Source organism: Leopardus geoffroyi, chromosome E3 (genome assembly GCF_018350155.1).
Source record: "Leopardus geoffroyi isolate Oge1 chromosome E3, O.geoffroyi_Oge1_pat1.0, whole genome shotgun sequence".
Taxonomy (NCBI): Eukaryota; Metazoa; Chordata; class Mammalia; order Carnivora; family Felidae; genus Leopardus; species Leopardus geoffroyi.
In genome coordinates, this window is record NC_059340.1 from 17,808,434 (window position 1) to 17,869,381 (window position 60,948).

The window sequence follows — 60,948 nt, forward strand, 5'->3', positions numbered from 1 at the left end:
TGTACATGAGTATAGCCTCCTCCATTATCAGCATCTTCCACCAAAGTGATATATTTGATGCCTCCATAGATTTGTACTTTGCAAAATGTCATAGAGCTGGGATTATACAGTATGTAACCTTTTCAGATTGGCTTCTTTCACTTAATAACAAATGTTTAAGAAACCTTCATGTATTTTCATGATTTGATAGTTCATTTCTTGTTAGCACTGAATAATATTCCATTGTCTGGGTGTACCACAGTTTATTTATCCATTCACCTACTGAAGGATATCTCAGTTGTTTCCAAGTTTTGACAGCTATGAATAAAGCTGCTATAAGCATCCATGTTCAGGGTTTTGTGTGGACATAAGCTTTCAGTTCCTTTGGTTAAATATCAAGGAGCATGATTGCTGCATTGTATGGTAAAGTATATTTAATTTTGTAAGAAACCACCAAACTGTCTTCCAAAGTGGCTGGGCCATTTTGCATGTCCACCAGCAATGATTAACGTTGCTTTAAGCCACTCAGTTTGGAGTCATTTATTTGGAAGATTTACGTAACTACAACCTACCATTGAACACATGTAGAATGCCTTCCTTCTGCCTCTCTTTGTTATTAACTCTTACTTCTAGAAACTTGCTAGAAACTCCTCCAAAGGTCAAACTGTCACCTCTTCTGAGAAGCTTGCCCTGATTTCCCTATTCAGACCCAGGCTCTCTTGTTCACAGCTCTATTAGCAGTTCTTACACTGTATTCTCATTAAGTGTTTATGAGATTATTTCTCCCACTATAGCTTATTGAAGGCAACAATTTTTTTACATGTTTAAGAAGTATTTTAATTGTATTTTATATGTACATGTGTGTGTATCACTAGACATAATTCACATAAGATAAGAACTAAAGCTATCTTCCCAAGAAGTATTTGCTGATTGCATTTCCTTGGCAAAGAATCTAGAAAGTAGTGATTTTTAGAAATATTGAAAATGAGCAAATAAAATTTTTTTCTACTTTATGATTATTATTATTTGAGAGAGAGAGAGAGACAGAGAGAATCCCAAGCAAGCTCCACACTCCACGTGGAGCTCTACTTGGGACTGGATCCCAGGACTCTGGGATCATGATCTGAGCAGAAATAAAGATTCTCCCCCTCTGGCCCTCCCCAGCTCGCTTGGGCTCTCTCTTTCTCTCTCAAAATGAATAAATAAACATTTTTTTAAAAAGAAAAAAAGATTTGTTTTCATTTCATAGCACTCCAGTAGAAGACTCATCACTGAGACCTTTGTACAAAAGAGCTATAGACAGACAGCAGTATTACCAGCTGCTTTATGTTGATGTCTCTATTGGTTGGATTTTAATTCTTTAAATTCCTTAAAATTCTTAATGACTTTTTTAAATGTTTATTTTGGGAAAGAGAGAGAATCCCAAGCAGGCTCCCTGTGGTCACCGCAGAGCCCAACACAGGGCTCAATCCCACTAACCATGAGATCATGACCCAAGAAGGCAACAATTTTTAATTATCCAAATATATATACTCAAGACTAAGCATGGTACATGACACATTAAATAGAGCTTAGCAAATGTTGATTGAATAAATAATAACTGAAACGTCAATTCAGGATAAGACAAAGAATGTTGCAAATAAGGAGTAAGAAAAAAGGAAACAGTAAGGAAAAGTACCAAAGATATTATTGTAAAACTGGTCTCACTCTTAGCTCTTTAGCTCACACTGAAAACTCCTTTCCCTGGGTCATAAAAATGTCAATGAAGCCTAGATAAGCTGTAGTGGGTTGTTCCATAATGTCTTCTGCTTTCAAAAAAATTAGTCTGCAGATATAAAAGTGTAAGAACCATTGCAACAGAGAACTGGAGCAATAATGTGGCCAAAAGCTGAATGCCCGGAACAATGTGGGGGGAGGGAAGGAGGCTAAATTTTGACAGCATATAGAAAGGAGGAACATCTGGTTTCAGACACTTCCTGCTCACAAACAGAACAAAAAGAAGTGTGGTTTAAAAAGGGGTCCAAAATAAATATATAGATAAAAATAAGAATAAAATGGGGTCCACTAGTGATGCTAGAAAAGCCATAGCTCCAAGTCTTCTTCCAGAATCTTGATAATGAAAGTTATTTTAAGAGTATAGAACACAAAGATCTTAAAGGTAAAGCACTGAGTCTAGAAACAAACTGGAATTTGAGAAGAAGTTGGAGTAATGTCCATTTAGAACCTGGAAGGGAGAGGTGAATCTTGGAAAGATTTAGAAAGTAGAAAAGGTAGGACAAGTTCAGATTTAGTTATAGACATGGAATGAACTGATTGACCTGAATTAATAGGCATCATTAATAGACATATATTAAAGATTAATTTTCAGAAATAGAATATAGTTTTTTAAACACTGAAGCACATTTTACAAAAACCATTCCAATTTTATGCCACAAAAAAGCAGAAATAATGCCCTATTCTCTGATCATGATACATTAAAAATAGAAAATACCAAAAATAGAAAAATGCCAAATTCTGAAAATTGAACATTTTAATAACATAGGACAAATAGTGAACACATATTATAATAACAAGTTATATTTTAAAATAATAAAACACTAATTACAACCAACATTGATTGTTTATTCTGTTAAGTGTGTTAACTCTTCCAATCTTCATAGAAATCTTATGAAGAAGATATTATAACCCCCATTTTAGAGATGAAGAAACTGAAGCACATAAAAGTTATATATAATTATATACCAAGTTTTTTGCAACAGTGCTTATGTCTGTCGGGATGCTTTGGACTACAAATAACGGAGATACAAATTCAAACCTTAACCAGTGTATCATATCACAGAACAAAACCAGAGGTGGGTTCCAGAGTTGGGTACTCAGCAGCTCAGTGGCATTATTAAGAACTCAATGGGGCGCCTGGGTGGCTCAGTCGGTTGAGCGTCCGCCTTCGGCTCAGGTCATGATCTCGCGGTCGGTGAGTTCAGCCCCGCATCGGGCCCTGTGCTGCCAGCTTAGAGCCTGGAGCCTGCTTCGGATTCTGTGTCTCCCTCTCGCTCTCTGCCCCTCCCCTGCTCATGCTCTGTCTCTGTCTCTCTCTCTCTCTGTGTCAAAAATAAACATAAAAAAAAAAAAAAAAAAAGAACTTCAGTGATTCCAGGGTGCCTGGCTGTCTCAGTTAATAGAACATATGACTCTTGATCTCAGGACCATGATAACAAGCCCCATGTTGGATGTCAAAATTACTTAAAAAGTTAGAATAATGATAAAGTTTTAAAATCTTCCTCAACCTTAAAATAAATAAAAATAAAAGTGTAAAAACAAGAACCCAGTGATTTCATGTCATTTTATTTTAATTCCATGGTTATATTAAACTGAATTATTCTCAAGTTTTCCTCTTTACAAGGGTTCTCTTTGCTTCCTCTTTTCCATGTGTATATGAGGCTCATTTGCCTAAAGTGTTTAGCTTCCTCAATATCTACTGCTGCAGGTTTTGTTTTGTTTTGTTTTGTTAGTTTATTTTCACAAAGAGAGCAAAAGGACAGGATCTGAAGTGGGCTCTGTGCTGGCAGCAGCAAGCTTGATGTAGGGCTCGAACTCACAAACCGTGAGATCATGACCTGAGCCGAAGTCAGACACCCAATTGACTGAGCCACACAGGAACCCATCTACTGCTACAGTTTTTAGCTTCTTGCTAAACCCTTACAACTGAATCCATGAATTCCTCATTCATTCATGTGTTCATTAAAATTCAGTATCGTGTATTAAGCAACTATTATGTGCCAAACATTAGAGATCTAGAAGTAAGCAAAACATGGAAAATCCCTGCCCTCCTAGACCTTATGTTCTACAGTTGACCCTTGAACAATACACAGGTTGGGGCACTGACTGCCATGCACTCAAAAATCCATGTATAACTTTTCACTTCCCAAAAACTTAATTAGTAATAGCCTACTGTTGACCAGAGGCCTTACTGACAACATAAACAATCAATTAATGCATATTTTGTATGTTATTTGTATTATATACTGTATTCTTACAATACAATAAACTAGAGAAAATAAAATATTACTAAGAAAATCATAAGGAAGAGGAAATACATTTACAGTACTATATGTATATTTATTGAAAAAAATCTGGGTGTAAGTGGACCCATGTAATTCAAACCTGTGTTGTTCAAGGGTCAGTTGTAGTTGGGGAGTGTAGCAGACACTGTCAGCTCCCTATCCTCAAATCCCTCAGATGCTAACACCCTTCAAACCCACTGGGCAACTTCCAGAAGGCTGCTAGGGCTGCAACCCATTAAGCTGGAAGTGCAGAGAAGTTAATGCCCACCTCACCCCAAAAGCAACTCTCAACCAATAACTTTCAGAAGTTGGTATATAAATGCCCTCGGTCCTTCATATCTTACGTGGCATAATTCTGAGGTATGTTTTTCATTGTTTCCCAGCATTTCCCCTCTGGATTAAGGTCCAGTCACCCACTAAGGTAACTGACTTAATGCACCCTGTGTACAAAGTTTCAGTTATACAGGATGAATAAATTCTGGAGATTTAGTGTACAATAAAGTGAGTATAGTTAATAATACTATATTGTATACTTGAAATCTGCTAAGAGAGTAAATCTTAAATGTTCTCACCACACACACACACAAAGATAACTGTGAGGGGTACTCAGTAAGAACAGCATGTGGCTGTTGATCTCAGGGTAATGGTTTGAGTCCTACATTGGGTGTAGAGATTACTTAAATAAGTAAACTTTAGGGGTGCCTGGGTGGCTCAGTTGATTGGGCATCTGCCTTCAGCTCAGGTCATGATCTCGCAGTTCATGGGTTTGAGCCCCATGTCAGGCTCTCTCTCTCTCTCCCCTCTCTCTGCCCCTACCCTGCTTGCACTATCTCTCTCTCAAAATAAATAAATAAACTTAAAAAAAAATTTTTAATAAAAAATAAAAATAAAAATAAACTTAAAAAAGATGACTGTGAGATGATGAAAATGTTAATTAGCTTGAATGTGACAATCATTTCACAATATACACATATATAAAAGCATCTGTACACTATAAATATATACAATTTTTATTTCTCAATTATACCTCAATAAAGCTGGAGGAAAAAAAATCTTAATGTACCCTTTATTATCTGCCTTTCCTCTATGACCCTCTGCGAGTAATCCTTACACCTTTCAAACAAACCCCCTTACCCAAATCTTTCCTCAGGGTCTGCTTCTGGAAGAACACAACCCAAGGTAGATACAGATGATAAAAAAAAAAAAAAAAAAAAACTGCTTCAAGGAAGTCCAATGTCCAGGGTGTGAAATGCAGCTGAGACATAAAGATGAAAAAGAAAAGTGCCCATCAGATTTAGCAACACAAACCTGACCTTGACAAAGGTCACTGCAGAGCCGTGGGGCATGTGGAAACCAGACTGCTGTGGCTTGAAGAAACAAAACAAAGTAACTATGGTCTCCACACCAGGAAGAGGAAGCAGTGATGGCCTTGGGCATGTGGCCAGGGAAGACAGGGAGATAGATGAGATGCACAGATCACTGAATAGAGTATCTACCTCTAGGACATATGTCTGGACACACCCAAGAGATTTAGACAACTCGCAAAGAGGTTGGTAACTGAATTAATAGTAACCACTAAGAAAACTAAGAAAAGAAAAAAGACGATTATTAACTATAGAGAAAACAAAAGTTACACAAGAGAGAAAAACAAATCAGAACATTAGATGGCTTGGCCATGAATAACATGTACACCGTCATAATAGATAACAAAGTCGTCAATTTAATCAAAAATAAAGCTTTTGCTGTATTGGGAGCATAGAAGAGAGGAGTGGTAAAACAGGAGAAAGCCCACCTTCCATAGCAGGAAATCCTAATAGGTCATGCCTAAAAGTTGAGTAGTCACTTTATATGGATGTTGCTTACAGTTATGAAAATAAATGCCAAAATTAGCAAAAGTGATGGCTTGAGGCGGGGGGGGGGGGGGGGGGGGAGGGGATGAAGGGACTGTAGCTTTTGTGACAAACCTTGTCTAACCATTTGATTCTTAAGCCAAGCTTCTTCAAACATTTCTGAATGTGACTATAGTAAAAAACTGAATTTTACTTTACAACTCAGTCCATACATACAAGTATTAGGGGAGTTGTGAACCGATGGGATCTCTAATACACTGCTGGTTAGTGTGAAAACTGATGGAACAACTTTTGAAACACAGGCTCAAACACTGCATAACTTGTCCAGCAATTCTACTTTTAGGTATTTGTCCAGGTAAATCTAGCACATACGCACCAGAAGACAAATGTAAGAATGTTCATATTCACACTATCTATAATGGCTAAAAAAATGATCCAATGTCTGTGATAAGAGAATGAACAGATGTAATGTATAAATAGAATATATACAGCCAAATGAAACACCATCGATGAATCCTAGAAACATAACGTTAAGTCAAATTATCAGGTTCCTGGTATTGCATGGTGCTGAGTAACTGCTGATTTTGTTAGGGGTGATGATAGTAATACGATTATGTAAAAGTCTCAAAAGTTTTTAGAAATGAGTACTGAAGTATGTATAAGTGACTGTATGTAGAAGTACAATTTTTAATTTATTTTTTAATTCAAGTGTAATTAACATACAGTGTTATATATTAGTTTCAGGCATACAATATAATGATTCAACAATTCCATACATTAGTGTTTACCACAATAAGTTTACTCTTAATCCCCTTCACCTCACCTATTTCACCCATCGCCCTACCCACAACAAGCACACTTTTTCTGACAGCTGAATTATAGCCTTTACTAAAGTTATTTTTATAAACTTGTGTCTCCTAATATGGGAAGGTAGCTTTTTACTTTAACACATGCCTTGCAAATTTACATCCCCAGTAACAAGGGCTTTGGTGAAACATAATAAGATTTCTAAGATTTGCTTTAAAGTATTCCAGGGAGGGGTGTCTGAGTGGCTCAGTCAGTTTTTTGACTTTGGCTCAGGTCTGATTTCAGGGTTCGTGAGTTCTGCGCTGACTACGGTGAACCCTGCTTGGGATTCTTTCTCTCTCTCTCTCTCTCTCTCTCTCTCTCCCTCAAAATAAATAAATAAACCTTTTCTTTTTAGTATTCCAGGGGCGCCTGGGTGGCTCAGTTGGTTTAGTGTCTGACTTCGGCTCAGGTCATGATCTCACCACAGTCCTTGAGTTCAAGCCGCATGTTGGGCTCTGTGCTGACAGCTCGGAGCCTGGAGCCTGCTTCAAATTCTGGCTCCCTCTCTCTCTGCCCCTCCCCCCATTCGTGCTCTGTCTCTCTCTGTCTCTCAAAAATAAATAAAAACATTAAAAAAAATTTTTTTTAAATATTCCAGGGAAAGGGTGCCTGGCTAGTTCAGTTGATAGAGCATGTGGTTCTTGATACACAGGTTGTGAGTTCGAGCCCCATGTTGGGTGTAGAGAATACTTAAAAATAAAATCTCTAAAATAAATACATAAAATATTCCAGGAAAAAGAAAGAAAAATGTGATAGGTGAAGCAAGAGTGGCAAAATCTTGATAATTGTTGAAGTTGAGTGATGGGCATATTGAGGTTCATGATATTCTTACTCTCTCTGTTTTGTGGGTTTAAAATTTTCACAATAAGAAAAATTTTAATAAACAAGCCAGTTCCCAGAAGACAGAATGTTTTCATGCCACATTCATATAGCTCAAAAACAAGTCAAATGAAACTAACAACATATGTGATAATTAAAAGAAGGAGCAGGAAAAATGAAAAACAAATCCAAGTGAATTGTCACCTCTGGGGATAGGGGAGAAGTCCATTCATGAGTAAATTCTTTGAAAAAAAATCTACTTGTTGGGTTAGATACTGGATTCATGGTTGCTCAGGTTTTTCAATACATAAGTTACAGAATACAAGAGAGGCATTCATAGACCCACTGATGATAGTGTACAAATGAAGGCTTGCACATAATCCAATTCCGTGCACCTGAGGTTTAACCCAAAATAAGTACAGTATATGTTTTCTGTACCATGGATCTTACACTTCCAAAAGTGGGAGTAGTATCTCAAAAAGATTTCTGAACTAGGAATTGGGAAAGAGAGCTCCTGGCCTTTGTTCTGCCACTAACTTGCCACATTGCTTTGGAAACTAATTCCTGTGGCTAGCTCAGTTTCCTCACCTATAGAATGAGCAATTTGGCCAAACCGTTGCTGAAGCTCCTTTTAAGACAGAAAGGATGGTCAGATACTGGGCCAAGAGGCAAAACACAACAGGCTTCTCTGGCAATAGGCTTACAGCCCCTCCCCACAGCAGAGAGACCTCACCCCTCACAACCTCCCCCAGGGCCTCACTTCTCCATTCCCAGTCACCTTCCAGGACCCTCGGTCTGGTCTTCATTCTTCCCTGGTTCCTTTCTCTTGTAGAACAAGTGCTGAGTCCATTTCCTGATGTTCCCAAACCCAACATCTGCCCCTTCAACCTCCCTTCCCCCTCCCCCTTCCTACTTCCCACCCAGAAACCCAGACACCCTGGCCTAGCCTCTAATTATTCTTGGGAAATCCATTCAGCCTTCAGTAACTGTAGAACCAGGGCAAGGCCTGGTGGCTCACAAAGCCACCTACACACCACCTTCCCCAGGCCCAAATGTTTGTTCCCAGGTGCAGGCAGGGTCAGAGTGTAACTTGGCCTCACAGCAGGGGTGACTCAGCCTGAAACAGGAAATACTCAGGGAACCTGCTTTGCTACTGTGTTCCTCCCAAGCCAGTTTCATGTGTCCTCCTGCCTCTCTCCTGTCTTGCTCACATCCAGGAACTGAGCCCACATCCAGCCCTTTCACTGCCTCCATCTTTTTCGGGAGCCTCCAAGCACAGAGACTCTAAGCTAATCAGAGTTGGAGGGTGTGACTGATGCTGGCTGCTGGCTGGGGCCTCACACTTCTCTGTGCTCCAGAACTTGTCACCACCATAGCTGCTTCTCCCTGCCTGAGGACTCTCTCCCAAGGCTCAGAAAATGACCTGCCCTTGTGAAAAGCAGGCTGGAAGTGCAAGGGAATTATCACCCCTTGGGGGCACCCTCCACCAGGACTGACAGGAGTCAGTGTCTAAGTGCCCAAATTCTTTAACCCCATGTGGGATGAGGGGAGTGCTTTTCCCTGTTTCTCAGCAGGAGGGAGCGCCCCTCCCCACAGTGCTAACCTGCTTCATAATGCGCCTTCCCTGGCTCCCTGGATGGCTTCCCCACAACCCTTGGGTGTTTCCTGCACTTCATAAATAAGTCTGTTTTCACTAAGATCTTTGCCTTAAGGTCCACTTCTGGGGGAACCCAATGAAGACAGTTGGATCTCAGAGAATTCTCTAGTCCAGCCCTTTCCCACTACAGATGAGACTGAGACCCGGAGAGGAAAGATGACCTGTTCCCCCAACACATAGTCATCACCATGGACTTTCCACCCACATGGCCACCTCTACTTGAAAGAGAACTTGCCAAAATATTTCAAATCCTTTAAGTAGTGTTTTCCAGATTTCATTTATTCACATACTACCTTCACAATTTTTGCCACAAGCCACATGTCCTCTTTATCCTTGTCATACCCACATTACCACCAGTACTATTTAATTAATATACTTTTTAATTTATTTGTTCATACTTTTTTAATGTTATTTAAATCCAAATTATTTAACATATAGTGTAATAATGGTTTCAGGAATAGAATTTAGTGATTCATCACTTACATACAATACCCAGAGCTCATCCCAAGTGCCCTCCTTAGTACCTATCACCCATTTAGCCCATCCCCCACCCACCTTCTTACTTTTAATTTATTTTTTTATTCAAGTATAAATAACATATAGTATTACATTAGTGTCAAGAGTACAATATAATGATTCAACAATTCTATACATTACTCAGTGCTCATCATGATAAATGTAAATTAATACATTTTAATAGACTCATTTTTACTTAAATTTCCTTTTTCCATGTTAATTTCTGTTTTTAAACAAAAATTGTATTTTTAGTACATAATATATTCATATCGTTCAAGATTCAAAAGGTACAATAATGTACACAGTGAAAAGTTTCCCTCCCAGTCCTCCCAAAACCATAGTACCAGTTTCTTATATCTCCTTCCCAAGAAAATCTTGGACTATACAAGTGTGCATATGTGTATTTTCTCTAATACATGTTTTTTTAACATTGTATTTTTTAAGTTCATTTATTTATTTTGAACAAGAGAAAGAGAAAGAAAGAGAGAGCAGGTGCATGCAAGCAGGAGAGAGGCAAAGAGAAAGGAAGAGAGAGAATCCCAAGCAGGTTCCATGCTGTCAGCACAGAGCCCAACTCAGGGTTCCTTCTCACAAACTGTGAGATCATGACTTGAGCCAAAATCAAGAGTCAAATGCTTAACCGACTGAACCACCCAGGCACCCCTAAGATTTTATTTTTAAGTAATCTCTCTACACCCAACATGGGGCTCGAACTCAACAACCCTGGGATCAAGAATCACATGCTCTATAGACTGAGCCAGCCAGGTACCCCTCTAATACATATATTTTAGAAGTTAATGTTATATCAAAACTATAACTAAAAACCAGTATCACTTGTTTAAGAATAGAAGGTAATGATAAAATATAAATATAATAAATACAAAAAAAATTAAATTCCTAGAAGATTTTGCTTTTAAAGGGTCTGAGCCTAAGATGTGTTCTTTCTGTTACAAAAATGAGTGTCAGAGAAGTGCTAAGGTGTAAGAGAGTGTCAGAGAGGTGCTAAATCCCAAATGGAGACTTTCTTCTGACCTGAATCAGCAGGATTATGGAAGCACCAAAAAGAAAATAACATTCTCATGTGTCAGTCACTGATGAATGCCAAGTTTGTCCCAGTAAAACCAACTTATAATTGGTAGACCATCCCTACCAGAGACAGAACTTACTTCATATCCTTGAGCAGTAAACCAGCTCTGAGTTCGAATCAGCTTTGCCACTTGCTATCTGTGTTACCTTCTCTGAGTATCAGTATCTTCATTGGTTTGAAAGAGAAAACAACACTGATAGTCCCCACCTAACAAACAACGCTCCTAAGAGAGCAGTCCCATCGTTCTGTCTCTGAGCCCTCATTCCTCCACTTCGTAGACATTCAGATGGCACCTGCACACTAACAGAAATGGGGAGACTGCAGAGAAATAAAAAGAAGAAAAATCAGAGGCTCCTGGGTGGCTTAGTCGGTTGAGCGTCCAACTTCAGCTTAGGTCATGATCTCATGGTGAGTTTGAGCCCCACGTCATCTCTGTGTTGACAGCTCAGAGCCTGGAGCCTGCTTCAGATTCTGTGTCTCCCTCTCTCTGTCCCTCCCCCTCTCACACTCTGTCTCAATTAAAAAATAAATAAACATTAAAATAAATAAATAAATAAATAATAAAAATAAAAAGAAGAAAAACTAAATCACCAAGAATGTTTTGGTATTTCTTTCATCTTTTTGTTTGTTTGTTTGTTTTTCAGAGAAATTTTTTCTCATAATTGCAACCATGGTGGTTACATAGTTTGATACAATGTTTTATTTCTCATTGCTCACTGGTAACATGAATATTTCCCATTTCATTAAAAACTCCTCACTATTATATCTCACAAAGTTTCACAATTATTTGAAGGAAAAGGAAATATATTTACACCATGGAGCTGTTTCTATTCAGCCAGGCTTTGGGCAACTAAGCAAGAGGTGTTTCCTAGTTCTCAAGTCCTTTCCTAAAAGGGCCAGCTCCACCCAGCCTTGCTAAATTCTCTACTCAGCATCTCCTCTCAGGAAAAAGCTAGAAAAACAATAGCAACAACTTAGATTGTCTATGATGACCTTCAATTTTACTAACACAGTATTCCTTCTGAGAATCTCTTTTTTTTTTTTTTTAATTGTAAAATGTCATTTATTCAAAACTAGTTTATAGATTTAAAGTAATCTCAATTAAGATGCCAGTATTTTTTTTTTAACTGGCACGCTGATTCTTTTTTTTTTTAACTTTTTAATTTTTTTATTTTTTATTTTTTTATTTTTTTTAATTTAATTTTATTTTATTTTATTTTTCCAATATATGAAATTTATTGTCAGATTGGTTTCCATACAACACCCAGTGCTCATCCCAAAAGGTGCCCTCCTCAATACCCATCACTCACCCTCCCCTCCCTCCCACCCCGCATCAACCCTCAGTTTGTTCTCAGTTTTTAAGAGTTTCTTATGCTTTGGCTCTCTCCCACTCTAACCTCTTTTTTTTCTTTTTTCCTTCCCCTCCCCCATGGGTTTCTGTTAAGTTTCTCAGGATCCACATAAGAGTGAAAACATATGGAATCTGTCTTTCTCTGTATGGCTTATTTCACTTAGCATCACACTCTCCAGTTCCATCCACGTTGCTACAAAAGGCCATATTTCGTTCTTTCTCATTGCCACGTAGTATTCCATTGTGTATAGAAATCACAATTTCTTTATCCATTCATCAGTTGATGGACATTTAGGCGCTTTCCACAATTTGGCTATTGTTGAGAGTGCTGCTATGAACATTGGGGTACAAGTGCCCCTATGCATCAGTACTCCTGTATCCCTTGGGTAAATTCCTAGCAGTGCTATTGCTGGGTCATAGGGTAGGTCTATTTTTAATTTTCTGAGGAACCTCCACACTGTTTTCCAGAGTGGCTACACCAGTTTGCATTCCCACCAACAGTGCAAGAGGGTTCCCGTTTCTCCACATCCTCTCCAGCATCTATAGTCTCCTGATTTGTTCATTTTAGCCACTCCGACTGGCGTGAGGTGATATCTGAGTGTGGTTTTGATTTGTATTTCCCTGATGAGGAGCGACGTTGAGCATCTTTTCATGTGCCTGTTGGCCACTCGGATGTCTTCTTTAGAGAAATGTCTATTCATGTTTTCTGCCCATTTCTTCACTGGGTCATTTGTTTTTCGGGTGTGGAGTTTGGTGAGCTCTTTATAGATTTTGGATACTAGCCCTTTGTCCGATATGTCATTTGCAAATATCTTTTCCCATTCCATTGGGTGCCTTTTAGTTTTGTTGGTTGTTTCCTTTGCTGTGCAGAAGCTTTTTATCTTCATAAGGTCCCAGTAATTCATTTTTGCTTTTAATTCCCTTGCCTTTGGGGATGTGTCGAGTAAGAGATTGCTACGGCTGAGGTCAGAGAGGTCTTTTCCTGCTTTCTCCTCTAGGGTTTTGATGGTTTCCTGTCTCACATTCAGGTCCTTTATCCATTTTGAGTTTATTTTTGTGAATGGTGTCAGAAAGTGGTCTAGTTTCAACCTTCTGCATGTTGCTGTCCAGTTCTCCCAGCACCATTTGTTAAAGAGACTGTCTTTTTTTCTATTGGATGTTCTTTCCTGCTTTGTCAAAGATTAGTTGGCCATACGTTTGTGGGTCTAGTTCTGGGGTTTCTATTCTATTCCATTAGTCTATGTGTCTGTTTTTGTGCCATCTGAGAATCTCAAAGTACCTATCACATCCTCCTGGCAAATTCTTCAGAATTCTTTTAAGATGGGGATTAAATAATGGCTGTGTAGGAGACCATACCAAAAGAGGCCACAGTTTGGAAGGAACAGACTAGGGCTTCAGGCTTGGCAGCATGATTCAATTACCATTGGGAACTACTGAGAGTTTCAGTTTTCTCACAATGGAGACATAATTCCAGCCCTCCAAGAGGATCTGATAACATTATAGATTTGAAAGCACTCTGTAATTAAATTACTAAATTTAATAAATTAAACTAATAAATTCTAAAGCACTCCCTTTGTAACAAAAATTAGGAATTGAGGGGCACCTGGGTGGCTCAGTCGGTTAGGCATCCGACTTCAGCTCAGGTCATGATCTCATGGTCCGTGAGTTCAAGCCCCATGTTGGGCTCTGTGCTGACAGCTCAGAGCCTGGAGCCTGCTTCAGATTCTGTGTCTCCCTCTCTCTGCCCCTCCCCTGCTCGTGCTCTGTCTCTCTGTCTCAAAAATAAATAAAAACATTTAAAAAAAAATTAGGAATTGAGATGCTCTAAATAAGTTAGGCTTCAAAGTTCAAACTCTAGTTAGAAATATTTTAGGTACAAGGGGGCACCTGGGTGGCTCAGTCGGTTAAGCATCTGACTTTACCTGCTGTCATGATCTAACGGTTGGTGAGTTCGAGCCCCACATCGGGTTCTCTACTGTCAACACACAGCCCACTTCGGATCATCTGCCCCCCTCTCTCCCTGTCCCTCCTCTGCTTGTGCCTTTGCTCTCTCTCTCTCTCTCTCTCTTTCTCTCAAATATAAACAAACATTAAAAAAAGAAAGAAATAGGGGCGCCTGGGTGGTGCAGTCGGTTAAGCGTCCGACTTCAGCCAGGTCACGATCTCACGGTCCGTGAGTTCGAGCCCCACGTCGGGCTCTGGGCTGATGGCTCAGAGCCTGGAGCCTGTTTCCGATTCTGTGTCTCCCTCTCTCTCTGCCCCTCCCCCGTTCATGCTCTGTCTCTCTCTGTCCCAAAAATAAATAAAGATTGAAAAAAAAATTTTTTTTAATAAATAAATAAATAAATAAACATTAAAACACACACACACACACACACACACACACACACACACACGAAAAAGAACTCCATAAAGTTAAAGGATAAGCTGTCAGATTAGGAGACAATACTTACTATACATGTCTGTAGTAGACAAAGGATAAATATGCAGAATACGTAAAAAGTCACTATAACTCATTAATAAAAATAAGCAAGTGATATGAACAGGCAATGTTTTAAATTTATTTATTTTGAGAGAGAGAGCACAAGTTGGGGGGGGTGGTGGCAAAGAGAGAGGGAGACAGTGAATCCCAAGCAGGCTCCACAGGATCAGGGCAAAGCCCGATGTGAGGCTCCAACTCATTAACTGCAAGATCATTACCTGAGCTGAAATCAAGAGTTGGACGTTTTTTTTTTAATTTTTTTTCAACGTTTATTTATTTTTGGGACAGAGAGAGACAGAGCATGAACGGGGGAGGGGCAGAGAGAGAGGGAGACACAGAATCGGAAACAGGCTCCAGGCTCTGAGCCATCAGCCCAGAGCCTGACGCGGGGCTCGAACTCCCGGACCGGGAGATCGTGACCTGGCTGAAGTCGGACGCTTAACCGACAGCGCCACCCAGGCGCCCCAAGAGTTGGACGTTTAACTGAGCCACCCAGGCACCCTGAATAGGCAATTTGTAAGAGAAACTATAACTGGTCAATAAGTGGATATAATGAGAAATATGTAAATTAGAGTAAAAGAAAAATGGGATACTATTTATCTATTTCCCAACACATTGGCAAAAAAGAAAAAAGAATTTGAGTTTGAGAATATTGAGTGCTGGAGAAAATTTAGGGAAGCTATATCTCACATGATGCTGTTTAGAGTGTAAATTAGTACAGTTTTTGTTTAAAGCCCCGAAGCTAAGCACAGCATGTGTTTGAAACACTGCTCCACATTCTAAAAATAGCTGCAGACATGGGGCACCTGGGTGACTCAGTCAGTTGAGCATCTGACTCTTGATTTCAGCTCAGGTCATGATCCTAGGGTCATGGGATCGAGCCCCAAATTGGTCTCCGTGCTGAGTATGGAGCCTGCTAAAGATTCTCTCTCTCTCTGCCCTTCTCCCCTGTTTGTGCTCTCATTCTAAAATTTAAAAAATGTCATATTCATGTAGAATATAACATCATTTATATAGAAAGAATAGCATAATACTGTATATTTTCTGTGAAACATATATATGTACAGGAAATCCTGGAAAACTACTCACCAAATTGACAACAGACATTATTTCTAATGAGGGAGGAAGAGAAGTAATTAGGAATGGGGAGGGGAGGGGAACATGGTTGAAGAAATCTCCCCTTGTCTGTAAGATACTCTTAAGTATATTTGTGCATTATTTTTTTTTAATTTTTAAAAATAATTTTAAGAATTCACATCCCTGAGGATCTAGATCCCAACAGCCAGTACAAATGCAAAAGTTTGTGAATATCTCTTATTTAATCTCAAAAATTCATGTCAATTCTGTACTCCATAATATGTTTGTTTTATTTGAGAAACTTAACAGGTGAGCATAGGGGAAGGGAAGGAAAAATAAGATAAAAACAGAGAGGGAGGCAAAACATAAAAGACTCTTAAATACAGAGGACAAACTGAGGGTTGATGGTGGAGAATTGGATGATGGGCATTAAGGAGGGCACTTCTTGGGTGCTGGCTTTGGCAGCACATATACTAAAAAAAAAAGGAGGGTGCTTGTTGGGATGAGCACTGGGTGTTGTATGTAAGTGATGAATCACTGGATCCTATTCCTGAAGCCAAGACTATACTGTATGTTAACTAACTTGAGAATAGAAGTATATATATGTTTGTTTTATATGTGTCTGCACATTTTATATATGATGTCTGCAATGTTTACTTATTGGTTAAATTACACAACTTTCTCACCACCACCATACCAAGAATAATAATAATCTTGGCGCACCTGGGTGGCTTAGGCGATTAAGCGTCTGACTTAGGCTCAGGTCACGATCTCACCATCCGTGAGTTCAAGCCCTGTGTCAGGCTCTGTGCTGACAGCTGAGAGTCTGGAGTCTACTTCAGATTGTGTCTCCCTCTCTCTCTGCCTCTCTCCCTCTCTCTCTCTCTCTCTCTCTCTCTCTCTCAAAAATAAATAAACATTTTTTTAAAAAAAGAATAATAATCTTGGTGTAAAGTTGATACTCCAAGATTCATCATGTACCTGTCGATTTGGGTCTTTCATGGTATATCATCATGTTCCCAGGGGTTACTTGAACTTCGGGGAAAGAGGCAACAGAGCCTGGTCAGGCATTTGTCATTGTGAAGCCTAGTGCTGTGAGGACACATATCAAGTAACAAGCTCTTGATAAAGGGTTTTGCTTGCAGTCTAGCATGGCCTTGACGGGTGCCAGTTTGTTCTTGTACACAAGAAGTCACGAGGCTCAGGAAACCTCTCAGCAGCCAGTTGCTCTGGATTTCCAGAGTCTCCATGAGCAGGGAGTACTAAAGGAGAAGATTCTGATCTTTTGAGACACAAGTGCCGGGGGGACCCAGTTCTGGTTTCCCACTTTACCTTCCAACATCACCAGGGAGATTCTGGATGGGTCAGGTGGCCACCACTCAAAAAGGAACGTTCTAACTAGGCAAAGTTTCCCACAAACTTGCCCCATCATGACAGCCTTTGCCTCGGGGAACCCCTCTCTCACTCAGGCAGCCACAGACCATGTCACAAGGTCACTTCCCTCAATGCACAAGCTCAAGCCAGGGTAACTTTATGTAGAAGGAACCTGTGAAGGGTGTGAAAAGAAATTTTCCTGATAGAACTCCAACAAAGGGGAGCAAAGACTGAGGGCAGCAGCTGAAGAGCTGTGACAGCCATCCCACAGGCTGCTCCCGGCGGTAACAGAGCATGGCAGGGACACAAAGGCAGGCCCCTTCTGAGCACACGCAGCCTCCTTGCACAGGTGGCTTGTAGAGAAACCCCCACAACTACTGAGGACACTGCCACCCAACCTTCCTGCTGTCTCTCCTTCACTCAGGGTCAGACTGGCATCACAATCTGACAGCCCCATTTGCTCCCACATGGGCATCTTCCTTCATAAAATCCTTGCACATTTAATGCTGTCTTGACATCTGTTTCTCAAAGTACCCAATTCCTCAGAAAGTGGCTTTGGGCTCTTGGACATCACCAGCTCATGACAGGGAGTGCAATGGAATGCACCTTGCAAAGATGTGCTGAGGTCAAGAGAGGATAGGAGAAGGTGGTTTGGGGGAAATTCCTGTAGGGTGAGTGAGAGGCAAAAGGCATTCCTAACATATAGTTGTGTGCTTTGGTGCTGCAGGGACCCCAGGAGTTCAGTAGGGCCAGAGTGAAGATGGATGCAGGAAAGTGGCACAAGATGAGGCTGGAGAATAGCAGGGTATCTCAGATGCAGGGCCAAATATCTAGGGCTTTTTCTTGCAGGCAGCAAGGAGTTTTTGAAAGTTTTGAGCAACTGGATCATAGGACAACGTTTGTGTTTTTAGAAAGATTAAATGGGTCGGGGCGCCTGGGTGACTCAGTCGGTTGGGCGTCCGACTTCGGCTCAGGTCATGATCTCGTGGTCGGTGAGTTTGAGCCCCGTGTCAGGCTCTGTGCTGACAGCTCAGAGCCTGGAGCCTGCTTCGGATTCTGTGTGTGTCTCTCTCTGACCCTCCCCCGTTCATGCTCTGTCTCTCTCTGTCTCAAAAATAAATAAACGTTAAAAAAAATTAAAGAAATATTAAATGGGTCAAGAATGAAAGCCAGGTGGACAATAAGGAGGTTACTAGGCCTGGCGATAGGTCATTTGTCTTTCACACAGATTTAATGGGGAAAGAGTCTGAATATAATCATCTCTATTAATGCCACTGGATTTCACAACCAACTAACCCTTTTATTTTACTTTCTATCATGAAACAACTTCTCAAATTAATCCTTTCCCCCCAGACCTATTCCTCTGGGAGACACAGCCAGACCTTGAGGCCTCCCTTATCCTACCCACTTTCTTTTCTCTCTAACCCCCAAGAAAATTCCCATATTGGCACCAGTTTCCAGGACTCCCCAGGCCCTTTCACACATCAGCAGCAGCATCCCTGACCTGGGAGAGCAAATGGCCCCACACCATCAACTTCTCTCATGACAGGAGGGGCAGTAGCCTCTAATCCCACCTGCCTGAGTCCCCCAAGGCCTCTCCAAGTAAGAGGGACTCTCTGGGCGTCAGTGGTTACTACAGAGTCCAAGAAATGGGCCTTTGAGCTAAAACCAAAGAATGTGTGAACCAGGAAGTAAGCAGTGAGGGGCCAATGGGTGGAGGGATAGGGGAATAGCTTTCTATTCTCCACAAGCAGCAGGGCCCAGGCTGGAGTTAACATCAGGCTTTTCCTCTTGGTTGGCAACTTGGGGTATTTCTTCAACGTCCAAGACACTCAGTAAATATATTCCAGAGGCAGAGAGAAATAGTTGGGGATCAGTTTATTCACTCGCATGGGCTCTGGCAGTTTTCAAATGGCTGTTGATCTCCAGAGGAATATATTGTGGTTTTCCTATGCCTGAGAGCTAATAGTTATCGATAACTGACTCCGTATAACGGAAGCTGATTGAACAGACCAGTGTCTTAAGTCAGCAGTTCTCCAGGTGACCCCACTTGTAACCTGCAGCAAGAGCATCACCCTAGGAACTCGATACAAAAACTAAATTTTGGTCTGCCCCCAGACCTAGTGAACCAGAAACTCAACACTCTGCTTTAACAAGTCACTGTTACATGCTTTGAAAATGTGGTTTTGATGCCTGGCCAAGTTGGAGAACCACTAAGTGAAAGATCTTTCTGTATGGTGAATCTGGAACCCCTGCCCCAAGGCCACCAAGAAGGAGGGGAATGTGAGGTGAATGTGAGGGGCTCCTTGCTCTACAGAGTTCTTCAGTCCCCCTTCCCCCATATTCCTGCCCTTTTCACTCCTCCCCTGAACTTCAATTTCTTCCTGGAATCCTTGGGCTTCCTGGTTCCCAAACTAGAATTTCCTCACTGACCTGACTTTAGATCTTCCTTCCCCACAGCCACCCAGCCCCTGAAACCCTTAACTTCTCAGAAATTTTGGAGTCCCGAGTTCCCAGTCCCCAACCCCCTTGGCCCTGCCTTCAGCCCTCGCAACCTGTCCCCTGCCCACCCATCTCCTTCCAGGCCTGCAGGACCCTGCGCCCCTCCCCAATCTGGCAGGCAGCTCAGGCCTCCTCACCATCAGGCCCCACAAGCAGCAGCGGCTGAGCATTTTTGCCCTTGTCGTGCCAGCACACGTCAAAGAAGGGGTACACAGGCCCGGGCAGGCGCTCGTGGAAAGCAAAGAGCTGCTCAAGGGCATCAGCGTTGCTGGCATCATAAAAGGAGAGGATGCCATCGCCAAAGCTCAGGTAGATCCCAATGCGCAACGGCCGCCTCTCCGGGGTGCGCAGCGCCCGCGGTTCCTTGGCTTCAACATGCGCCTCCAGGATCTTGCCTTCGCGCAGCCCCAGCAGCCAGAGGCCCTGCGAGGGCACAGCGTGCAGCCGGCCTCGGCGGCTGGCCTGGGCCAAGATCACGCCTAGTGCCCAGCGTGGCTTATCGCCCACTTCCACCTCCCAGTAGTGCTCGCCATCAGACAGCAGCTGGTGTGCCACCACCGCCACGGCCTTGTCGAACTGGCACGGGTCCTCTCCGGCCGGGGGCGCCTTCTGGTCCAAGCACTCCACGCGGCGGCCGGAGGGAGACACCACCAAGCTCGGGTGGGCCGTGCTCGGGTCAAAGGTCAGTTCCTTCATAGCTGCCAGGGGAAGAGTGGTCAGACCCTTACATGTTTGCCTCCTGTGAGCTTCTCCCAACCAATTTAGGGGCCTGTCTGCTCTAATCCCCCCAATATCTTTGGTTAGTGAGCCCCTTCCTCTCTGCTTCTGGCCTGGGCCAAAGACTGTACCTCTCTGAGCTTCAGTCTGCTCAGCTGAAAAACAAAGCCATAACTGACTTCCTCCACAGTAGGAAGGCATTTAAGTCAGTATGTGGATGCAAGGCATTTAAGTCAGTATCTGAGGCCCAGGTCACAAAGCAGGAGAGAGTCAGGAAGCCTGGTCCTAGGTCAGTCCCCACCTCACCCAGCTGTGTGACTTCAGTCAGTCTTGAGCCAGTCTGTGGGCCTTAGTCTTGCCTTGGATAAAACAGAACCCGCCTCCATTCCCACTTCCCCTCAAGGCAGTTAGGGCTGAGCCAGCCATGTATATGAGTCCTGGAGTTCTACAATCTATGGCACCTCACAGCAATCTGGCTCTCACGGAAAGGAAGCAGAGAGCCCTTGGGCCTCCCCAGCCACAGGCCACCAGAGTCAGTGTCTGGCCCTGGCCAGTCCCCCAGGGTGCCAGCAATGCAGATCCTCAGCCTCCAACTAGCAGGGATTATCATCTCCACTGTCCAGAAGGGGCAGGAACTGACCAGGGATCACCAAGACTCAACCCCCAGCCCTAGCCTCCCCTCCTTGCCAGCAGCAGCAGCTTTTTAGTAGGCAGAGTCCTCCCCATGTCAGTCACCCACCCGTAAACCCCATGCCCTCAAAGTTCCTTCTCTGAGCACATGTTACGAGGGTTCAGGGGAAACCCCAGAAGTAACGGGGCAATGGGTACCTTCTTTGATGACTTCCCCAAGATGGGACTGAGGCTTCTCTGTGTGTAGCTGGAGCCTCCCCTCAACCACACAGTTACAAACAGAAACCCGGAGATAGCACCTCCCAGTACCTGGCATCAGAGCCCGGAACATCTTCCTCCACACCTGGAATTTGAAGTCGTCTGAGATGACAGGAAGCTGGATATCCAGCCGGGCAGGCGGTGGTGATTCCGCCAGGATCTTCTGTAGCCTGGAGTGGGGAGGGAAAGGTGGGGGGAGATGTCTGTGGGGGGACTTCCTGGAGGAGGCATGGGGTGGGGGTGAGGGGGACAAAAGATGTTATCCCAAAGAGAGGAGGACAGGGGCCATGGTGTGGAGTCCCAGGATCTCTCCTGCATCATACCCTGCCCTAACACTCTGTCAGAGTTTCAGTTTGGAAAGACAAAAGTGTTCTGGAGAGAGGTGGTGGCAACATACTTAATGCCGCTGAAATTAAAATGTACACTAAAAAGAAAAAATAGTTAAAATGGAAAATTTTATATCATGCATATTATACCATAATTTTTTTTTTTAGAAGAACCTTTTGTTGGCATAAGGTCCACACTCCTCAGCCCTTCAGTCTGCTCCCATCTACCACAGCGACTTTGTCTTCTCTCCCTCTTACCAGTCGTGGCACCTGCTGTTCCCTCTGCCTGTAGCACCTCTTCCCCCAGCTCTTCACCTCTCCTTGTCATTCCTCCAGTGGCCCACCAAATGTGCACTCTACTGGGAAGCCTTCCCCGGCCACCCCTTTCCTGCCACACAGCACTAAGCTGTGTCCCTGCCCACATCTGCCCCAGCGCCAGTCTGGGAGGTGCCTGAGGAGAAGGACCAGGTCAGGTTCCTTTCTGTGCTCAACGCAAATGCAGGGAGATCAAGGTGGACAGAATGGGGGTGTGTGAGCTTCCCGTGGTTAGAGGGTTGGCCGGCCAGTGTCCCTGAAGACTAGGGCAATTTGGGAAAAGGGAAAGAGCCAAGTTGGTCTCACCTGCTGGTCACCAGGCAGTATTTCTAGAAAGAGAGAAAAAGAGAACGGAGGTGAAGCAGGCAGGGGAGACACTGGAGACTTATGAGAATGGGTGGACCAGCAGGAATGCTGAGTGTGGTGTCAGGAAGACTCAGAAAAGCCCAAAGAAACCCAGAATTCGAAGCCAACCCTAGCCCTTTACCTCTGTGTGAATTAAAAAAATGTACCCCGCCTTCTTCAAGAAACCAATTCCCGGGCGCCTGAGTGGCTCAGTTGGTTAGGCGACCAACTTCGGCTCAGGTCATGATCTCGCAGTCTGTGAGTTCAAGCCCCGCGTCGGGCTCTGTGCTGACAGCTCAGAGCCTGGAGCCTGCTTCAGATTCTGTGTCTCCCTCTCTTTCTGTGCCTCCTCTCTTTCTCTCTCTCTCTATCTCTCTCTGTCTCTCTCAAAAATAAATAAACATTAAAAAATTTAAAAAAGAAGAAACCGATTCCACCTGGTAGAAGATTATCCAAATAAATACACAAACCTCCAATGTCTATGACAGGAAAGGCGCCCACTAAGACTCAGTGTCTGTGCAGCGTCTAGCCTAAACAACCATAACAGCAGTCCTGGGGCCCACCCCTCCTTGATGCATGACCCTGACTCTGTCCCTGTCCCTCTCTGGGTCCTGAACTCTGGTTGAGAGGCAGAAAGGGAAGGTCATCCAGTGCTCACCATGAGGAACTCAGTCTGTGGCTTGTCCGCCACCTCCTCCAGCACCTTCTCCATCTGCCGTAACTGCTCCAGGTAGGAGTTCAGGCTCCCCAGCTCCCGCCGCAAGGCAACCCCTGCCTCACCCCGCACGCGCTCTGCCTCACGGTCCAAGGAGCCCTCCAGTGCAGCCAGGAACACCCGCATCTTGCCCAGCTGCTCCCCGACAGCCCCCCGGAACTGACGCACTGTCTCCTGTGGGAGCAGACAGGCAAAATCCCTTGGCTGGGACGCCCAGCCTGGATGCCCAGTCCCCAGGGTCTGCCATGCTGAGCCCCTCACCTCCACCTCCAACAGCTGATGTTCCAGCACAGCCACACTCTTCTCCTTGCGCATACACGCCTCCTGCAACTGCATCTTCTGCTGTGGCAGCTGCGTCTGAGGGGGGATGAGGCATAAAGAAGTGATGCTGCTGTCGCCGCCCCCCCAACCAAACCCTCACCTCCCACCCTAAACCTGCCATCTCTGGCTCAGCCTCAATGCCAGCTCCTCCTCCAGCCAGGCTGACATCTTACCATTCCCCAAACTCATGTGCAGATCTTGCCAGTGTCTAGAATGCTTACCCTCCCATTGTGTATTTAAGGAAGTTCCCCATGGCCTTGCCTTCCCTGATCCCACCCCCTCAGCAGTCAGCACCTCTAGCACAGGTCTCTGTGAGAGTGCAAACACAAATGTGGGGTCCTCCACCAAACAGGGGTACAGTGGTGGCACACAGCAGGCTTCACAGGGTGAGTGTAGGTTGTATGAAGAAGAAATACGGCCTCCCCCTCTCCCTGGGCTTTACCCTATCCTTAAAAGCAGAACATTAGCAAAACACCCCAATCGGCCTTCCTGCACACCTGAGGGCTGTGGCAATTTAATAAAAATGTCTGCTGCGTTGGGGCACCCGGCTGTCTCAGTCAATAGATCATGAGACTCTTGGATCTCCAGGGTCGTGAAGTCCAGCCCCACCTTGGGGGACAAATGTTACAAAAAAAAAAAAAAAAAGTCTGCCATATCAGCCAATTAAACACATCTGTAGGTCTGTCAGTTGGTGAGTGCTGAAACGCAAGTGTAGGGAAACTCCTAATAGCTCCAGCCAAAGTCATTCTTCTCCACAAGGAGAATCTGACGGCTCCAGTCCTGCTTCCATGGCTTCCAGCCTCAGTTTCCTCTTTTGCAGAATGTGAGCAGTCACCCTCACCTCACCTGTGGTTATGACAAATTGGCGGCCTTCTCCCCACTCCCCCTAAGGGAAACTGAGAGACTGTCTAGGCTCTATCTGCCCATGAGTCCACGGCTGGCGGTAGCCCCAGGATTGGACCATGGAGACCATGGTCACCTGGCCAGGCGCCAGGTCCGTCTCCTTCCTGGGACGCCCTCCTGGGCAACGGCCCTGCCTGCACAGGACAGAGAGGGCCTGGTGGCTCTCATCATGGAGCCGTCAGAGGTTCAGAGGCGGCAAGGCTAAGCCATGAGGCAGAAGTGCGACCAGAACCCCTGACTCCCGATGTGCTCAAGAAGTTCAAACTGAAGCGAGGGGAGGAGCCGCTCCCAGAAGGCTTTCAGAACATCCCACCCAGGTCGCTGGGCCGCTGGGCCTCGACGTGCTGTGATCTCACCTACAAGCTGGACACCCTCTGCCACGAGGACTGTGAGCTCAAGGCAGTCCTGCTGCACGACATCGGTAAGCAAGAAGAGACCGCAAGGTTTCAGGGGATGGCGTGAGTCCCGGCAGATCCCATTCGACCACTCTTGAGTCCTGAGGACACATGGTCTGTGGACCCAGTCCCTCTTCGTCGCCAGGGACCCAGGCATTCAGCCACGCCCCGGCCTTCCTGTCTCCCTCCTCCTTCAGACTTCTTCCTGGCGTCCCTTCTTCAGAATTCCTGCCAGCCCCTCCACGCAGCCAGGGCATACCCTGGCAGGAATGTATCCTGCCCCACCTGCCCCTTCGAGGCTCCTGGGTCACCTGGTGCTCTGTTCCATTTCGCAGACTCTATTCTCTCTTTGCAGATCTCTCTCTCTCTCCCTCTCTCTCTATTCTCTCTTTGCAGATCTCTCTCTCCCTCTCTCTCTCTCTCTCGACCAGATTGGGAGTTCTGGGGTTAACAGCAAAGGTGAGCCTGGATTAGGAAGGCTCCTGGGAAGAGGAAGTTCCTGCACTGATCTAGGGGACCACCAGTCAGCACTGAACAGAACTGGGCAAGGCAGGAGCTGGAGGAATGGTGAGGCTGGTTCCCTGGAGGAGTCTGGAAGCCTCAAATATCAGCCTGAGGAGGTGGTCTACCCTTTTTAGAAGTCTGGGGGCCTGGGGTGCATGAGTGGCTCAGTCAGTTAAGCGTTAGACTTCTGCTCAGGTCATGATCTCAGGTTTATGGGTTGAGCCCTGCATGAGGCACTCTACTGTCAGCACAGAGCCTGCCAGCTTTGGATACTGTGCCCACCCCCACCCCCACGCCCACCCCCTGCTTCTCTCTCTCTGTCTGAAAAATAAACATAGAAGGAGGAGGAGGAGGAAGAGGAGGAGGAGGGGGAGGGAGAGGGGGAGGAGAAGGAGGAAGAAGAAGAAGAAGAAGAAGAAGAAGAAGAAGAAGAAGAACAACAACAACAACAACAAGAGGAGGAGGAGGAGGAGGAGGAAGAGGAAGTCGTCGTCGTCTGGGGACCAAGCAGAATCGCTGCAGTGCAATGCTGATGTTTGTGGGCAAAGATAATCCGCAGAATCCCACCCAACTCCTCATTCAAGAGAAGACAATGGCAGCTTCACTGCGGGGGAGCAAGGACCGCTGCCTGCCTCCAGAACCCGCCTCTTCCATCTCCCCACAGCTGTCCTTTATTCTTCCACAGCCCAACAAATGCTTCATGACACCTTGAGGGGCCTGTGTAGACACACACTCTCCCTCAGCTACATGCCCTCAGATGTGGCACACGTCTGCCATGGACCAACCAGCGTGAGCCTGCGTCTCTGTTTGCTAATGTCTGGGTGTCTTTTCTGGGCACCCGTGGCAATTGCAAACCTTGGGGTGCCCACAATTGTGTGTGGGCTCTGGAAGCGTTCAAGACTTCCAGCTCCATCTAGAAAAACAACCTGGTTTGGGATCTCGGTGCCAAAGGGGGCCTGCGCACAGATCTGCGTTGCCCTCCCCGCCAGATATTGTGACCCTTAGGCCCGCACAAGTTTTGCAGCTCCGAGGAGAACGTAGGCGAAGCAGCCTAGCCGCCTCAGCCGGAGGCCCCCAGCCGCCTGACCTGGCCCCAAGCCCCGCCCATCTAGTCATTTCCTCCCGGGCCTCCACCCAACTCTGCTTGGAGGCGGTGGCCCCCGCGTCTCTGGGCGCGCTCCCGTAGCTAAACCCGGAAAATCTACGTTTGGGCCGCAGCCCCTGAGCGCCTCCTCCAGGCTCCTGGCTCGGCCCCGGCAGGCTCCGCCTTCAGCTCCTCGGCCCGCATTCCCGAGCGGCCTCGCCCCGCCCGCGTCCCCCGAAACTCCAGGCGCCCTGGGCACTGAAGCTCAGAATCCAGGTCAATGCAGTGACCTCCAGATCGGCCAAACTCCGCTCCAGCCAACAACCTCGTCCCACCCCGGTCCCCGCCACCGCCCCCCACTGCCGCCTGAGGCCTCCGGAGCCCCGCACCTTGAGGCGCGCATGGGCTTCGGCGGCGGGGAGCAGGCGGTGGCCGCGGTGCGAACCGAGCGAGGCGCACACGCCGCACACGAGCGCGCGGTCCTGCTCGCAGTAGATGCTGAGCGGGTCTAGGTGCTCCTCGCAGTGGCCCTGCGGCACCTGCGCCAGCCCCTCCACCAGGCGCGCCAGCTGCAGGTTGGTGCTGAGCGCCTGTGGCCGCGTGAGTGCCTGGCAGCACGGGCAGGGCACAGTGCCGTCCGCCGCCGGCTCCCCCGCCACGCGGCTCAGGCAGGCTCGGCAGAAGCTGTGGCCACACTCGGCCGTCACAGGCGCGTCAAACAGCTGCAGGCACAGCGGGCAGGACAGCTCCTGGTGCAGGAGACCGGGCGCGGCCGACATGACGGACCTGAGGAGAGGAGGGGTCAGTCAGGGAGGCTCCGCGGAGCCGCGAGATAGGCCCGGCCCCAGACCCAGACAGGGGGGATCCCCAGCCTATAAAGACCCCACATCTCATACACAAAAGGAGTCTAGTTCTGGGCAAGGGGGAAGAGGGACTCAGTTTCAATCCCCAAAGCAGCCTCAGCTGCATTTCTCAGCTTCAGCCCCCAAAATTGCTTCTAAGAGGGACCTTGTCTCAATCCCAGGTCCTAAACCCGAGTTCCGGTTGCAGTCTTACCCACTGTCCTTCCCTGTCTTAACCCCAGGCCTCAGCCCCAGCCCCAAATTCCCCAGAGCCCCCAGGCCCTACCATTCTTTCACTCACCTCTCCAGGATCCCCAGCCCTCCCCTCCCCCACATCTCCAGGCCTCCCGAGGACCCATAGGACTCACAGGTCTGGATGGAGATCTTGGGCAAAAAGAGACTCCCAGGAGGCCCCGTCAAGGTCAGGCCTAACCTTACAGGGTGTCAAAGCTGTGTCTGAAGACAAGCAAGGGGCAAGCCGCAAACTCAGAGCAAGGACGGGAACTCACAGGGGCAGCTAACAGTGGACACCACCGGGAAGGCACACAGTGAATAATGGACAGACCCTCCCAGACTGAGCCCTGGCCCCAGGACTATATTTAGCTGCCCTGCCCACCCCTTCCCATCACTTCTGGAAACCGTTCTAAAAGTGAGGACTGAGTGGTCAGGGGACAAGCATCACATATCAAGGCCACCTGTCCTGGCCCATCCCACTGTCCCTTCCCCGGCTCAGCCTGGAGCCAGAAATCACAACCAGCAGGGAGGCAGGGCCTGTCATACCACAGAGAAAAAAAAAAAAAAAAACAGGAACATGTTTGGGAGGAGTCTCTCCTTTCTCCTCCACCCCCACCTCCACACTCTCTAGCCTCCCGCTTCCCTGCCTGTGGTCCCTCCCCAGTTTGTCACCCACTTACTCCCCAAGTTTATGGCTCTCCAAGATCACACTGCAGGAGGACAGGACTTCAGCCCACCCTGAAAGCTTTTCTTCCTCCAGACTTGAGGAGAAAGGCTTTTCCCTGCTGGTCTTTCCAGTGCCCAGCAGAATCCCTGGGGCAAAGCCGGCTTCCCTAAGTGCTTGGGAAATGAATGTTAGAGGGACAGTTGAATAAATTAATGAACTGAATCCAGGGCCTGCAGCCGAGAAGTTGATTCTGCCCTGAGAGCTTCAGGCCTTTACATGCCTAGCCTTTGATTCTCAGTTTACGTATCATTCAGAATGAAAACCAAAGTCCTCACTGTGCCCTTCAAGGCCCTATGTTACTCTTCTCTCACCCCTCCCCACCTGCTCACTCCAGCCTTGGCCTTTGGGCTTGCTGTCCCCTCTGCCTGGAACACTCTTTCAAACCCCTGTACAGCTAGTTTCCTTCCTGTTCTGCCTCAGATCATTACCCGGTGTCACCTTTTCAGTGAGGCTTTTCCTAACTCCTTGATTTTAAATCTCACATTTCCCTTGCCTGTTCTATTTTCCCCCATAAAATTTATTACCATCTGACAAGCAACATTTTACTTATTGGCTCTTGAAAGTCTGATTCCTCCTACTGGAATATAAATTTTTTACACTGCTTGTCTCCAACCTAGAATAAAGTGTGTACACACTGCACGTACACAATAAATACTCAATGAATGAATAAACACACAAGCTCACTGGGTCCTTTTCTTTTGGCCTCGCAGTCACTTTCTCTCAGCTTTTCCCTGTATTTGTTCATTTCTCCCTCAATGGCATTCTGTCTTAATCTGAGTTTCTGCTTATGTTTCAGTCTTACTCTCCCCTTTGGACTCTCTTTTTGCCTCTTGGGTTTTTAATGTTCATTTTTATTAATTTTATCCCAAATGTGCACATGAGGTGTTCTTTAATAAGAGACAGAGTTATTAAATATCTCCCAGTAAGCAGTAAATGTCCTGTGCCATAGGATGATGGGATGAGAGCCAGGTCAATTTTCCCATGAGGGTAGCCAGTCACCTTATATGTGAGCAACAAGGAAGAATTCCTTTCAAGGAGTAGAAATCAACTGTTCCCCTCTCCTCCTTGAAGATCTTTTTATTGCAACTCTTTGCCAAGTAAATAAATCTCCCCAGAAGCCAGGTAGATCCCTGCCCATCTCAGCTCATCTTTTGTTTGATTGTTTTTATTTACTTATTTTTAATTTCAAGAATATATTTTATTTAACCTAATGTATCCAAGATACTATCATTTGACATGTAACCAATTTGAAAATTATTAATGTGGGGCATCCTACTGACATAGACCATGCAACTCTTGATTTCAGGGTAGTGAGTTTAAGCCCTATATTGGGCATAGAGCTAACTTTAAAAAAAAATTATTGGAGTGCCTGGATGGGTCAATCAGTTAAGCGTCCGACCCTTGATTTCAGCTCAGGTCATGATCTCATGGTTCATGAGTTCAAGCCCCACGTCTCTGTGCTAACAGCTTGGAGCCTGCTTGGAATTCTCTCTCTGCCCCTCCCCTACTCTGTCACACACTCTCTCTCTCTCTCTCTTTCTCAAAAATAAATAAATTTTTTAAAAATATATTAATGGAGAGTACCTGGGTGGCTCAGTAGGTTAAGCATCCGACTTCAGCTCAGGTCATGATCTCACAGCTCATGGGTTCGAGCCCCATGTCGGGCTCTGTGCTGACAGCTCAGAGCCTGGAGACTGCTTCAGATTCTGTGCCCCCCTCTCTCTCTGCACCTTCCCCGCTCACACTCTCTCAAAAAATAAATAAACATTAAAAAAATTATTAACAAAATATTTTACATTCTCTTTTTCATACTAAGTCTTTGAAATCAAGTGTGTATATTACACGTAGGGCAAATCTCATTTCAGAATAGCCTCATTTCAGGTGCTCAAGAGCCACATGTTTATAGTGGCTATCAAATGGGATAGCACAGCTCTATAATCTCAATGATCTTATAATAGATGAATATTATAGATTGTCTTATTAAGCCTTGTTGATTAACTATAGATTTGTGCTTATGTGCTTGATCAAAATCCTAGGAAAATGCAGAATTTAGGGAGAAAAAAGAACTCTGTTATTTAAGCAGGGCATTCTTGTATTTGTCACCCTACAAAAGTTTTATTTATGAACTGAAACTCCCATTCCTTTTAATAATTTGTTAAATCCCAAAGCAGTGTCCAGGTAAACAATGAATTGCAGTCTCAAAAGCATAAGTAAACCTTAAATATGACAAGTCTTTGAACTTGTCTCCACGCTGTGAGGCTCATTTTTTCTTGAATACTTGAAGTGCTTGCATGTTACATGCTGGCCCACTTAGGAAGATACCCCAGGCTTCCTGGCACCTCAGAGGCTTAACCTAGGAACATTATACAGGCTATAATCACTTAGGCCTCTCAGAAAGAGATAAGTTTTATTATCTTTTGGATCATAGCAATTGACTACACAGATGACTACAGATTTTACCCTCAAGGTATTGAAAAGTCTTAAGAAGCTACCAGGGCTTTTTATGAGAATGCTGAGAAACCCAGGGAAGTTTGATTTCCCCAAACAGGAGGTGTGTGTCGGGGCGGGGAACAAGAGCATATCTGGAGCTGGTCTCTAAAACCACAAACCACTTTACTTCCACTCAAAAGTCAAGAGGCCCCTGCATGGCTCAGTCGGTTAGGTATTCAACTCCAGCTCAGGTCATGATCACTCAGCTCGTGAGTTCAAGCCCTGCATCTGGCTCTATGTTGACAGCTCAGAGCCCGGAGCCTGCTTCAGATTCTGGGTCTCCCTCTCTCTCTGCCCCTCCCCCATTCACACTCTGTCTCTTTCTCAAAAATAAAAATAAAAAGTCAACATACTGAATATAGATCTCACCTGGAGTTTTCATCACTGCCAGGCTGAGGCTAAAGGTTTTGGTCAATAGGAGTTGGTGCCCAGGACAAGGAGGACAGTTAACTCAATCCCTCTTCATAAATGGGCCAGATTTGACAATGTAGACATTGATTGTCTACAGCAGTTTGGAGGATAAGAAGGGGCCAGGAACAAACAATATCTAGAGGAGGAAGAAGTAAGGACTTGTATGGCTAACCCTAAGAAGCTCTGTGAGGTCCCTGGGGCCCAGAGCTCAGAGGGGACAGATTTCAGCTTGCCCTAAGGGGGAGCTTCCCAATGGCTGAAGTCATAAATGCCATCAGAGGTAAGACCTCCTTGTATTGGATAAGTGCAGAAAGAAGGCAGAAATCTCCCAATCAGGGCCAGGGCAGAAGCAGGTCCTGAATGCTGATATCACAGACTCATGCTGGGCGTCCCCAGGAAGATCACCTGCCTCTCTGGGCTCCAACACCTTCCGCCACAATATAAGGATACATAGGATAATAATACCATCCCTGTAGGGTTGTTATGAGGATTAAACCAGACATTATATTAAAACGCCAGGGACAGTATGCTGGCACCCAGGGGCTTAGGAGGCAGTGACTGCCACCACCAGGCTCAAATCTTGACTCTGCTCTTTCCTCATGTGACTTTGGGCAAGTCATTTAACCTGATTTTCTCATTTATAAAATGGGATTCATGTAAGGATTTTTATTAAGACTCTTGGATTGTTATGAAGATTCAACAAGCTAATTCATATAAAGCGCTCAGAACAATGTCAGGCCCATAGGAAATGTTCAGTAAACATTGGCTATTGATATTACAATTATTATTACTAAGTATTCCAATGAATCTTCCCTACAACCCTGTAAGGCCAATAACATCATCCCTACTCCAGAGACTGGGGGAAGTGAGGCTCAGAAACCTTAACAATGACAAAATCACGCCATTTGCAACTATATGGATGGAACTGGAGGCTATTGTGCTAAGCGAAATTAGTCAGAGAAAGACAAATATCATGACTTCACTCATGTGAGGACTTTAAGATACAAAACAGATGAATATAAGGGAAGGGAAGCAAAAATAATATAAAAACAGGGAGGGGACAAAACATAAGAGACTCTTAAATATTGAGAACAAACAAAGGGTTACTGGGGAGGTTGTGGGAAAGGGGGTGGGCTAAATGGGTAAGGGGCAGTAAGGAATCCACTCCTGAAATCATTGTTGCACTATATGCTAACTAACTTGGATGTAAATTTTAAAAAATAAATTAAAAAAAAAAATGACAAAATCACCTGCCATGTGCCAGGCCTGTTCCAAGTACTTTACCATTCTTAATCCATTTATAACCTCATAACTTCATTTATAACCTTGTAACACCCCAGCATTGTTCCTATTTTACAAGGAGGCAATGAGGCACAAGATTAATAATGTTCTAGCAGTCTATGGTCCTTCTGGCTGCAGAAGAAGCAATCTGGTTCCAGCAATCAAAGGTCACTTTTGTTTTTTGGGGGGGGGACCACACCCAGGAGGCACCTTACCAGTACCAATAGCTCTGGCTCTAGTCCAGGGGGCAAGGGTGGGCCTGAGGTAAGACCTGGAGGTTCTTTCCTGCCAGAGATCAAAGCTCAGAGCTCTCTTTGAGCACTTCCCCCAGAAAAGGAGGTATTGAGGGAGAAGAGATTATCATGGCTTCCCAGAGAAACCCTCACCTATTCCTCACCTCCCCAGATGGAAATCACCCTGACAAGTAGGCTCTGCCTTTATCTCCGTGGGGGACCCTGCCTGGCCAAGTCATTGCCCTTCTCAGGGTCCTGATTCCCTATGGGCTGATGAGGTGAATGCATTAATGTTACAGATCGCAGACCTCAGAGATGGGCTGTGACCTCCCTAAGTCACACAGCTAAGAGAGGATCTGGGAATTGAATCTGAGTGGGTCTGACACCACTCATTTCCTGCTTTCCCCACTATTCCACAATCTTCTGAATGTACTAGTTCTAGAGCTTTCTGCAAAAAGGAGGAAGTTAATATCATTATTATAACATCTGCCCTCCATATTTGTGGACAGTTCAAAGGAGGAATAAATTTCCATATACATAATCTCTCCAAGCCATTTATCAATTTTTGAGGGGAGTGAGACTTTTAGGTGGTTGGAATTTGGGCCTATGGGTCAGATGGTTCAATCTGTGTTTCCTTGTTTACTACCACTGTCAGCTTCCAGAGTAATTTTATTATTTCTTAATTCTTAAATTTTAATTAATTTCTTAATTAAAATTTCTAAATTAAAAAATTAATTTCTTAAATTTTATTATTTCTTGGAAAAAGTGACTACTCTGAAAAATTCAGTTTTCTCCTCTGCAAAGCAGGTAAATACACACAGCTCACAGGGCTGTTTGGAGGTTTAAATGAGATCATGTATGTTAAGTGCTTAGCACAGTGCCTAGAACATAGTAAATTCCAAAGAATGGAAGTTGTTATTACAATTATTACTGCCTCCCACCAGCACTTACCATGTGGTTGTGCATCTAGTAGATGCTTAATACATCTTAGAGTAAAACAGATTCTCCAAAAACTTTGTTCCTTTCTGAGTTCACATCCACCTGCCAAAAAGTGTCCTTATTCTCACTGAGCTCCAGCCTGAAACCGCTGGAAGGAGCGAGACTTCCAGTTCTAGGAGAGGAATAGCTGTTTTTCCAGCCACTCCTCTCCTTCCCTATGACATCACACCAAAAGGCTAACACTTGCTCTGAGGAGACGTTGGGTGAAAATCACAGCCTGGATCTTCTGTGTCCCAGGCAGAATGTGTGTGTAAGCAAAAACATGACTGGGGTTGGACACCAGGAACAAGCTGGGCTCAAAAGGGTCCTGGGTAGTCACATGTAGGAACAAGGGAAGGACAAAATGTCACACCACCATGACACACATCCTCAATCTGATCACCTCCAAAAAAGCCACTTGTGAGAAGCCCACCCTCTACTCCTAGTCACAACTCATACTCCCCCAGAAGCAATTTCCTGCAGCCCCACAGTTTCCATTGAAATATGTTACATGGAGGGGGCACGTGGGTGGCTCAGTCAGTTAAGGTCTGACTTCAGCTCAGGTCATGATCTCAAGGTTCATGAGTCCGAGCCCTGCATGGGGCTCTCTCTGCTGTCAGTGCAGAGCCTGCTTCGGATCCTCTGTGTCCCTCTCTATCTGCCCCTCCCCATCCCTGGGCTCACCTGCGCACTCTCTCTCTCTCTCTCAAAAATAAAATAAACACGGGGCGCCTGGGTGGCGCAGTCGGTTAAGCGTCCGACTTCAGCCAGGTCACGATCTCGCGGTTCGAGCCCCACGTCAGGCTCTGGGCTGATGGCTCAGAGCCTGGAGCCTGTTTCCGATTCTGTGTCTCCCTCTCTCTCCGCCCCTCCCCCGTTCATGCTCTGTCTCTCTCTGTTCCCAAAATAAATAAAAACGTTGAAAAAAATTTTAAAAATAAATAAATAAATAAATAAATAAATAAATAAATAAATAAATAAATAAAATAAACACTAAAAAAAAAGAAAAAGGAATATGTTACATTAAGTTTACTTAAAGCCAAGGCCATCCCATCCAAACAGGGGTTTAAGAGATATAGTCAGGGGCGCCTGGGTGGCTTGGTCGGTTAAGCATCCAACTTCGGTTCAGGTCATGATCTCACGGTCCATGAGTTCGAGCCCAGCGTTGGGCTCTGTGCTGACAGCTCAGAGCCTGGAGCCTGTTTCAGATTCTGTGTCTCCCTCTCTCTCTGCTCCTCCCCTGTTCATTCTCTGTCTCTGTCTCAAAAATAAATAAACGTAAAAAAAAAAAAAAAAGTAACTGCTTTCCTTAAAAAAAAAGAGATAAAGTCAAATGGCCATGTGGTCAAGAGGATCCCTGCTCTATGTAGCGGTTGAATCAGGCAATCGTTTTTAAAATTCCATTGTTCAAAAATCCAAAGCATTAAAGATTCTAACAAATGTGAAAAGAGCAGGTTTCTATGATTCTAGATTCCAGAATTCTTTTGACATTCTATAAAAGCTTATAATGGTTAGAACTATGCCAAGCCCTGTGGTAGGTGCCAGGGACCACAGAGGGTCCTCAAGGAGCTCTCACTCTGGTGGGAAAACAGAGTGAACAGACACACTGTATGATAAAGGCATCATAAAGGCATCCTGCAGATACATAAAGGAATAGTTTTGTGCAGAGATGACAGAAAAATCAACAGGGAAGAGTAGACAGAGGACAAATTCAGAAGCTAGACAGACAAGCTATATGATCCCCTCAGCTATATGACTTTGGGCAAGTCCTTCAACCTCTCTGAGCCTCAGTCTTCTCACCTGTAAAATGGAGCTACTAGCCCCTGTCCCAAGGGGATTGTTGTCAGGATTAGAAATAACGTATGATCACAACCTAAAGCGGTTCTCAAAATTTTGTTATTTCTTTGAAAAAGTGACTACTGATGAATGCTGGGACAAGCAGGAACTCATCAAGCAGACCAGATGGGAAAAGAGGCCAAGCAGAGAACAGGTGCTGCATGTGGAGAGAAGTCCAGAGGCCAAAAAGATAGAAGGTGCAGCTGAGGCGGTTAGCAAGGGCCTTGAAGGCCAAGCTGAGGAGCTTGGACTTGATTCTGAGGACACTAGGGAGTCACAGAGTTCTGAGCAAGAGGGGCAAGATCAGTGTGTAGGCTGGGAAGATGTAGCCTTTGGGCCACAGTGTACAAAATGAGTTGGAGGGGCGCCTAGGTAACTCAGTCGGTCAAGCCTCCAACTCTGACTCTTGATTTCAACTCAGGTCATGATCTCACAGTCCTGAGATCAAGCCCCAAATAGGGCTCCTCATTGAGCATGGTGCCTGTTTGGGATTCTCTCTCTCCCTCTATCTGCCCCTCCCCCACTCTCTCCCATGCACGTACTCTCAAAATAAACATTTTTTAAAAATGAGTTGGATATTCTGAAAAGATAAAGACCAGTGAAGAAGAACAATAATAAACAGCCATAAGTCAGGTGGCTCAGTCAGTTAAGCATTCGACTCTTGATTTTGACTCAGGTCATGACCTCACTACTCGTGAGATGGAGCCCCATGCTGCATTGAGGAACCTGCTTGGGATTGTCTCTCTCCCTCTCTCTCTGCCCGTCCCCTGCTCACTTCCTCTCTCTCCCTCTCTCTCCCTCTCTCTCTCTCTCTCAAAATAAATAAAATAAACTTTAAAAAATAAAAAATAGGGCAACTGAGTGGTTCAGTCATTTAAGCATCTGACTTCGGTTCAGGTCATGATCTTGTGGCTTATGGGTTCTAGCTTCATGTCGGGCTCTGTGCGGACCACTCAAAGCCTGGAGCCTGCTTCAGATTCTGTGTCTCCCTCTCCCTCTGCCCCTCCCCCATTAACACTCTATCTCCCTCTCTCTCTCTCTCTCTCAAAAATAAACATTTAAAAAATACAATACAATAAATAAAATAAACAGCCACCAGCCAAGGAACACTGGCTATTGGGCCACAAGTGCCAGCCATGGTGAGGATAATGGCACATAATACACCCAGACCATGTGAGTGCAACATGCACGAGGATGGAGAGTGGACCCTGCTACTGTGCTGGAAAGTCCTGAACAGGTAACAGGTTGCAGGTAACAATGGCCTCATTTATCCCTTCATTCAGCGAGTCATCACTGAGCATCTACTAGGTACTCTTGATGCTGGGGATTCGGCAATGAACAAGACAGACAAGGTCTCTGACCTCACTGAGCTCACATTCTGATGGGGAGATGGATGTCCAATAAATGAATAAATGTACATGTCAGGGTCACATCAGTAAAAGGAAAGGTGATTGTTACAGCCGCATTGAAATGGAAAAATGAAGGATTCCAACATCCACCTAAGAAGGAGAGCCAGGATTCAAACTAGGAACTGTACAGCTTCAAGTCCATGGTCTTTTAGCTCCTAGCAGCTGCCTCCCTTTGAACATTTAGATGCAAAGCACACCCTCCAGTTACCAGTATCCTCCTTTTAGCCACAAGGCCCCTTCATTCATTACTGATTCCACAAAGATTTATCGAACAACCATCATAGGCCAAGCGCTGTCTTAGATGCTGTGGATATAAGTGTCTGCACAAGCATGATTTACAGACTGGCAAAGAAAACTGATGCTAAACAAATCCACATAATTACAATTTAGTCACAATTGCTATGAGAGCAGGTGTTATGAACTAGTCTGGGAGGGATTCCAAACCTGGCCTTCCAGAGGAAGTGACATTTAACTGGAGCCCTAAAGTCTCAAGAATTTATAAGGCAAAGAGTGAAGGAAGAGACTTCCAGAGACAGGGAACAACACATGCAAGGCTTGTAGAAGCAAAGGAGTCTGGAACATTTAAAGAACTGAGAGGCCAATATGGTTGAAACTCAGAGATGGAGGGAGAGCAGAGTGTGACACAAGACAAGGCTAGTGAGGTCTGTGGGCACCAGACCAGCAGGGCCTTCCCAGACACAGTAAAGGCAACTTAAAGATTTGGGGCATAGCTTGGGCTCCGATGCCTATCCATGCCACCTTTCATTTGCTCTTCTAGATCAAGCCCCCTGGGCCCAGAGTGGCTCTCCACCTATGACTTTCCCTCATGAATTTTCTCAACTATTCATCACAAGTGTCTCATCATCACTTCCCTAGAAATTCAGCTCCTGAGACCAAATCCTGGCTGCCCCAGCATTTGGCAAGGTTTGAGAGGCCATCAGGTAGCCCATGTTATGCTGGAATACTTACTAAGTGGATGCATGTTATCCCATTTTACAGATAAGAAAACTGAGGCACATACAGAAAAAGCACACACAGCTATTCTCTACCCCTTTTTTTTACATCTCATTTCTCCCCAGCATGTGGGATTTGGTAAGCTACATGGTTCTGGATGTTAGGGTTTTATGATTCTAAAGATTCTATGACACGTAAGAGAGGATGTTAAGATTCAGGGAAACGTGGAGATTATAGCGTTCTAGAATTCCAAGATTCTAAGACTTGGTGCTTCAAAAACCCAGGTTCCTGGTCGGTGCTAGCTACTGCAAACCTGGAGATGCAGGCGCTACCCCATGAGCTCCTCTCTTTGCCAGTCTTCGGGGTCTCACCTCGCGCATCGGCTGGAGGACGCGATCCTGACGCCCCCCAATGGCCAGGCTACAGTCTGCAGGCCTTGGTGTGTAGGAACCAATGGGGTAGTCCGGCACTCTGTGCCCCAGGGTATCGGGCTGGGGCAAAGGCGGTTATTGGGAGAAGGCGGGGAGTTCCAGGTCCCGCCCCAGAGCAGACTTCCTGGTCCGCAGACAATTCAGGAGAGCGACTGCATCAGGGGACCCGGGAGCCATGGGGTGCACTCGCGACGCCATCCTGGACGCACTGGAAAACCTGACTGCAGAGGAGTTCAAGAAGTTCAAGCTGAAGCTGCTTTCAGTGCCCCTGCGCGAAGGCTATGGGCGCATCCCGCGGGGGCCCCTGCTGTCCATGGACGCCATGGACCTCACAGACAAGCTGGTCTCTTCCTATCTGGAAGAGTACGGCGCCGAGCTCACGGCGCTCGTGCTGCGCGACATTGGCATGAAAGAGCTATCAGAGCGGCTGCAACAGATCACGCGCAAAGGTGAGCACTCTCCCTCCACGCTCTGGAGGGGCCCCAATCGCTGGGCCTCCTACATGCCCACACTACACCACCCCCACTCGAACGTTTGCCCCCCTTTGGGTTCTTTCGCTTTCTGTTCCTCCTACGGACTAAAATTGCAAAAACTCCTCCTCCTGACCTCCTGTGCTTGGCCCTGATCTTGGCTTCTTGACCAAGGGGCCCCTGCCAGAGACTGGAGATAAGATAGGAGGCAAAGGGGACCACTTGACTAATTTCCTTACAGACCAGGCAGCCGCACCTGCTGGGATCCAGGATTCTCACCTGAAGGCAGCCAAGCCAGGTGAGGCCTCCACACCCAACCTTTCCAGCCACACCCCACCACACACCCCACCCCCGCAGGCCTGCAGCTGTATCCCACAGCCAGGAACACTGAAGAAGGTTGGGCCCTACCCTTCCCACTCACCTACATGCCCCTTTGGCCACCTCTGGTGGGAGGGGGTTCAGGGGAGGGAGAGATCAACAAAACAGGCCCCAGTATCTGCCTGGGAACTGGCTCATCTGCTTTCCTCCATCCTGCCCCCAGCAGTGCACTTTGTGGACCAGCACCGGACGGCCCTTATCACACGGGTCACAGATGTGGACGGGGTGCTGGATGCCCTGTACGGAAAGGTCCTGACAGAGGAGCTGTACCAGGCAGTGCGAGCAGAGCCCACCAATGCACTGAAGATGAGGAAGCTCTTCAGCTTCACTCCAGCCTGGAACGTGACCTGCAAAGATCTGCTCCTTCAGGCCCTGAGGGACACCCAGCCCTACCTGGTGCTTGACCTGGAGCAAAGCTGAGGTATCTTTGCCAGCAGTGGCCCCATGTACAACCCCTGGCAGTTCCAGCCAACTTACCCCATATGATTTTTCTTATGCATAATAGAGGAAAATCCAGCTCGTACTTGTGTGTTTTTCCTACTCCCAGCCTGAAGGTACATGCAGAGCTAAGCTACTTTATAAATGCCACAGAGGCCAAGTGAAGGCCTGTTCCTAGGGCAGCCGGCTCCCCAAACACTTCATCCTTCCTGCCTCAGTCACCATGAAATACCCCTCATTTACCATTTGGTAGCTCCTCCAGTGCTCTTCAGAGTCTGTCCTTGAGGTCATAGTTAGCCCTGCGGCCAAGGTCTAAAAGTTAAGAGAGGTGTGTACAAAGGGTCTGGAACTGAAATGGGTTGGCCTTGTCAGAGACATTTATCAGCAGACTAGCCTACAATAGCTTCTTTCATGTTTTCCTTTGGGAAAAAAATACTGTAAAATTAGAGCACTTTTCAAGGACAGAGACAGAGTATCCTCTAAACAGGATAGAATGGGGCACCTGGGTGACTCAGTTAAGCATCTAACTCTTGATTTTGGCTCAGGTAATGATCTTACAGTTCATGAGTTTTGAGCCCCACGTTACTCTGCACTGACTGCATGAAGCCTGCTTAGGATTCTGTCTCCTTCTGTCTGCCCCTCCCCTGCGCACACTCAGGCACTCTCTCTCTCTCAAAAATAAACATTAAAAAAAAAAAAAAAAAAAAACAGAAGGGCACAAGAAATCAAGCATAATTCTAGGGTTCCTTCTGGGACTGGCACGGCCTTCAGCAGGCTTAATTGCCCCCTCTGTTCCCTCCCCACCTTGGAGGAAGGGGTTAAAGATTACACTTTGCCCAGAAAACATGCCAACCACAAAAGCAAGACTTTGGAAGTGAGTTCTAGTAGCCATTTCTTCTTTTCATTGAATTTTTGCCTACAGAGGAACATATATTTTTCTCTAGGAAACCGCACTTAAGGAGCCTTCTTCAAAGGCTGTCAGGGAACCAGGATCCTAGAACTACACCCTAAGTACACATTGCACCCAAATTCTGGCTTTGAGACAGGATGGGGGAGGTTAAGCACAACAGGCTGGCACACCAGCCCAGTATCCCATTCTTAGGGATCATCAGACACAGGATCCAGGTATGCGGGTACAATGTGGCTGCTTCTGTGCCACTCACAATGATACACGAGTTCACAATGAAAAGCTGTGCAGACTTCACTCTGAATACCCTCACCTAGAGGACACAAGAACTCCCTCGGAGGTGTGTGCACAATATCCTGAACAGTCTGTATTAACATGTCCCTACCCTGATCTGCTGGATCACCAGAGCAACAGGAGAAAGCAAGTACGTAGTTGACTATAAGAAGCTACCAAGGTGGCCTCTGTCAGGGCCACCCAGTCACATGGGACTGACTGTTCCTAATGCTACTTGGGACTCCAGAAGAGCAGAGCTTTCCCAAAACAGCAATCAGCCCTAACACTGTTTCCTGTGGGCTCATCATTCTTAAGCCAGCTACCCCATACAATAAATGTTAATGGTCCCCATTCCATACTCAACCCTGAGATGTGTTCACTTATGTTCTGCAAGGACCTCACCATGTTCAAACTGAAGTGGTCTTCCTTTCACCATCCCTTGATCTTGACATAAGGTGGTATCAGCGTAAAAAGAAAACAAGAAATCCTAGCATGTTCCATAAAAGTCCAGATTTAGTCTTGCTTGATGCTACTAGCTCTTCCAAGACTAACATCCTGGTGGGCAAGGCTGGCTCAGTCATGGGAGCATGGGACTCTTTTGATCTCAAGGTAATGAGTTCAAGCCCCATGTTGGGCATGGAGACTACGTTAAAAAAAAAAAAAAGACTAACATCCAAGACTAACTTACATCCATCCAACCGCCTTCTTTCTCAACCTCACTGCTGCCACCTGGCTTATGCCTAACATCTCACCTGCGACAGGCTCTCTACCTCTAGTCTACCTTCAAGGGCTGGAATGATTAAAACTGATCATGGAGACGATGGCTTCACTTCTAACATTAGGACACCTAAACTCTTCCAGCCTGGCCCTTCAAGACTCCATCCAACCTCTATCTCCCTTTCACATATCCCATGATCCCAAAAATATTTATTTGCTCACCCCAATCCCTAGAACACGCTGGTCCCTTAACTATGACACCTTGAAACTTCTACCTGTCCTAGCATGCCCACAGGCATGCCTTTGTCTGCGTTCCAGTAGCTCTTCCATGTCACTATGGTAAAGCAAACCATGTTGGTTTGTTCTTACATAAGATCCTCCCATTAGACTGACCCCCCCATAAAAAAGACAGCTTTCCAACAAGTGCCTTGCATACAGAAAGTAATAAATGGTAGCTTGTTTATCTCTAGAGGGTTTGTTCTAAAACTCCACATGAACCTAAGGAGTCTCAGCAGATGGGAGCATTTGCTTGCACGACAGAGATCCTTAAAAACAAGTTACAAAAACCAGCACAGGGGTGCCTAGGTGGTTCAGTTAAGTGACCAACTTTTGGTTTTCAGCTCAGGTCATAATCTCACGGTTTGAGTTTGAGCCTTGTGTGGGGTTGCGTGTGGACTTGAGCCTGCTTGGGATTCTCTCCCTCCCCCCCCCCCACTTGCTCTCTATTCAAATAGCAAAAAGAAAAAAAACTGCAAGCCTGAGACAAAGAAGTGGTTCTAAGAAACTGCTCCTGAAGTCAAAATTTCTCCAGAGCTTTTTTTCCCCTTGGGGTACCAGGGAGAAGCATGGGAGAACTGAATCCTGCCTTAAGTCTTGTTTTTTAATGCTTTTAATACTTACTTTTGAGGTGGGGAATGGCAGAGAGGGAGACAGAATCCCAGGCAGACTCCACGGTCTCAGGTACAGCTCAGTTTGGGGCTCGAACTTGTAAACCACGAGGTCATGACCTAGGTCGAGATCAATAATCTGCCGCCTAACCATCTGAGGCACCCAAGGCACCCCCTGCCTGAAGTCTTTAAGCATGGTACAACATAGTAGTCAAAGACACAAGTTCTACAGCCAAAGGACATAAACTCAAACCCCTGCTCCACTTCATATGAAGTTATGAGACTTAGGCCAGTTTGTGCCTCAGCATCCCCATCTCTCAAATAGGGATATAGGAATGGAACAGTAACTGGCCCACAGGTAGTACAAATTAGCATTAGCAAGTATCTCCACTGGAGTGTTTTGGTTCCTGGAGTGGCTCAGTCATTTAAGCGTCCGACTTCAGCTCTGTGCTTCAGATTCTGGGTCTCCCTCCCCCCCCCCCCCCCCCCGATCGTGCTCTCCCATTTTAAAACATTTTTAAACATTTTTAAAAATTAAAAAAGGATGTTTTTGTTCCTAACCTACCCAATGACTTAACATAAATAGCACCGGAAACAATCAACTTTTGCTTTAATCTCCAAGCATCCCAAGACTGAAAAAAGAACAGAGACGCCTAGCTGGCTCAGTTGGCAGAACACGTGAATCTCGATCTCAGGACTTTTAAGTTCAAACCCCACACTGGGTGTAGATTATTTAAAAAAAAGATCTTAGGGGCACCTGGGTGGCTCAATCGGTTAAGGGTCTGACTTTAGCTCAGGTCATGATCTCATGGTCCGTGGGTTCAAGCCCCATGTCGGGCTCTGTTCTGACAGCTCAGAGCCTGGAGCCAGCTTGATTCTGGGTCTCCCTCCCTATCTCGTGTACTTTCAAAAATAAAAATAATATAAACATTAAAAAAAAGAAAAGCTTAAAGGAAAACAACACAGTATTACGGACACCCTTGCAGATCTGAATATACCCCTACCTAGTACCATTACTGTTATTCTATCCCCAGGATAGTTGTTTTAAAATAAGAACAGGGGCGCCTGGGTGGCTCAGTCAGTTAAGCATCCAACTTCGGTTCCGGTCATGATCTCACACCCCACTTATGGCTCCACACTTTCTCCCTCTCCCTCTGCCCCTCACAGGATTCTCCTTCTGCCCCTCGCTCACTCATGCTCTCAAAACTAAATAGCTAAAAAGTATAAAATTTTTCAAAATAAAGTAAAAATTGTAATAAAATTCTGTAAGCTGGACTCAACCTTCTATGAATGACATTTAGCTTAGTTCCTAGCTAACACCATTTATGTAGAGTGTTTTACACACAATGTCAGGTTCCTCTTCACAGGTGGAAAGTGCAGTGAACTAGCATAAAAGGAATCTCTGCAAAAGTCTTTATAGGGTATAGATCTGAGTGTGCAGTTGAACCAGCAACATCAACATTGCCAGAGAATTCATGCCCCACTTGGACCTACACAATCAGAATCCACATGCAAACAAAATTCCCAAATGATTCAATAGGTTCAACTGCTGTAGAGGAACTGGCTCCACCATCTCAGTCTGAGGTTTGCAGAGGCCTCCCCCTGGATGTGCTTTTTCACTCGGAGACAGTAAACAGGGTAGGCCAGTTTTCTCTCAAACTCTGGAAAAAAAATAGTTATAAAAGCCCTGTCAGTCTAGATCTAACAGACAAGTCCCCACTCCCTACAGGGCCTGCAGAACACTGATGAAAAGCTACAGGGAATGCATACAAAGGTGTAACACTGCCACCCTGAGGTGTGTGTGTAGGACGCTACCTGGAAGGCTTGGCTCCTGCTCCCCTCAGTGTTTATTCTTCCCATACCCATCCCACTCACCCTCCTTGGGGGGTTCTCTACTTAGCCATCTAATTTGGTTCCCACTACAGCACAGGAAATCCCAAATCCTTAATCCAGCAGTCCCAGCTCCACTCTTGTCTGCGCTCCTCACACTAGTGGCTCAATTGCTCTGTTAAAGGAACCCTTCTCTCTGGCACTACAGCCCCAAGATTTAGGACTAAAGCCATTGTCCAAAGAGCTGAGAGAGCACTATCCATCAGCAAGGTGCCTGATTTCCAGACCCAAACTCCTGCTCATGAGGCAAATACTTTTCTCACTTATTCCTGCCTCAATACCAGGATTTTTAAAAAATGTTTTAATGTTTATTCATTTTTGAGACAGAAAGCGAGTGGGTTAGGGGCAGAGAAAGAGAGGGAGACACAGAATCCAAAGCGGGCTCCAGGCTCCGAGCTGCCAGCACAGAGCCCAACACGGGGCTCGGATTTACAAACTATAAAATTATAATCTGAGCCAAAGTCGGACGCTCAACCAACTGAGCCACCCAGGCGCCCCAACACCAGGAGTTTAGATTGAACAGCATCCACAAGCTTTTCTAACTACTAACACCATGGGATTACGGGCCCAATAATTTCAATAAGCCAAGCCCTAAAGTCAAATGTGCTGGCAAGATCCGCTTGACATTACTTCTTCAGCTCATATTACGTGTCAGTACCATAAAGATTGTTATTTCATGGAAAGGTAAAACAGACGATTTTAATAAACTTAGTAAGTAATTCTAAGTCTAAAAGTATTTCAAAATAAGGGGCGCCTGGATGGTTCAGTTGGTTAAGCGTCCAACTTCAGTTCAGGTCATGATCTCACAGTTTATGAGTTCAAGCCTCACGTCAGGCTCTGTGCTGACAGCTTGGAGCCTGGAGCCTGCTTCAGATTCTGTGTCTCCCTCTCTCTGCCCTTCCCCCCCTCTCAAAAATAAACATTTTTAAAAATTTTTAAGTATTTCAAAATAAAAACTAAAGATGAGCGGGGGCACCTGGCTGGCTCAGTTAAACGTCTGACTCTTGATTTCAGTTGTCATGATCTCCACATTCGTGAGATGGAGCCCTGCATCAGGCTCTGCACAGACAGCAGATTCTCTCTTCCCCTCTCTCGAAATAAACATTAAAAAAGTTTTTTTTAATAATAAAGATGAAAGGAAAAAGGCTAAGTACTGAGGGCTCCAAGGTAGGAAACAATTTGAGTTCTCGAAAACTGGGGCAGGAATGGTTGCAGATAAGACCCCACAGCTCACACTTGAGTCTAACCTCCCTTGCAGACTAGTGTGGAAGTGAGATCTGGTGACAAAACCCCTGATGGATGATCAAGGGACAACAGAATGGAGTAGGCTGGGAAGAAACATGCATAAAGATGTAATGTGTTGTCTCATAGGGTTGCACCCTAGACCTTAATTCCCGGTCTACCTACCCATCGATGACTTCACCCCATACCAAAGGTACTCAAACCTGGACAGATGCAGCATTATGATGGCAAAAAATACCTCAGAAGACTAACACAGAACTAAATCAAAAGGCAGCAAACAGATCTGCAGCACACCTTTCCCCACTCACCACCTACCCTTCTCCCTTCCTTCCTAGTTAGCCTGCCCCACTCTCAATCCAAAAACTGCCAGACACCTGCTTCCAGACAGCAGATTGTTTTCAGTACTTCAGTATGTATTCTTTAGGAGAAAGAAAAAGGACTAGTCTAAAATCCTCACCAAACATGACTAGCTATTGCTGGCCATACTTTTACAAGGGAATGCAGCAAAGAACAGAAGCTCCAAATTCCAAAACCCCATGGGTCTCATCTTCTCACCAATGCACTTGCAATCAGAACAAGCTGCTCAGGGGGCAGCTGGGTGGCTCAGTCGCTTTAGCACCAGACCCTTGATTTCAGCTCAGGTCATGATCTCAGGGTTTGTGGCTCTGAGCCACACGGGACACTGCAGAGCCTGCTTGGAGTCCTCTCTCCTCTCTCTGCCCTTGCCCCTACCCCCACATACTTTCTCTCAAAATAAGCTGAAAAAAAGAACAAGATGTTCAGAACCAACATTCTCTCTGCTATTTCCATCTTCATCCATTGTCCTGGGAAAGCCTCCAAACTGGATCTACCTACTAACCAGACATCTGAGACACCTGGGACCCTATTTCCTTTAAGAGCAATGCCAATCGCTAAAGCCCTTTAAAGGATAGAAGACCTGGGTGGCTCTGTCGGTTTAAGCTTCCGACTTCGACTCAGGTCCTGATCTCGCGGTTCATAAGCTCCAGCCTCACATCGGATCCCCTCTGTCTCCCTCTTTCTGCCCCTCTCCGACCTCTCTCACAAAAACAAATGAAATGAAACTTTAATGTTTATTTTTGAGAGAGCGTGAACATGGAAGGGGCAAAGAGAGAGGGAGACACAGAATCCGAAGCAGGCTCTAGGCTCTGAGCTATCAGCACAGAGCCTGATGGAGGGCTCAAACTCACGAACCATGAGATCATGACGTGAGCTTTAGTCAGAAGCTTAACCAACTGAGCCACCCAGGTGCCCCATGTAGCATTTTTAAAAAATACTAATAAAGGATATAAGATAGTAATACTAGCAGACCCAGTCAGTAATCAAGTTCACAAAAAACTCCAACCTCATTCACCCCTTGCAGCAGGATCAAGGAACCACAACTGAACCCTAACACCAGAACCCTAGTAGTTGAAGCAGAAACAAACTTTTTAGAAACATGAATCAGTCTTTTTTTTCTTCCTTTGGAATAAGACTATTCAAATCAAGCACTTAAGCAGATTCAAAAAACAGATCAAAGAAATAGTAAAGGCAGCCCAATCACACCAAAGAGAACTACCACATCCTTGGCTCTAAATGAAGGCTTCTCACATGTACCAAGTTCCACAGTCAAGCCAAAGGATTGCCTGGGAGAACCTCAGCCAATCTCAACCTACTCTTGGTTACTGAGCACCCCCCACTCAGTAAGGAGAGTAAAGCAATAATTTATTACTTCCAAGGCCACCACTTCCCTGTCTTGGAAATTTGGCGAAGCAACCTTCTATAGAGAATGCCTTGAGCATACTCGACAACTCTCAACAAAGAGGAAAACACTTCCAAACTGAGAGTCCCTGGAACTCCACAAACTATGTTTCTGACAGCAATATACCTTTTTCTACTGGCTGTGATTTTCTGTCCTATATTAACTAAAATTCATACTCACCAACTCATTGGCAGGTACAGGCAAGTTTTCTAAACTCCCATTTGAGAGTTGAAAAAAATGGAGAGGCACCTGGGTGGCGCAAGTTAAGTGTACCACTTCAGCTCAGGTCACAATCTAGCGGTTGGTGAGTTCAAGCCCCGTGTCAGGTTCTGGGCTGACAGCTCAGAGCCTGCAGCCTGCTTCAGATTCTGTCTCTGTCTCTGTCTCTCTGCCCCTCCCCCCACTCACACTCTGTCTCTCTCAAAAATAAACATTAAAAAGTTTTTCAAAAAAAACACAGAGAACAAAGGGTTTGAGGGGTCAGGAAATGCATACGGTAAAGTTGAGAACTGTCTAAGGTTTCAACTCATTGCCCCTACTCCTTTCCTATCTCCAACACACCCCCTGGAAAAGGGAGGGCTTTCCACCACCAATTCCACCAGTCATTAAGGTTCAAGCCTAAAATCTCAAAATACCCAAGACCTCAGCCCTCTAAGTGCAGGCAGGATACAAAAGTGACACCCTGTCTCCTATCTACCCAAGCCCCACCTTCAGGAAAACTAGGGTGGGGGAGGCCCCACTCACCTTGAAAATATAATAAGGAGCTACTTCTACCTTCCTTTCCCAGCTAACCTTCGCTCTTACCATCAACTTGTTCCCTTCCCTCTTCCCTCAAATTTAGCATCCTCCTAAGACCTAAGCAAACAAAAAAGCTTTAGTTTATCCCCTTGAGAACAATGATTTCAGAATGAAAATGCTAAGAAATGAAAATGAAGTTCCAAGAACTAGGCCTCAATCTTGGCTCTACCATGTTCTGATTCTGAGAGCCACATAACCCCATGCACGTCATCATCTGCCTATAGAGTGAGTGAGGCCACAGAAGCTCTGACATAAGCAGGTACACACTCCTTCCTACAAAAGACCCAATTTGGCTGGCTATGTGCTCTCCTTCATGGTTACTTTGAATACTTCCCCCAATGGGGCGCCTGGGTGGCGCAGTCGGTTAAGCGTCCGACTTCAGCCAGGTCACGATCTCGCGGTCCGTGAGTTCGAGCCCCACGTCGGGCTCTGGGCTGATGGCTCAGAGCCTGGAGCCTGTTTCCGATTCTGTGTCTCCCTCTCTCTCTGCCCCTCCCCTGTTCATGCTCTGTCTCTCTCTGTCCCAAAAATAAATAAACGTTGAAAAAAAAAAATTAAAATAAAAAAAAATTAATAAAAATGAATACTGCCCCCAAAACCAATCTAATTTGTTTGAGCCCACCTTAGAAAAGTGTCAACAGAGCCAAAAGTCCTTAAAAAGGGTAAAACGGATAGAATAGTAAACCAAGACCAACACATAAATAAATGTGGTATAAGGTGGTAAAAGAAAAACCCCCACATAGTGGGACATATTTTGGGGCCACAGTCATGACATCACAAGTTTCACTTATCCCATTTATACATCCAACTTTTGCCATGACAGAAAAGTTTGAATCTCTACTTTCAAGGATGCCACTTAACTTTTTCTCCCCTGGACTAAGTATCACACACTTTATTCCAGTTCCTGCTAAACAGGAACAGATTATTCCAGTTCCTGCTAAGCAGGATGATCTGAAAGAGAAAAACTCCCCACATTCTTGACCCAGGCAGGTATCAATCCTCCAGTAGAGTGAAGAGGAGGAAGGAAAAAATTTTAACTAAAATGATGGTTTTTAATGGGAACCAGAGGTATGGTTACAATTACATAGTCCGACACAAAAAACCCATGAGTGATCAGGAGTTGGAAGGTTACAAAATAATGAGGGTAACACTGGGTACAAGAAGAAAAGCTGTTGCAGAACCTCAGGAGCCACGCTAATACGGCCTCTCCCTGCGATCCTGTCTGTGCTCACCCCTGCAAGAAAGAGTATCCATTAGGTCTGAATTACCAACCTCTCCACCCATCCAACCCCCAAATTCCTATCTGCCCCTGCTACCTACCACCAAGAGAGGTCTCTTCTCTACAAGTATAGAGTATAAATAAATGTGGGTCTATAGATTAGTTCTCCAAGATAATATAATCCTCCTGCTCTCCTTCCATACCCCCACTATGGTTATAATCTCAGCTTTCCAATCTAGCTGTCAAAATGAAACCTTCCTATCATATGACCTCCCTTCAATTACTTTTTAAGAGTCTTACCTGGAGTCCATCTTGCCAGGGCCAAAGCCACCTCTGTCCCCACCACCCCGGCCCCCTCGGAAGCCCCCACGGTCCCCGCCTCGGCCTCGGTAGCCGCCCCGATCATAGCCTCCTCTGCCACCACGACGATCATCTCCATAGTTACCCCCTAGGACAAAAGAAATAGGATAGATCATACACCCCCAAATCCCTACCTTCCCTCTAACCTCCCTGCTTAAAGTTAAGGGCCCTGTGATCCCAACTCCTTATTACCAGTTCTGCCCCTTCTTACCCATATGAGAGCCTCCTGGTCCTCCTCCTGGGCCATCTGGTTTAGGGGCCTTACACTGGTTGCATTCATTCCTCCAAGAGAAGTTCATGTTCTCACATATACTGAGAAAAAGACAAACAATTAGTTTGGAAAAGTGGGAGTAAACAAGACCCAAGAATTAGGAAAAGATTCTAGTGACTTTAGAGATACAGCGAGGAAACAGAGGCCTCAGAAAAGCAAAGTCTTCTCAGGAACAGAACCAGGAAGAGAAAGTACAGATTACTAAATCCAGTGCAGTATCTTTCCCACTATAACAACCTTAATTAGGTAAGCTCTCAACCAAATTCTGTCCCCATCACTGTACCCTTGACATTTGTCCAGAAAATATCCAACTCTGCCATAGTATCAAAAGACACACATTTAACAGGACTGAGGAAAAAAGTCACTCACGGATTAGGACACTTCCAGTCACCAGCTCGCTGCTGTCCACCGCCACCACCACCTCCACTGGGGAATCCTCCCCGGCCACCGCCACCACTACCACCACCTCCATAGCCTCCACGGCCCATGGGTCCTAGTGTAGATAAAAGTAGGAGTCTGCTCCCCTTCCAAGTTTCATTAACCTAACCTTCTTTTCCTATGCAAGCCCTTACCATCCTCTCCACTCTACCCATCTCTTTATACCACCAGCAGGGAGTAGCTCCTCACCTCCTCGCCCTCGGCCTCCACGACCATTGCCACCACCCCGATTGAAGTCTGCTCGCCGAGTAGCAAATGATACCTTAATGGGATTCCCGGAGAATTCTTTACCTGAAGAAATAAAGGTTTAAAATGAGACTTTTTATTAAGACGTATGAATCCAAAAGCAAGTTTGGTACAATCAAAAGACTCTACACCTTCCTAAAAAAGGTTTATCATCAGATGAAATAAAGCCAAAGACTACAGTTTACCCTTGAACATGGGTCAGAACTGCACAGACCCACTTATACATGTATTTCTTCAATAAACACAGTACAGTATATTGAATGTATTTTCTCTTTACACTTGTCTTAGTAACATATAATGTATAAAATATGTGTTTATCAACTTATCAGTAAGGCTTCCAGTCAACAGTAGGCAACTGATAATTAAGTTTTGGGGAAGTAAAGTTATACGTAGATTTGTAATTGCACAAGAGGTCAGCAGTTCTAAATCCCCAGAATGTTGAAGAGTCAACTGTATATATACTAAAGCACCAGGTATTGAAGCACCAGCATTGAAGACATGGGGCACGTGGGTGGCTCAGTCGGTTGAGCATCCAACTTCAGTTCAGGTCATGATCTCAAGGTTCATTATTAGTTCAAGCCCCACACTGGGCTCACTGCTTGCTATCAGCACAGAACCAGCTTCAGATCTTCTGTCCCCTTCTCTCTACCCGTCCCCCCACTCACCCTCTCAAAAACGAATAAACAATACAAGAAAAAAAAAACAGCATTGAAGATGTAAAAGGAAACATTAAAATGTAACTTATCTCCCAAGGCTAGCTGTCCTATCCCACACACTCACCAGCCTCCTCATACATACCATCAAACCAGTCAATAGCTGCTTTAGCAGAAGGTGGGTCATCAAATGATACCGTTGCCTCTCCCTTCAGCTTGCCTGTTTCTCTGTCTGTGTACAGATTAATCATGGGCTGTCCTGTTTTCTTATTTGTCTGAAAAAAGCAACATGAGATAACATCTTACAAGACAGCATTACCCACCTTCCACCTTTCTTCAAGAATCTGAGGCTGATCATAACCGTATTTCAACTCCTCTCTTCCCAGTTACAATTTCCTATCTCATGTAACTTGAATTAAAGTCACTGGCTACAATTATGTTTCGCTTCAATACTGAAAGATTGTAAACTGCAAATTCAAAAGTTTAGGACACTCCCCCTCTTTTTTCAATTGTGCTTTTCTGCGTGAAGATGTATTCTTTCAGAAAATGGCAACAGCTAATGTTTTTTCCTCAAAAAATTAAGCTGGCAACCATTAAGACTTTTATTTTTACTACTGTGTGAAATCCAAAAACTTCCAACACTGACAGAAAAGACAGCACTACTATGCTCCACAGTACCTTAATAATACCAATCTGCTTGAAGTAATCAGCCACAGACTCAATTGTAACATTTTCGCCCAAGCCTTGCACGAAGATGGTGTTGTTGTCTGAATTATCCTGTTCTGCTTGAACAAAAAAAGAAATGTGAATATGGAGAACACTAGCAAAGGTTAAAAAAAAAAAAGTGACAGTGACTCTTAACCCAACTTTAATACTTGTTATTAAGCTCTCAAAGAAAAAAAAATCCTAAAGAAACCAATCTGATTTAAGGTCAGACAAAAGACAGAAGTCTACCTCCCTTCTAGTATTTGAGTGCCTATATGCTAGCCATTTCACAAATTTAGTTTTACAACTATCCTTTGAAACATGTTAATAGGCATTAAAGAAACCAGGGCTCAGGAGTTTACTGCCCAAGATCACACAGTAAGTATACAGTGTTTGTCCATTTTCAAAGTAAGAAAGCTTTTTTACACTACAATCCAACACACAGCCAACAAAGACTAAATCCTTCCCTTTATGGGTCTTTTCATTTACTAATTTAGTCATGATCCACATATGTAAAAACCACTGCTTTAAATCAGCAGTACCAGAGTATGATCTACACACAGATGCATCACCATCTCCTCAGACTTATTGGAAATGCAGATTATCAGGCTCCCCCCAGACCTACTAAATTGCTGGGGAATTAAACCACTCATGAAAGTATTTCTGATATATGCTCATTTATTTACAGATAACTGCTAACTACAACTATGCCTAAATTCCCTTCATTTTCCTTCTTCTCTACCCCTGACCTTTTTCAGATTCCTTTAAGTATCAAAGAACAAGCAATAAAAGTTCTGACACCACATTAGCCATTCTTTCATGCCAACTGTGGACTCACCAGAGTCATGACGTGATCCTTGGTCCCGAGGGCCTTAAGTGACATGAAAAAAAAAAAAAAACAAACAAGGAAAGAGAGGCTGTTAGTCAACAGGGAGAGACAGACAAGGAACAAAATTAACACCAATCCAAACTCTTGCAAAATTATCAGGTTAAGTGCTCACAGCCTCATCCAAACCCTGTCCTGGGTTACCTACCCAGAGAAAACCCTAGACAGGGCTGGGGAAGACACACATACATAAGATCTGTATGTAACTTGAGTCCCCACAGGGACAACTCCACACTTCAGAAAATTCTGCCTCCCCCAGCTCAGGCTGGGAAATGTCCTCAGCACAGACTGGGGGGGGCCAGGAATGAGACCCATTGCAGTTAACAAAACCAACTCATAGCTTGGCCCTGTTCTCTCACACCAGAGAGAAATGGGCTCACCACCAGCAATGTGATATGCATTCATCCAGTTTCTCCAAACTTTAACACCAAAGACACTTATCCCTTGTAGAACAATTTTTAATTTCATCTTTAGAAAACCATTCTTAAAACCATGTTGTTTCCCCAACCACATGAAGATAAAAAAACATACATAACAGCTATTGTATTTTTAAAGCATGTCCCAGGGAACAGACCAGAAATCTTATTTCCATAATGCAGCCTCTATTTTTTTTCCAGAGACCATCTTTGACCAAAGTTTATCTGAATTCACCATATATAAATATTGTACCCACACTCAATGACACCTAAATCATGAACCCAAGCCTTTGGCTTTAAATGTTGAGACAAATCAAGAAACCTTTTGTTAGTTAACCAAACCAGAAAAGTTCCAGCTTACTGGGAGACTTCTCAAATTTGCCATTTTTCCATGAATTCAGTTTGTGCTGTTAAGACCTGGTTATTTCCCATGAGCCACACATGCTCCCAACCTTTCTTGTAGTAGTCCACACCTTCCTTCCCAGAGCTAGTTTCTATTTGCTCATCTGAATTGAGTTTAAGTACATATATGTAGAAATGCATTGACACCATTCAGTATTTAATATATAAACATATACCAACTTCACCATCTTCAGGGCAGGGCAATATTTCACATCCCCCTTCCAGAATTAAAACATTTGGAGATTATTACACACACACACTAGCCTTGGACACACTGATCAAAAGGATCCTAAAGCCAAGTTGGCACCACGTGTTCCAGCACACACTCTCCAGTTTCACATAACGGTGGTCACTAAGTGCCAGGTGTGGCAACACTCCTGTCAGAGGCCTACTAAACACCTCTTATTAACCTGGGTCAAACCAATTTGGCACCAGATGACTGCTGAGTCTTACCCCGCCTGCCTCCAGGTTAGCACCCATCTGGCAGCAGGTGGCATTCTACCCCACCCCTTTCTGGAGGTGGTTCTGGACACTTCCAATACCTTTGACATTTAAAACACGCTAAGACATCTGCAAATGAACAATCAGACAAAGCATTGCTGGGATTTGGGAATTTTGGAAACTCTGTTCACTTACCACCAAATTTATTGAAGCCACCACGGTCACTTCCGCTGGAGAAGACAAGTTAGAAGAAAGGACATGAAGCTTCCAACGGCTACAAAAGGGCGTTTTTTGATTTTGTTTAACATTCCCCAAACGTGAGTTGGTGTTTTGGGAAAAAGATACAAGTGGCTACTAAAATCCATTCCCCTTCCTGACCACCCCTTGTCTGACCTTTGAGCATGTCACACACTCGTGTGCAATTTCTCAGACACAGTTTTTAAGGATTTTGCTTTAAAAGGTTATGTATCTATTTCCTCTGGAAAAAAAAAAAGACCCATTTTCCTTGGTCGTTCTTCCGATGTAGCAGATGTTTTTTCCTCTTGTCGCGAGTGGTTGACAACCCAGTAGTTCGTTTAAAAACCCTACCCCCCAATTCACCCAGAAGACATTTCACACCAGGCTGGGGTAGCCCTGAACACATTTTTGTGGTTTTTGCTTTGAAAGCAGCAAGCAGACCCAACCCCATTCCATAAAAAGTCAAAACCAAAGGCAATTTCCCCTTAAAGCAAGACAAACTTCGCTAAGCCCTATCCTAACTACTGAGCTGTTTTTGATCTCCCCCCACCCCCGGGGTCACCCCTTCTACACTGCGAGAAGAGCGGAGTATTTTGCAATGTCACCTTTCATACCTGTGGCACATAAAATGCAGAGCAAGTTAACAGTCACATAACAGTTGTTTTTCTTTTCAAAGTTTTGCATTAAACACACGCACACAACAGAGTTTTCCTTATTTTTGTAAGGTTTTTGAGATTGCCCCCACCCACCTCTGAATACTTACCACACGCAAACTCTCATTTAAAAACCCTACTTTTCCAAAAAAGGAGTTAACACACTGACATTCCTCCCCTTTTCAAAGGGAGACAGAGGAAGGTCCTTCAAACATATTTACCAACAGATTTGACCAATGCTTTAACATCAAATCTAAGGTTTTATACTTCAACTACAGCGGGAAGGGGAAGAGAGAGAAGGTCCAGCTGGACAAGTAGCAGGAGGAGGGGGACAGTGGAGCAAATAGATGGGATACCACTGTCAAGCGTATTTTGTCCAAAAGGTCTGCACACTTCAGACAGCTCCATAAACCAAGTCACACACAGAATCATTACTGCCAGTCAAATTACTGCCATCAAGCGCATGGGTTCAAATAACTACAAAATGCGGGAAGAGTAGCCAATTCCTGGAAGCTAAAGTCATCAGGTTAAGCATTAACAACTCCTTTAGAGGACACATGGGAATACATTTAACAAGTTTCCCTACTACCAGGAGTGGGATCATCGGTTTCCCTTGCAAAGAAGACTTTACTTCCATGTTTCTTGCCTAGGATATCAATGACTCCAGTCCATATACACCCACATATTTTTTCCTTTTTCTTTGAAAATAAAACGTCAGTACTCAAATCTCTATTCAAAGGTGTGGGTGAGAGTTCAGCCTCCCAAATTCTCACCAAAAAATGGGGATGTACGAAGAAACCATCAATGTCCCCAACTCCAAGCCCTCACAAATCCCTAGAATAAAACTAATCATGCACTAAGGAACTGGGCTTCAAGGGATATTCATGCAACCCTCCACAGTCCCCAAGAGATGTTACTCCCTGGCTCACAAGAACACCTACCCCATGCCGCCTCTGCCTCCACGGCCACCTCCACGACCTCTGGGTTCATAGCCACCACTGCTGCGGTTGTAACCACCGCCACCGCCCCGGCCGCGGCCCCCACGGTCCTGCTGGCCTCCCCCGTAGCCACCGCCACCACCACTCTGGTCCTGACCGCCATAACCGCCGCCGCCTCCACTCATGGAGGACTGATCTTGACCATAGTTACCTGTCAGAAGTGAAAGAATTTTTTAAAGAAAAAACTGAAGTGGGAAAAAACAGTGCCAACACTTACACAACGGAAATAAAAAGACAGCTAAGGAACAAGAAAACAAAATGTTAAGAACCTTTTAGGATAAGGAGCCAAACGGCAGAACAGAAGTCTCTACAGAAAACAGGCATGAGACAAAACTGAAGACACCTCACCTCCACCACCCCCTCCACCACCACCTCCAGTGCTACTGTTGTACTGGTTCTGCTGTCCATAGCCTTGAGGGGGATTATAGGAGCTTTGCTGCTGTCCATAGCCTTGCTGCTGTCCACCATAGCCAGACGGCTGGCCATAGCCCCCACTTTGGGGCTGCCCATAGCTGCTGCTCTGAGAACTACCACCATAACTAAGGAGAAAGAAAAAAACAGAATCATAATGCCAGTATGTCCAAAACTTCATTTTTGGCACATTCCATTCCCTGTACCCACCCCCGTTACAAAGACTCCTCCCCCCGACATTACTCCTAGTTGCTCCTAGGGAGAAATGAATTCTTATCAATTCACACCTAACCATATTCCAGGCCTCCCCCTCCCCAAACACCTTACCTTCCCGAGGTGCTGCTAGGAGCTGGCTGCTGGCCATAGCCAGGATAAGAGGACTGTTGCCCATAAGATGACTGAGAACTCTGGCTACTGCCATAGCCACCAGCTGAGCCATATCCTTGAGGAGCTGACTGAGTGCCATAGCCTGCTAACAAGGAAAAGAAAGGAAGTCACAAATACTATGAGAAAAAAGACAGGTAATAGGTTGAAGAATCATTATGTACCACTTAATGCTACCCATACTTGAAAAGTCGGCCTCTTAGAAGCTGCTTGCAAATCTTTTAAATCAAAGATGCCCTTCCCCTTCTACCCTAAGGCTTATAACTCTAACTTCTACCAGCTTCAGAGTTCCAATCTCATCCCACCTACCCCAAAGCCAGTTTCCAGGACCACTACTAGTCACAACCCACAACCCAAGAGATCCCTATTCATTAACAGTGTTTTTAATATTTTCTCCCTGTATGAAAAGCCTAAAACTTTCTCCCTTTAGGAAATCCTCGCCCCCACATTTCAGTCGTGCTGAGGGAAAACAGGGAAAAGTAGACCATGAACAGAAAAATAAGTCAAAAAAGAAACCAGAATTACAAACTAGTATTTGTTTGAAAAGACTGGACTCTGAATAAATAAAGACTCAGACTCCAAGAAAGAAAAACAGAAAAGAAAGAAGAAAAGATTCGGACTCCAAAATGTTTTAAGGGTTACAGACTGGTTAAGGGGAAAAAAAATATGACAATTCCAACATTTAGAGCACCGCTTAAGTTTAAGAAAAGCAACATTCAGAAAGAGCAGGAAGAGGCAGGGTAACCCACTCAAAGAGACTCACTGTTCTGGGTCTGTCCATAAGAAGAACTATAGCTGCTCTGGCCATAGCCTGAAGTGTCTGACTGGCCATAACCACTGTAACTCTGCTGTCCATAGGGCTGATTGCTCTGCTGGGAATAGCCCTGCCCAGGCTGGGTGGGGTACGCCCCATAGCTGGAAAAAAAGAAAAACACTGCAATCAGGAAAAGATACCTCAGCCTCCCCTGCCCCTGTACAAACTCCTGAAAGCCCTGAAATGACACTCACCTTTGGGTTGCTTGTTGGGTATAGTCTGCAAAAGAAAAATATAGTTACATTACCTCAGCCATCCCTACATGAGTGGAAAGGAATTAAATCTCTTAACTCAAGCCCTAGGGCTTCCAGATAATATCAACTATGTTTAGAAAAAGGCAGAAATTCCCTCATGAAACACTAGTTGAGCGGAAGGACAAGGTGGCAGGTCATAATCAAGTTTACTTACAATAAAGAAAAGAAAGGGGGAAAAAAAAGCAAATTTTTACAGACACCACTAAGTCTTGACTACTGGAATAAACTAGAATCTTGGTGGAAAACTACAATTTTCTGCAAATTCAATTGATGCCAGGAACTGCACAAACCTACACACGTTTTATTTTCATACCCACTCTAAGAGAAAGGGATCACCAGTAGTCAAACTAAAGTCACAGATCTACCTAAGTGGGACAGGTTTTAACGCAAGCGGGAGACAGCAATGATCAGGATGAGCCTCCCCACTCTCTCGCCCAAGGCAAAGCCTCACCCTTTGCCCAATTTTGGAGAATGGCAAAGTTGGCTCTTAGAGGAAAACCAGGTAACCAAGAGAACGCTTTGACCCCAAATGACAGAGATCATCAGAGTTCTCCCTGGGAGCCCAATCTGGGTACCCAAGTCCCCAGTCCCGTGGCTCCGATTCGGTTTTTTCATCTACCTTGCTTTCCTCGGGGCTGTGAGGACACTCGAAAACCAAAGAGCGAAAGCGCTTTTAAACCGCCATACCGAACGCGCAGATCAACTCATCTCCTCAGTACAGGAAACGAGGCCGCTTCCCCCGCAGGAAAAGGGTAAAGGACCGGGAGAGGGTGTGGCCTCAAGCAGTCATTCCTTTGGTTCCCACCACAGAAAACGGAAATTTAGGCGGGAAAACCCTCGGCCAGGTCCCAAGTCCGTTAGACGACCCCCCCCCCCAGGCCTTCCCCCCAAACCGTTAAGCGGGCGCACTGCCCCGATCCCCAGCCTCCGCCCCCGGCCGCGTGGCAACCGAGGCGGGAACCAGGCGGTCCCGCCCCTTCCCAAGGGACCCCGGGGGCGAGGCCCACACCGGACGCGCGCCGCGGAGTCTCAAGCGGAGGGTATCGCGACAAAAAGCAGGGCTAACACGAGGCGGGAGGGGGTTCGCGCCGCGAAAAGGGGGGGAGGGGCCAGCAGAGCGCGTGCGCGCACCGAATGCCCGGATGCAGCACTGCGACAAAGCGGGGCCGAGCTCGGGGCTGGGAATGAGAGGAAAAAAAGCTTCGAGGACCGAACATTTCCATCCGTGTCTCACGTTTCAAATCACCAAAAAACGTCCCTCTCAAATCTCACCTCAAGTAAAGGGACTACGAAAGGAAAATCCCCTGCCCCGCGCAAGGCGCCAGTGGAGCGAAACAAAATGGCGACATCGGCCTCCCCCTTCCACCCCTCTCGCTGCTTCCCGCCACAGTGGTGCGAGAAGACCCTACATGCGATCGCCGCCCGGGTCCCACCGAAAAACAAAAGCCCAACTGGAGGGAACGAAGCCCCACGCCGGCGCGCCACCGCCGCCTCCCGCCCTTACATACCGTTTGAGGCCATGTCCGCGCACGCGCGCACAGGCCAACAAGCAACAAGATTCCAACACCACAGAGCACCGACGCCTCGAGGACTGAGCAGCCCCGCCTCCTGCGTCGAGGCTTATGTAGTCCTCCCCGCCTACGTACCGCGGAGGAATGTACCAAATGCTGGAAAGAAAGGGGGGAGCGTGGCCGGATTCCTACCAGTCTTCAGGGAGTATAAAGAGCCCGAACAGACAGAGGAGAGGCATATTAACTAAGAAACTTGAAAATAACGTATATAATCCTATTTTTTCTGGCAAAGCACTTCGATTCGCCCTGTGGAACTAGCCCACTATCCACCTTCACCCCTATAAAGGTATAATGATACGGTCTGATTACCTTCGGGGGCGGGGCAAGGGGCCTAGGGCGTCTGCGGACGCAACTGTAGTCAAAGCCGGGAGTCGTGGGGCGGGAACCGAAATTCTTCTGGCTGGGCCGTTTCACTGGGCCCCACTTTCACTCAGGATGGCAAGCTCTTGCGCTCTATTGCCCATCCACTGCCCCAGGAGCTTGGTGACTCCGGCGCTAACCTTCTCTGGCTCAAACATTCCTCTCCCGAAACACACACCGAACCTCTCCCTTCCTGTGTCTCGATTTCATCGTCTTTCGGGGTCGCATTTCCTTAGTCCTTGCCAGGATTTGTGGATTGTGACGGCTGACCTGAAAGAAGGAATAGAGTTGTCCTAATCTGGCCCAGCACTTGTACCCCACCAAACCCTCAGGGTTTTGCCCTTGACTAGCGGTAGGACCAGAAAGCCCAGGCCCTCTGGACCTCAGAGAGCGTTGCGATTAGTTTCCGGTCTCCCAGCCTTCTACTGATACGGAGCTTTTTATTTTCTTGAAGCCCTAGCAAGGAACCAACGTGAATATCCAGTAATAACTGATATTTAGATAGAGCTTAAGTGGTTTCAAAATGTACAATCAGGGGCGCCTGGCTGGCTCAGTTGGTGGAGCCTGCGACTCTTGATCTTAGGGTTGTGAGTTCCAGCCGCATACTGGTGTACAGATTATTTAAAAATAAAATCTTAGGGGCGCCTGCGTGGCGCAGTAGGTTAAGCGTCCGACTTCAGCCAGGTCACGATCTCGCGATCCGTGAGTTCGAGCCCCGCGTCAGGCTCTGGGCTGATGGCTCAGAGCCTGGAGCCTGTTTCTGATTCTGTGTCTCCCTCTCTCTCTGCCCCTCCCCCGTTCATGCTCTGTCTCTCTCTGTCCCAAAAATAAATAAACGTTGGAAAAAAAAAAAAGGTTTAAAATCTTAAAAAAGTGTAATCAACTGCTTTTCCATCACAATCTTATGAAGAAGGTAAAGGTGTCTCCATTTTATAGACAAGAAAGGAGACTAAGACCAAGTGCAATACAGATTATAGAGTGGCTAAAGGTTTAACCTGATTGGAGTAGAGGTCTTCGTAGCCACAAAACACTGCTTTAGTTGGTTAAATGAACACTTTGCAGTGCTCTGAAGCCTGTTCACTCCCTGTGAGTACAAGGACAAAAAGTGAAATTCGAATTAACTTGCAACTTGAATTTTAAGCAGCCTTGCCTAAAGAAGTAAATTTTAAAGTATTAAATAAAACAAGACAGGGGAGCCTGGGTGGCTCAGTCTGTTAAGCATTCAACTCTTGATTTCAGCTCAGGTTGTGATCTCATGGTTGGTGGGATCCAGCCGGTGTGGGGCTCTGAGCTGACGGGGAGGAGCCTACTTGGGATTCTCTCTCTCCTTCTGCACTCACCCCAGCCCCCACATGCTCTATAAGTAAATAAATAGATAGAGGGGCACCTAGGTGGCTCAGTTAGTTAAGCAACTCTTGATTTTGGCTCAGGTCATGAGTTCAGTTTGTGAGTTTGAGCCAGAGTGCTTGGGATTTTCTCTCCCTCTCTCCCTCTCTCTCTGACCCTTCCCTGCTCTCTCTCTAGCAT

General features: G+C 45.5%; 3 protein-coding genes across 7 annotated transcripts; 1 reads left to right on the forward strand and 2 right to left on the reverse strand.

Annotated features, from left to right (window-relative positions):
- Positions 1-18,965: 18,965 nt before the first annotated feature.
- TRIM72 (tripartite motif containing 72) lies at positions 18,966-27,594 on the reverse strand. Of its 2 annotated transcripts, none has more exons than XM_045460231.1 (7): positions 27,328-27,594; positions 26,507-26,903; positions 23,172-23,267; positions 22,854-23,084; positions 22,157-22,179; positions 21,261-21,379; positions 18,966-20,302 (listed from the first exon to the last, which is right to left on the reverse strand). In XM_045460231.1, exons 2-7 carry the CDS (start codon positions 26,894-26,896, stop codon positions 19,728-19,730), a joined length of 1,434 nt encoding a protein of 477 aa, XP_045316187.1. In that variant the 5' UTR covers positions 26,897-26,903; positions 27,328-27,594; the 3' UTR covers positions 18,966-19,727. The 2 variants fall into 2 exon arrangements, with proteins under 2 accessions (XP_045316187.1, XP_045316188.1); XM_045460232.1 differs by having other exon boundaries at positions 27,469-27,591.
- Positions 27,595-38,049: 10,455 nt separating this feature from the next.
- LOC123588881 (apoptosis-associated speck-like protein containing a CARD) lies at positions 38,050-39,314 on the forward strand. The gene is made up of 3 exons (XM_045460234.1): positions 38,050-38,392; positions 38,655-38,711; positions 38,955-39,314. The coding sequence occupies exons 1-3, from the start codon at positions 38,119-38,121 to the stop codon at positions 39,209-39,211; spliced, it is 588 nt and encodes a 195-aa protein (XP_045316190.1). The 5' UTR covers positions 38,050-38,118; the 3' UTR covers positions 39,212-39,314.
- A 9,419-nt stretch (positions 39,315-48,733) lies between these two features.
- FUS (FUS RNA binding protein) lies at positions 48,734-59,108 on the reverse strand. 4 transcript variants are annotated; one of them, XM_045461877.1, is made up of 15 exons: positions 58,999-59,108; positions 57,431-57,455; positions 57,186-57,337; positions 56,366-56,507; positions 56,000-56,166; positions 55,571-55,778; positions 53,935-53,969; positions 52,433-52,465; positions 51,568-51,671; positions 51,035-51,164; positions 50,180-50,281; positions 49,922-50,045; positions 49,493-49,593; positions 49,222-49,369; positions 48,734-48,936 (listed from the first exon to the last, which is right to left on the reverse strand). In XM_045461877.1, exons 1-15 carry the CDS (start codon positions 59,009-59,011, stop codon positions 48,897-48,899), a joined length of 1,524 nt encoding a protein of 507 aa, XP_045317833.1. In that variant the 5' UTR covers positions 59,012-59,108; the 3' UTR covers positions 48,734-48,896. The 4 variants fall into 4 exon arrangements, with proteins under 4 accessions (XP_045317833.1, XP_045317831.1, XP_045317832.1 ...); XM_045461875.1 differs by having other exon boundaries at positions 55,976-56,166; XM_045461876.1 differs by having other exon boundaries at positions 56,366-56,510.
- Between the last annotated feature and the right edge of the window lie 1,840 nt (positions 59,109-60,948).

What these genes read in the sequence shown, in the direction of transcription:
- TRIM72 (XM_045460231.1), bottom strand. Translation starts at nt 26,896, where the DNA reads ATGTCGGCCGCGCCCGGTCTCCTGCACCAGGAGCTGTCCTGCCCGCTG. An exon ending in TACTGCCTGGTGACCAGCAG is followed by an intron (nt 21,380 to 22,156) that starts GTGAGACCAACT and finishes TCCCCACTCCAG; the next exon opens with GCTACAGAAGATCCTGGCGG. An exon ending in GTTCCGGGCTCTGATGCCAG is followed by an intron (nt 20,303 to 21,260) that starts GTACTGGGAGGT and finishes TTCCCCTGGCAG; the next exon opens with CTATGAAGGAACTGACCTTT.
- FUS (XM_045461874.1), bottom strand. An exon ending in ACCCAACAAGCAACCCAAAG is followed by an intron (nt 57,338 to 57,430) that starts GTGAGTGTCATT and finishes CTTTTTTTCCAG; the next exon opens with CTATGGGGCGTACCCCACCC. An exon ending in GACTGGAAGTGTCCTAATCC is followed by an intron (nt 49,594 to 49,921) that starts GTGAGTGACTTT and finishes TCTTTTTCTCAG; the next exon opens with TATATGTGAGAACATGAACT.
- LOC123588881 (XM_045460234.1), top strand. Translation starts at nt 38,119, where the DNA reads ATGGGGTGCACTCGCGACGCCATCCTGGACGCACTGGAAAACCTGACT. An exon ending in GCAACAGATCACGCGCAAAG is followed by an intron (nt 38,393 to 38,654) that starts GTGAGCACTCTC and finishes ATTTCCTTACAG; the next exon opens with ACCAGGCAGCCGCACCTGCT. An exon ending in CCTGAAGGCAGCCAAGCCAG is followed by an intron (nt 38,712 to 38,954) that starts GTGAGGCCTCCA and finishes TCCTGCCCCCAG; the next exon opens with CAGTGCACTTTGTGGACCAG.